This window comes from Thunnus maccoyii, chromosome 2 (genome assembly GCF_910596095.1).
Source record: "Thunnus maccoyii chromosome 2, fThuMac1.1, whole genome shotgun sequence".
Classification (NCBI taxonomy): Eukaryota; Metazoa; Chordata; class Actinopteri; order Scombriformes; family Scombridae; genus Thunnus; species Thunnus maccoyii.
In genome coordinates, this window is record NC_056534.1 from 37,758,636 (window position 1) to 37,830,105 (window position 71,470).

The 71,470-nt window shown below is 39.9% G+C and overlaps 4 protein-coding genes across 11 annotated transcripts in view; all 4 read left to right on the forward strand.

The window, feature by feature from the left end:
• Positions 1-1,336: 1,336 nt before the first annotated feature.
• On the forward strand, positions 1,337-6,560 carry LOC121882841 (serine hydrolase-like protein). Of its 3 annotated transcripts, none has more exons than XM_042391302.1 (12): positions 1,337-1,659; positions 2,104-2,259; positions 3,723-3,836; positions 3,987-4,028; positions 4,159-4,178; positions 4,275-4,349; positions 4,823-4,929; positions 5,036-5,115; positions 5,207-5,244; positions 5,391-5,467; positions 5,960-6,047; positions 6,165-6,560. In XM_042391302.1, exons 1-12 carry the CDS (start codon positions 1,647-1,649, stop codon positions 6,306-6,308), a joined length of 954 nt encoding a protein of 317 aa, XP_042247236.1. In that variant the 5' UTR covers positions 1,337-1,646; the 3' UTR covers positions 6,309-6,560. The 3 variants fall into 3 exon arrangements, with proteins under 3 accessions (XP_042247236.1, XP_042247243.1, XP_042247252.1); XM_042391309.1 differs by having other exon boundaries at positions 1,338-1,659; positions 5,210-5,244; XM_042391318.1 differs by having other exon boundaries at positions 1,340-1,659; positions 2,116-2,259.
• Positions 6,561-8,489: 1,929 nt separating this feature from the next.
• LOC121882856 (serine hydrolase-like protein) lies at positions 8,490-13,071 on the forward strand. Of its 4 annotated transcripts, XR_006092175.1 has the most exons (13): positions 8,490-8,589; positions 8,760-8,903; positions 9,051-9,164; positions 9,359-9,400; positions 9,932-9,951; positions 10,044-10,118; positions 10,279-10,385; positions 10,558-10,637; positions 10,729-10,766; positions 10,885-10,961; positions 11,092-11,179; positions 11,467-11,525; positions 12,544-12,627. XR_006092175.1 is itself a non-coding variant. In XM_042391328.1 (12 exons), exons 1-12 carry the CDS (start codon positions 8,565-8,567, stop codon positions 12,682-12,684), a joined length of 951 nt encoding a protein of 316 aa, XP_042247262.1. In that variant the 5' UTR covers positions 8,490-8,564; the 3' UTR covers positions 12,685-13,071. The 4 variants fall into 4 exon arrangements, 3 of the variants coding, with proteins under 3 accessions (XP_042247262.1, XP_042247270.1, XP_042247281.1); XM_042391328.1 differs by lacking the exon at positions 11,467-11,525 and having other exon boundaries at positions 12,544-13,071; XM_042391336.1 differs by lacking the exon at positions 11,467-11,525 and having other exon boundaries at positions 10,732-10,766; positions 12,544-13,071.
• Positions 13,072-22,347: 9,276 nt separating this feature from the next.
• sept3 (septin 3) lies at positions 22,348-32,217 on the forward strand. The gene is made up of 10 exons (XM_042397475.1): positions 22,348-22,547; positions 25,257-25,661; positions 25,868-25,996; positions 28,932-29,013; positions 29,250-29,387; positions 30,034-30,151; positions 30,241-30,336; positions 30,605-30,701; positions 30,820-30,871; positions 31,658-32,217. The coding sequence occupies exons 2-10, from the start codon at positions 25,259-25,261 to the stop codon at positions 31,785-31,787; spliced, it is 1,245 nt and encodes a 414-aa protein (XP_042253409.1). The 5' UTR covers positions 22,348-22,547; positions 25,257-25,258; the 3' UTR covers positions 31,788-32,217.
• Positions 32,218-42,239: 10,022 nt separating this feature from the next.
• The window catches only part of LOC121911734 (activating transcription factor 7 interacting protein), a 32,221-nt gene continuing 2,990 nt past the window's right edge, over positions 42,240-71,470 (forward strand). The window contains exons 1-10 of one of the 3 annotated variants that reach the window (XM_042433545.1): positions 42,240-42,896; positions 65,007-65,066; positions 66,019-66,549; positions 66,664-67,108; positions 68,487-68,668; positions 68,794-68,931; positions 69,090-69,161; positions 69,271-69,365; positions 71,016-71,080; positions 71,437-71,470. The exon at positions 71,437-71,470 is cut by the window's right edge and continues 632 nt beyond it. In XM_042433545.1, coding sequence (XP_042289479.1) covers positions 66,025-66,549; positions 66,664-67,108; positions 68,487-68,668; positions 68,794-68,931; positions 69,090-69,161; positions 69,271-69,365; positions 71,016-71,080; positions 71,437-71,470 — 1,556 coding nt within the window. In that variant the 5' untranslated portion in view covers positions 42,240-42,896; positions 65,007-65,066; positions 66,019-66,024. Of the gene's footprint in view, positions 42,897-60,607; positions 60,676-65,006; positions 65,067-66,018; positions 66,550-66,663; positions 67,109-68,486; positions 68,669-68,793; positions 68,932-69,089; positions 69,162-69,270; positions 69,366-71,015; positions 71,081-71,436 lie in introns of those variants that run through there. The other 2 variants (XM_042433537.1, XM_042433555.1) reach the window with 2 other exon arrangements.

A 71,470-nucleotide genomic window follows, 5' to 3' on the forward strand; every position in this document is an offset into this window, starting at 1 on the left:
CAACATGCAGACTCACATAAAGGCTGTGAGGCGACGGCGCCACTGTGCTGCCTATATGATATATAAGTGTATTTATTTTATTTTTTGGATAACTGGTCAATAGAGGTGTAAAGATCAATGGAGATTAAAGCCTTAAATATTTTACTTCACTTAATATAAGTGGCCTGAATGACAATTGATGCCGTTGTGATCTGTTGCTTGTTTCTCGTGTCTCCTCGCTGTTTTTTGTCTTCTTCTTCTTTCTCTATTTTATATAATTTATGCTTTTCTGACAGATGCTGGACTGTCATTCAGTGAGAGATTAATGCCAGTAGTTTGGGTCTGTGCTGTTTTTGTGCCACATCTTTATCACATGAAGACACATTGTCCTCTTAAATCAACTGTGGAATTGAAATAAACTTGTTTTCTACTTTCTTTCTGTTCACCAGAGTATCAAATAATTACTGTTACAGAGAAAATAAGATTATAATTAATGGAGACGCATTAACATGCAGTTAACTAAAGTGTTAACATCTGTAATGTTCTCAATGTTCTTGGTTTTACTCATCATATTTATCCATCCAGGTGTTTTCATTCTGCTCTTGTGTCTAGTTACTCAACAAGTTACCAAAGGAAAGATTTTTACCAAACTGAATCTTTGAAGGCTGTAATACACAAAAACAAAGTCTTGTCCCACTTCTGAGCTCACCTGTGTCCCAAATGCTTCCTGTCCTCTGAGAGTGTCTTTCATCCGTCTTTATAAGAAACTGAAACATGATGCTGAGGAGTTCTGCCCTTATTCTGTATCCACTGCTGCACCTCCAGGTAAACTGTCGTAACAAACATAAAGCAGGAATCACAACTGGTGTGAGTCTTTATAGGAAAGGATGCCAACAAACCCTCGTGGGAGTTGTTGTTATAATCTTTGGCCCCAGCAGCTGTTCAGTTTGGATCCACAGCAAAAGCAAAGAAATGATGTTATCTGTGAGGATAAAACAGCTGTGAAACTTTTAAATGTGTGGCTGTATAATTTGTAAGTTCTCATTTGAAATGCAGGTTATTCTATTTTCCTTTAAATTCACTTCATAGTTATTGCAGGTTTTACTGCTCCTGTTTTTAGGAGCATTTTTGCTTTGTATGAATATATTGAATGTTGTGGTTAGATGGGCTCCTCGTGGACCAGGTGTCAGTTTGTGTGTTAATATTGTAGTGAAAGTATGTTTCATATGTTCTGAGTATCTATCTGTCCATCTATGAAAGGACACAGTTTCAGTAACAGTTTGTTTGCTGCTGAATGAAAAACATTTTATCTGAAGCAAACTTGTAGTTTAGGTTGGTTGTGTTTCAGTTATCTGCACATCAGGAGGTTAAAATACGGATTGAGGCTTTTAAAGACTTTTTATAGAATCTGTGTCATCATTTAGCAACACCAATCAACTATCACCAATCAGATGTCGCCTGACAGACCGTACCGAGGGAAAAGTATCAAGGTGTCACGATAAGACCCGCCCCTTTATTACTTACCCAATCAAATGTTTGGTTGCAGCTTCAGGAAACCACAGAACTTCCTGTTAATAAGTTTCAGGAGTCGGTGACGCGTTATTGAAATATTTGTGGAAGTATTTTACAAGTTTTAAAGCGTCAGACTTTGTGCAACATCCGCTCCAATGACACAAGCAGGTAACAGTGAAGCTGTGAGGAGGCTTCAACAAGTCTGTTTGGACTGAAAATCACGCATATAATAAATATCACTCAGTAGCTTCTGAGTGATGAGAAAATTGCTATTTTTTATCTTTTCCACACTGTTTATTTGAGCTGCCTGTCAGAGCTGCAGACTGCAGGATGTTTATCTGAGACACTGAAACACTGCAGGAGGATTCTTCTCAATCTGACAACCTATAAGTTGTTTTTAAAAGGCTCATAAATGACGTATAAAGGATTAATCAATGATTTATTAAGATGACAGCATTTATAAATGATGCCTTTTCACAAACTGGTGCTGAACTTTTAACACACTGTTTTTATTCCTGGATGTTAAATTATGAGATTTTATCAAACATTTATGCACAGTAGTGATAATATCTGTTGTTAATTTCAACAGTTTCAGCTGTTAATTCTCTGAAGTCTGTGTTTCAGTGTCAGAGCTCTCTCTACCGGTCCCCTGGGGGGAGATCAGAGGTAAAGTCTGGGGTCCTGATCACGGCCGTCCTGTACTGTGCCTGCACGGCTGGGCTGATAACTGTGGTTCATTCAACACCCTCATTCCTCTTCTACCCAAAGGTGAGTCACATCGTCAGACTACTTAAAACTGATCTCAATCCCACGACTTTAACTATTCACAAACTTTGCCACAAGCTTCCTTTCTCTCAAAATTCTTCTTTCTGTCCAAAGTTAATCCCATCACAGGAAACCAATGACATCATACTTTATTTACAGGTCCATCATTTTCTACAGCTGTAACTCATCAGTATTTCTATTATTGATTAATCTGCTGATTATTTTTGCAATTAATCGACTAATCATTTGGTTGATGTCTTTAAAAACCCAAACATGTTCAGTTACTACAATTAAAGACCAAGAAAACAGTAAATTCTCACATTTTAGGACCTAAAAGCATCAAATAAAAACTGCTTGAAAGTGATAAATCAATTATCAAAATAGTTGGTGATTAATTGTCTTTAATCATCGCAGGTCTATAATCAGTAAATCATTATCTAATAACTTTGTAGGAAGTTTCTTGGAAAACATTTTGTTTTTTTGGTATTAATCAATGATAATCACAGCTGGTATTCTTCCAATTCATTAATGAATGAATGAATTCTAATTAAGTGCTGAGAGAGTCATTTAATCTGAAGTCTGATCAGCTAAACATGCAGAAATGTGATCATATAGACAACAAGAATACAATTCAACAGCAACGCGGGTTCAAGGGTCCAATTCAAAAACTGAATGATGAATTAGTGTTAATATGAGCTTAAATAAAGCAGTTTATTTTATTAGTTAATTAATTGATTGAAAGACAATTAATCAGCAGCTGTTTTAATAACTGCTTACATCATTTATCAAGCAAAAACACAAATAATAAAGAAATAGAAAGAGTGAAACAGTTGAACATGAACACTAACATCACTACTGTTAGAAGACACTTCAGTAGTGAATATATCTGTATGTGGTTGATGTGTCCTGAGTAACGATGGAGGCTTCCCTCCTTATTGAGCTGCTGTGACGCTCAGATAAAGGATACTTTGATACAAAAACAACGTATTTGATGACATCACCCTGGGCTCCAGAATACTGGGATGGATGTTTTTTACTTTTTTTCCTGTTTTATTGAACAAAAGATTAATTGATTAATTGAGAAATTAATGGGGACCAGCAGGATAAATCTATGTGAGGAAAGTGAGGAAGCTGTACTTGCCCCCCCCCCCCCTCTTTACCACCACCGAGGTGCCCTTGACCTTTAACCTCAACTGCTCCAGTGGAGCGGCTCAGTGACCAGCAGGTCAGACTGTGGTTGTACTGGGTGAAACTCCCCTGAAATGATAAAAGTTCAACAAAATAACCAGCAGATTAGTTCATAATGAAACTCAGCTTTTATAAATTCAACAGAACCTTGTTTCTATTTTATCTATAATTAATACCAAAGTACAAATGATTAAGAATGGAGCCATAAAATAAAGCGATAACCAAACATGTGTGTGTTGATCCAGTTCCTGTATTTGAGTTTCTCTTCTTCCTGTCAGAGTGCAGATACGTAGCAGTGGACCTGGTGGGTCACGGTCTGTCCTCACATCGTCCTCCCGGAGCTTTCTACTCCTCTCCTGCATACGTGGCGGACGTACGCAGAGTCGCTGACGGTGTGTGAGTTCAGACTCAGTACGTGTAGGTTTAAGCATTAAGCGAGGCCTCTTCGGGACTATTTACCCTCATTCTAGTTAGATGTCCGTGTTTTGTGATGAAATACTGAACCTGCCTGGTTGATGATGTGTGAAATTAACTCCCAACAGCTCTCCAGTTGAAGAAATTCACCCTCATAGGCCACAGTATGGGTGAGTGGAGCATCGGAGCAGAATTTATCTTCATCTGTTTGTGTAAACATAATTACATCTTTTATATGGTTTTTCTATCCTATAAAATAATGAAAGTGTAAATCACACACTGCTTCTTTCTTAATTACAGGTGCTGACATCGGAGCGATGGTAAGTGTGTAAAATCTCTTTTCATGCAGTATACGGAGATGATGTTGCTGTATTTTCTTGTGTCATCATGTGCTTCATGTTGTTTTTTCCTCACAGTTCAGTGCTCTGTATCCTGAGATGGTCGAGGCTCTCGTACTTCTCGACGCCTTCGGGTTCTTGCCGACAGATTCGGTATTCGAGAGAAAGTCACTGCAGAGCTTTAACGGTTTTAAATGCAAGACTAAAGTCAGGATTTTAGAAATACTGACGTTGTGACCCAGAAGAAAAATCTGTAAAATGTTTTATTTAGATTTTGTTCGTTCAACTGTTTATTTATGTCCCAAAATGAAGCTCTGAATGTTGTTTCAGGGAAGGAAATGAGTGAATGTAAACAGTCAAATCAAACATGTTGAACATAAAAATCTTACTGAGGAGACGACCTGAGTGTCATTATTAGTACATACAGTATATTTTACATACTGTACCTGTTGTAATATATCACACAATCATTTAAATGATGTTCGTAGAATAATTTTCATTCAAGTGGTGAAAATGATTCCTGCAGTATTATTTTATTTTCATCCTTTCTTTCATATCATTAAGAGATATCAGCTCTGCTGATGTTTGACTCTCTCACCTCATCTTTTCTGTCTCTCTTCTTGCAGACAGAAATATCCAAAGTGATGAGGCAGGGGATCGAAGAGATGCTCCGGTTTGAGAAAAAGACAGAAGAGAAAAGAAGAGTTTACACTTATGAGAAGGCAGTTGAGAGGTGAGATCGTTTTTCAGTTGCTGGGTCATTTGAAACGGACTGTTAGACTTCTAGTAGCTTTGTCTGTACAGTCGGCTGATGTGTTTTTTTTTATTTCTTTTTTCAGGTTGTTGGCTGCAAACCCGACTCTGTCTGGAGACTCTGTGAACATCCTTTTAGAGCGAGGTCTAGTTCGAGTGGAAGGAGGTACGTTTTTATCTCCTCTCCTCCTCACAGGGAGGAATAATCTCTCTCTGCTTTCCTTCATCTGCTGGCAGCTGAATGTGTTTCTCTTTAGCAGGATTTGTGTTCTCCAGAGACCTGCGAGTTAATTTTGTAAGTCATTTTAACCCCCCTCCCTCCCCCTTCCCTCCCCCCCCCACACCATTCACCACCACTTCTTTGTTACCTTTGTATTTTTTCCACAGGAGGTTTAACATTTAGCTCGTACAGTCTATGTGTGTTTCCTTTTATGCTTTCAGAAAAACCCAGTGCGCATCAGCCTGGAGCAGAGTCTGGAGATGCAGTCGAGGATACGAGCTTCAATTCTAGTTGTTCTGTAAGACGTCCTACACTATCATGATGTTATGTTTCCAGTCATTGATTAGTTGTTTGGTCCATAAAATGTTAAAAAATATCAATCACTGTTTGCCAAAGACCAAGGTGACGTCCTCGAATGTCTAGTTTTGTCCACAACAGTCCATAAACCCAAAGATCTTCAGTTTACAGTCACAAAAGACTCAAGAAACCAGAAAATATTCACATTTAAGAAGCTGGAATCGGAGTTTGGACATTTTTTTCCCTAAAAAATGAGTCAAAACAGTTAATCGAATATGAAAATAGTTGGCAACTAATGGCAACAGTATTACAACATTTATAACAGCCGACATACGGAAGCTAATGTCATGACAAACTAACAGACAGTCTCATAGTTTCTAGTTGTGTTCACATTGTTCTCTCTATACTATATATTTCTCATAGCTACAGTAGTAGACAGTAGAATATCTTCTCTCACACTGAGCTAAATATGTTCAAAATCTCTTCCTTCCAGATCAGAAGGCGGCTTTGATAGAATATTTTCTGAACCAGCCCAAAAGAAATTTGGCTCAACGCTCCTCCAGTGTTTCCGAGACAGAAATGTGAGTTTCCAACTGGGACAGAACCTGAATACAGCTACAACTGTTTGAAGTGGTTTGTGGGGATTATTTTCTGTCTCAGTGAACATCTCTCTCCTCTTGTTTCTGTCTCGGTTTCAGCACACGGTGGTGACGGTAGCAGGAGATCATCACGTCCATCTGAATAATCCTGAAGTCGTCGCTCCGTTTGTGTCTGACTTCCTGTTGACCAAAGTGTTGTCACAGCCAGAGGACAGAAAACACAAGAAGACGTCTAACTTATAAACTAAACACACACACAAGCATTTCACTAACACACTGTCACATTTCATATTGTTTACATTACCAATAGTCATTAATTTTATTCACAGCACCATTAAAAAAGATGTTTAACTGAACTTTTAACTGGTACTGAAGGTTGTTGTGAGAGGAACACTAGATTAATAATGGACATTTTGAATTGTTCTGCTGTATTTAGACTGTAGTGTTTACAACTTCTGGGCAGCAGATGCAGTAAAACAGCCATCCTGACTCTCAGCCATGTCTTTCATGTCTTTTGTTGCAGATAGGTTAATAATTTAAAGCTTTCTGATAAATTCATGCCTTCTGCAGCAGCCTAGTTTAAGTGTTATATGGACAAAGCTGGTTTTCCTGTTCAGAGATTCAGCAGATGTTCACCACGAGGCCCGCTCCATTCAAAGAGCATCACGTCTGTGTTTGTTGCTTTTATTCTCATATCTGCTGAACATCGAGCCTCAGTATTCAGCCTTCATTGTGTTACTATCCTCTGCTAGTTAATCATGGACGCTTCTGGTCAGTTTGAGATGATTGATTTTCTACCTTTCTCCTTCTCTCTATAGATGTATTTTACATTTAAATAAGTTTCCTGTATAAAAAAAAAAAGTGCCACAAAATCTATTATTATCGTACACAGCGACAAAGTTCTGCTGAAACATGTAGTCATATGACAGGTGAATTATGTGTTTATCCTGTGACAGTGGGTGAATGAACAAGTAACAACATATAATTATAATAATTCAATTTATATAGCACTTTTTAGAACAAGCTAACAGTCAAGAAGAAGAAAAAATATTTAAAAAATCACAACACAAAGGGAGTAAACATGGAAGTTCATTGAAACACATCCAGTAGAATAATAAAAGAATCACTTAAAAGCAAATGAATAAAAGTTGTGGTTTTCTGTGATGGCTTGATCTTCACAGTGAGGTCTTTCCAGGAGCGCTGACAGGAAAAGCATCATCTCCTTTAAAAGGTACAAAACCAGATAAATAAAGTCACACAGAATAAAATACACCAGCAGGAAAGAAGAAGTGAACTTGTGTAACATTTAGGAAGCTGCACATTTTCTCATTTATTTCACTAAACTTTATCCTGTTTCATCTCATTTGATTATACACGGGTCCTTTATCTTCTGTCAATTCCTTATCTGTAGAAGGCTTCTTTGTCTTTTGCTTTACTTTATATCTTTATCGTTTATCTTATTGATATTGTCAGTAATAATTACCTTTGCCCACAGTGCCGAGCCTCATCTTCAGCATTTCTTTGCACAGATAACGTGATCTTGAACTTGAACTTGATACTTGAATGTATGAAGACCTGCAGGCAGACGAGCAAACAGTGAAAATTACAAGCAGTTAAACTTCAACCTTCCTGTGATGTTTGAGCTTCACTGTGCAGAATGACGTGTGTGCAGACTTTGATACTTTCATCTGCTGAAGGCGGAAAGTTTCTTTGTGCTCATCTTAAATCTGAGTTTACCTGTATGAGCAGGGTTTGTGACATCACAACTCATTTTTAGCCAATCATGGTCCAGTATTCAACTTACACAAGTGTGATATGGAAACTTAAGGCCTCCAGTGCACAACCACTGAGAATGAACTTTACGGTGAAGTAGACAACATTTCAAACTTTTGAAATTAAAAATATTTACGATGATACAGATGTAATCTCAGTCTTGCAGTCAGACACTGAGCACCCATCACATATAGATGTATAAACTGCTCGCTGGGAGCTGAAAGCTGATCAGTGTCTTTTATTTGTGTTGCAGTAATCAGCCAGATTGTGATCTTCAGTGTGGACGTTCATTCTAGTCTTTTAATTGTCTTCAATCTGGTGGAGCTTGTTTGAGCAGCACATATCCAAGATACACAGCTGGGCAGTAAAATTCACCCACCAAAACAGCACAGTGTGTTCAAGAGATTACGTAACTGCAGAGAAAGGAGTGAATGTCAGAGCTGCTGTTCTCAGCAGGAACTCGATGTCACTTTCTCAGACTTGTTCTCCTGGTTGGAGGCCGTCTGACAGACCTCACTGAGGGAACAAACGTACAGGGTTGTGTGACTTGTTGGGAGGTAACACCTGCCCCTGCAGTGTTTGATGATTGGCTGTGATTGCAGCTCATCATCCTGAACATCCAATCAAATTCATTGGTAGCTGTATGTGGCTTTTAGGTTCTAAAGGTCAAAGGTTGCCTGCATGTTTTCTTTGCTGTCTATTCAGCTAAACTGAGGATCATCTGAAATGTTATCTACAATCAAACAAGCAGGTAGTATTTCTCAATAACCAAAACAGGCCAAGTGGATTTTTAACCTTTTCCCACTTCAGGCATCATGAATTTCAATGCTGTGAAATTCTGTATTTGTTGGTTTGTATCAACAGTAGATATGTCAGATCCTCATGTTGAGCTGCAGATTGATGACTGTGATGTGTGTCCAGTTTCAGAGCTCTCTCTACCAGTCCCCTGGGGGGAGATCAGAGGTAAAGTCTGGGGTCCTGATGACGGCCGTCCTGTGCTGTGCCTGCACGGCTGGGCTGACAACTGTGGTACATTCAACACCCTCATTCCCCTTCTACCCAAAGGTGATACAAATTAAACTTTCAGTAAACAACACTGTGATATATTAGCTGTCACCTCTCCTCCGCCTACATTTTGTAAAAGAAATAATATGACAGTAAGTGAGACTGAAGTGTGATTCGTTACATTTGTCTCTGTCTCCGTCCTCTCAGAGTGCAGATGCGTGGCGGTGGACCTGCCAGGTCACGGTCTGTCATCTCATCGTCCTCCTGGAGTCTTCTACTCTTTTCCTGCATATGTGGCGGACGTACGCAGAGTTGTTGACGGTGTGTGAGTTCATGAAGTTTCAGCACCTTTCTAGCCATTAGTTTCTCTGTAAATGTGATTGTAGCAGGATGTTGGATCTCCTCAGGACTCTGCGTCTCTGTGGCAGTTAAACCAGCTATAAAGTGATAAATGTAGCAGTAAGAACAACTAGATGTAATCAGATGTGGTGTTTCCTTTAAAATAACTCCCGCAGGTCTCCAGTGGACAAAATTCTCCATCATAGGCCACAGTATGGGTGAGTCACACACCATGCTGACACAGCAAAATATAAATGATGCACATCTGCTGCAATAAAACCTCGTTAAGGCCTGATGTTTCTTTTACTGGAAAAAGATGCTTTTTAAAATCAGGTTTGACTGATTAAATTTGCCAGTGGAGTTTCATTATACCGTGTTGTGAGTAGCATGATCAAGAAAGGAAATAATGCTGAAACAATGTGTGATTTAATCAATAAATCAACAGAAAATATATCACCAACTTGGTAATTGATTAATCGTTTAAGTCATTTATTAAGCAAAAGTATAAAATGGTCCCAACTTGTTACTACTTTTCTGCATCTTTGGGTTTTGTAAAAACAAGCAGTTTGATGGCGTCAACTTTGACTTTGACAATGTGTGAAGAACATTTTTCTCTATTTTCTGACATTTTATGAACTAATTGATTAATTGACAGTTAATGAAAATAATCATCTTCCAATCAAAGCTTGAATCCATTTGAATTTGAGTTTGTGACAACAAAATGACTGATGATGGTTTGTTCTCTACAGGTGGTAACATTGCTGCCATGGTAACTAAGATTCATCACATGCAACTTATCACTGTTTTCACACAACACACATCCTGTTTCAGTATCATGGTTCCATATCGTGTTTCCCACAGTTCAGTGCTCTGTTTCCTGAGATGGTGGATGCTGTCATTCTCCTGGACGCTTTTGGATTTATACCTTTATATCCAGTACTTCAACATTTTTATTATCACTATACTGCATATAGCAAGCTGTTAAAGGAAAGATGGTCTGTGTAGATGAAGAAGAAAATGATTCATCAATTATCTCCATGTTCCACTTGGGTCAGCAGGTTTGACTCTCTCACCTCATCATTTCCTTTTCTTGCAGACAGAAATATCCAAAGTGATGAAGCAGGGGATGGATGAGATGCTCCAGTTTGAAAAAAAGACAGAAGAGAAGAAAAGAGTTTACACTTATGAGAAGGCAGTTGAGAGGTGTCACACCACTCCAGTTTACCACTTATGTATATTTATATGTATATATATATATATATATGACTGTTTAACATAATCATCCTAGTGAAAGAAATAGACTATTATACTACAGCAGCTGTTCATGTGCCTGTTTGTAGCTCTTAGCTGAAGTTTTTTTAATTTCTTTTTTCAGGTTGTTGGCTGCAAACCCGACTCTGTCTGAAGACTCTGTGAACATCCTTTTAGAGCGAGGTCTAGTTCGAGTGGAAGGAGGTACGTTTTTATCTCCTCTCCTCCTCACAGGGAGGAATAATCTCTCTCTGCTTTCCTTCATCTGCTGGCAGCTGAATGTGTTTCTCTTTAGCAGGATTTGTGTTCTCCAGAGACCTGCGAGTTAATTTTGTAAGTCACTTTTAACCTCCCGAACCTTCCACCAACATTCACCTCATCATCTCTGTTAAATATGTTTGCAGCGTTCTGCTCGTACAGTACATGTGTGTGTTTCATTTTTTGCTTTTAGAAAAACATAGCGCGCGTAACTTTGGAGCAGAGTCTGGGGATGCAGTCGAGGATACGAGCCTCTGTTCTACTTATTCTGTAAGACTTTGATCATTACACTGAAATGGATGTTTGCATTATAACGTTATGACCTATTCCTGTTTTAAAATGTGATGTTGAGCCCCAAAGCAAATCATACTAAAGATGTTTGAAATCTCTGTTTTTCTAGAGCAGACGAAGGCTTTGGTAAAACATCTCCAGAATCAGACAAACAGAAAGTGACCGACAAGCTTCTTCAAGGCTATCGTGACAGAAATGTGAGTCTTGCAGATGTTAGAAGACATTTACTGTGATGACTGAACCATTGCAGAGTGCCTGGAGGGAGGAGGTTAATCAGACAGACACATTACTCATCTGAAATGCAATATTTACCAAAATGCATTAATTGTGCTGACGTGTGACAGATTTGACTCACCCTGCACGGATGAATAACAAGCAGTGTTAGTGTTTTAAACACTGTGTCTGTGTGTTGTAGCAGACAGATGCACTGATGCAAAAGTAGCACCACAGTATAAACTCAGTGTCTCAGAGGACATTTTTACAGATGTGAACCTCAACATTGACCTACTGAACATGCTAGACGTTGTTCAAGTACACCTGAAGGTGAGAACAGAGGACGTGCATCAACTAAACACTTCTAATTATAGCCTCTTTTCTATTTATAGTTTAACTAGAAGAGTAGAGTGCAGATCTCTGCCAGGTGTGTGCAGTCAAGATGGTGGTGAAGAAAACAAAAACAGGGATTTATTTATCTCGTATCGTGCCGAACTTTAGTGGATCAGAACATATGACATAGACATATGACAAAGACCAAACTGTGGCCTGCAACAGACCAGGTGAGCCTTGTTTTTAGCTGATTGCCAGAAATCTCATAACGCGTACCATAAAATGGCGAGGGCTGCTGAAAAGAGGAAAATCTAAGCTTTACGATACGCTCACAAGGAATCTTATCAATGTTTATTTGAATTCACAACCTGCTCTCACGGTACCGAGATTTGGCACCGATTGATCTAACATGGCAACAAGGCATGATTGGTTTGTCTGTAGCGGAAACACGATTCCAAACTGAAGCAGTTGTTGATCACTTGCGGCTAAGAGGAGCGAAGCGTCAGCTGTCACAGGTGTTATAAAGTAGGTTTTTCAAAAATTGTGAGTCACTGCAACCACGAGAAGTCCTTGAGCGTACAGTCATAACAGTAAACACAAAAAATGGCTGATGGATCCACCAGTATGTGAGATTAGCTGCGGACAGAAACACACACGACCAAACGCATGATCCCCTCTAGGTTCATGCCTGGCGGAGATAATAAGGACAATATTTATTGACAGTAGCACCAGAGAAAGACTTACATCTAATTACATTCCATCCTCATTAAATGCCCAAACGAAAGGATCCTCCAGAGTCTAGATACTGGTGGTGGTGGAGCGCTGTAGGGCCAGCAAAGTGGGAGACAGAACCTCTGAACTGAAGGAGAAGAAGAAAGTAAAAGTGACAGTGAAGATTAGATCAGGAGGAAGAAGATGTAAAATTCAATAAAGGAATTGGAGGCAAAACATGTTTTTTTCCCCTTTAAGTTAAACTTTTACTCAGCTTTTCATTTCATTTCTCTTTGTCTTTCAGCACACGGTGGTGACAGTAGCAGGGGATCATCACGTCCATCTGAATGATCCTGAAGTCGTCGTTCCGTTTGTTTCTGACTTCCTGCAGACCAACGTGTTCTCACAGCAGCTGCAGCCTAGTGGACACACACCAACTTTATAACCAACACACAAACATGTCCTCACATTGTCATAGTGAATTATTACACATCAGGTCTCACCACACTTTTCTCATCTCAGCTCATTTCCATAATATTATATTCTCCATTAGTATAGGTTACTATTTGAACACTATTATAAACCTTCTTTAGAAACCTGGAATAATCAGTTCTAAATGTGGAAATGTCAAATGAATCCAATATTGATAAAATGAAATTGAAATTTACACCAGTTAAGTCTTTTTTTTTTGTAAACTCTTTTTATTAGTTTTGTAAGTAAAAATACAAACAGAACAAGAACAATTAAGGTCCACAGTTCATCACATAATCAGCCAAATACAAGAAAAACAAGCAAATTAACAAAAATGTAGCGAAACACACATACACACACACATACACACACACACACACACACACACAGATACACACACACACACACACACACACACATACACACACACACACACACACACACATACACACACACACACACATACACACACACACACACACACAGATACACACACACACACACACATACAGATACACACACACACACACACACACACACACACACACACACACACACACACACACAGATACACACACACACACACACACACACACACACACACACACACACACACACACACACACAGATACACACACACACACACACACACACACACACACACACACACACACACACACACACACAAATACACACACACATACACACACACACACACACATACACACACACACACACAGATACACACACACACACACACACACACACACACACACACACACACACACACACACACACACATGTGAGCAAAATGAAGAGTTAATAAAAATACATGACAGTACAAAAAAGAACCTCAAACAGTCCAGTTAATGATGACGTCTGAAGATGTTTCCATTTTTTGTTGCAACTGTATTTCTGTGTAAATTTATACAACATTGACTTTGCCAGTGGCGATGATACTTTCTACCTCGTCTGCTTCCTGGAAAAAATATTGATTGTTCTCATGATTCAAATCTGAAGGTTTAATTCATATCTTGAAAAGGTTTGTTGGACTGAAAACACACGAGACAGCAGCGGAAATCATTCAAGACCTCATTGTTCTCTCTGATACGTTGTATTTTCTGATTAAACCAGAACTGTTGGAACAATACTGTCACTCCTTTGTGTAATTATTCAGTCATTTCTGTCTCCAGATATCATGGCTCTTCATCTGAAGCTGATCTCTGTAATTCGGCAGTTTTTCAAGGATTGAATCCAAATGTGTGGGCTGGAAATGGCATTAAAACAGATGACATCCTCTGACAACTTTTCATTATGTAGGCCATCTCTTTATTCAGCAAGACACAAAAAACATTTTTTCAGCTTTTACTCGGGGGGAGTGACTCCATAAAACACTGCAGCTGCCGTCAGTCAGAGCAGATATGAGAGGCGCTGCTCACCCAAAAATGCCCCCCCCTCTCCCTCCCTCTCAATGTCACATAAACTGTGTGATGGCCTCGGTGTTAAATGGAGTGGAATTGATTTTACGCAGCAAGCAGCAAGGCGACAAGCATCCAGAGACATCTGAAGGGCTTGCCCCCCCCCCCCCCCCCCCCCCCCCTCTCTCTCATCCCACTCTCCCTACCTCTTACCACCACCCCCCCTCCCAAAAAAAAAAATGATTATAGTTATATAAGTTTCCCTCCCACTCCCTCCATCCTCTCAGCAATCAGCAGGGGTGTTGTCATAGCAACCCCCACCCCTCCTTTGAACGTCAGAGCCGGGAGCTGGAGGATGAAGCCGCATGCAGCTTCTGTCTCTTGTGCCTCTCAGAGAGCACCTGTGATTTTTGCCATCTCACATGCAACAGTAGGAGCTGCAGCAGCTGCCGCGCTGGATCTGGAAATAATCTAATGATTGATCTGACTCACAGCTGCTGTACGTCGCATACCGTCACACAGCTCGAGACCCACTGATCCGGCAGCGTCTACAGGTAAGCACGATGCCTTTATTTACTACTGTGCACTATTTTTAGAAGGCGCATGCAACACCCCTGCGTGTGTGTGTGTGTGTGTGTGTGTGTGTGTGTGTGTGTGTGTGTGTGTGTGTGTGTGTGTGTGTGTGTGTTTGCAAATTAAAAATCTTGCAGTCTAATAAAAGTGCTTGTCAGACAGTATACTCTGCCTGCTGGGAGCAGGTTGTGTAATGTCTTTATTGCTGTGCCTCATATCCTACATTTTTAACAAGGGAGCAGGGAGGCTTTCTAAGGAATGACTGCAAATAAAGGGACACAGAGATGCTGCAGTTGTTAATGCGTTACATCTCACCCAGTAGAGAAGCAGTGTTTATAAGTTAAATGAAATAAGTACCACAGAGTAACTCTCCTCATCCACCCTTCCCTAAAATCCCTCCTCTCTCCTGCCATCCATCCATCCATCCATCCATCCATCCATCCATCTCCCCTCATCCCTCTCTTTCCTCCCTTTCTCCTCCATCCATTCTCTATCCTCCGCCCCTTCCTCTCTTCCCATCCCTTCACTCTGACAGCAGTTATGTCGTGGCTCTTCTTGGACTGGTTCGTCCCGCTCTACCTGCTGGTGTCGGTTTTGGTGCTGGCGGGTTTCGGAGCGTGTCTGTACTTCCTCGAGCCCGGGCTGCAGGATGCCCACAAGTGGAGCAACAAAACAATCCGGCATCACCCGCTGGTGGCCAGTGTGAACTGCAGAGATGACGATAGCAATGCCCTGATATGATCAAGAGGGCGAGGCGGAGTGGGCGGCGGGCCATCTGGACAGGGGTGCCGCCAGGACACCGGTGGGATGGGGGGAGCCAACACCTTAACAATGGAGAGAGAGAGAGAGAGAGAGAGAGAGAGAGAGAGAGAGAGAGAGAGAATGGAAGAGGAGGATGAGGAAGATAAAGGGAAGATTGTCTGATAATGCAAGCCCGGTCCTATCATTCCAACTTCTCTCTGATCTCTTGCATACTGTAGAGATCAGAGAGAAGTGAAGAAGAAGGGGCTTTAGAGCATTTTCTTTTTTCTTTTTTTTTTTAATGAAGCCAAATGCACAAGGAGGAGACACACAGACAGAGATGGTGAGGTGTGACGAGGACATGTTGCCCTTTAGAAACGTCTTTGTAAATTTCACGCCATCTTATACCGACTTTTACATACGTTTTGTATTTGACAATCACTTTACATGTATCATGAAGTTGACTTGTATTGTGCGTTTAATCAGTGAAAGTGAACGACAAACAGTAAGTGCAATGAATGAGTTGCCAGTGGGGAGGATCAGTCCTCTCTGGCTCTCTGGCAGCTGCTGAGAAGCATGTGGATTGTTAGTGCCACTGTGCCAAAATGGTGTAGTAGTGACTTTAATAAAAAAAAATATATATATATACATATACATGTAATGAATAAACACGACTGGTTTGTTCAAGGTGCCAAGATTATCCTGCTGTAGATGGACCAAGATTTCAGAAAATAGTATTTATCAAAGTGTTTTTTTTTCTTCTTCTTTGTTTTCATTGTTTTTACTTGACAGCATGACGAGGGAAACTGTGGGTGTGTAACAGCCCTCTTTTGATGATCATGAGCTTCCTTTTGTTCATACAAAAATAAAATTGTTTAATCCTCAAATTCTCCGCATGTTATTATGAAGTTATACATGACAAAAGCAATATTTAAGATGAAGTTTAAGGTGTCTGTACTGTGATCAGGCTGCACAGATTCAGATTTCATAGACAGGTTTCCCACGAAGCAGACAGAATGAGAGTGGGAGCGAAACAGTGCAGCCTCAGTATGGAGGAATGGAGAGAATGGCACTTGTGTGCCCCGTTACTTCCTACTTCTCTGTTCTCTGTCTCGCACTCTTTGTCTCATTTACTCATTCAGTGTGTCAACAACAAAGACGGAGCCTCAGATAACAGGTCAGTGCTGTTTCTCATCATTTTATACTTTAAAAAAAGGTCATTTTCAACAAAGATGATTGTTTTAGATTTCCAGTGGTGGAAGGTAACTTTACCGTACTTAAGTACAATCTTGACATGCTTGTAATTTACTTTATATACTTTATATTTATACTCTCTTACAGAAAAGGGAAAAGTACTTTTTACTCCACTACATCTATCTCACATCACTACTTTGCAGATTGAAATATTATATTGATATGTATAGAATTATATATATATATATATTACATTATTTTTTCTTTCTTTCCTATGAACTGTGTGTTTATCTGAGTGGAGAGCTGCTGCGTACGATTGAATAAATAAAGTTGTATTGAATTCAATTTAGTAGAAAACAAATGATGAGCTTATAAAATATGATGCATTGTTACAGATTAAATTAGCCATCAGTATATAAATTAGATTAAATGAGCTCATCTTGACCACTACAGTAAAATGATGCTTACACATAAATGTATTAACAAACCAATCATTTTATATTTAATAATATAACACTCACAGGGGCCATTTTATTGTCACAATGATTGCTTTTACTTTTGATACTTTAAGTGCATTTTTCAGATACTTCTGTACTTTTAGGGTCAAATGTATTAAATGTATTTTGAATGCAAATCTTTTATTTGTAATTTTTGTTACCACGTTTACAAAAGTGAAGGATCTGAAAAGTTCTTCCACCACTGTCAGATTGTGAAACTTACATAATTTCTGCATTGCATTCATCACCACACATTCTTTCTCATCTCCTTCCTCCCAATTAATGCAAAACAGAATGAGTGTTTCTGACCGTCTGGAACCTTTGATCCCTCAAGTATCTGCATCCTCTGGAGAAGCAAAGGATCATCCGTCGGTCTGTTTGTCTCCTCTCTCCCTCTCCTCGCCTGTCATCAAAAAGAAAGCAATTCAAATTCCATCATTTGATGACAGGGGAGCCACATATGAAAAATGTGGCACAAAGCAGCCGGCCACTGACAGGTAAATTCAGCTGCAGCTTGTATTCTAGCTCAGTTTGATGTGTAATATAGTAAATATTGTACTTAATATTACAGTTCATATTTTTATGTTTTTCATCCTCTTTTAGCTCCAGATCCTTTGTTCCAATTTCTTCATCCATATCTGCTTCAGTCAAGACATCTGGTCAGCCCTCTTGGAGTAAATCTTATCAGTATTCACAGAGAAACTGTGCAGAACGAGCTTCAACTCTCCCAAGGACCAAACCCAAAACATACAGCTCACCAACTCTCTCTGCAAAGCCCAGCATCTCCATTTTTCCTGCTCCAAAGCCAAATTCCTCTCCCACTCTGAGACCAAAGCCAAGAGACTCCTTTCATCTCTCCGCCTCACAGCTGAGTGATCCTTATCCATTACCACCCAAGCCAAGAGTATCTCCGATTCTGACTGTCCCAACACCCAGACTGAGTCCGTCTCCAACGTCTCTGTGCCACGGGAAGAATTTGGACGGCCAAGGAGCCAAGCAGCCTTCTCCTGTTGCTAAAGAAAGACGTGCTAGATCGATTGCCATCTCTAATACTAAATATGAGTCTGAACATAGTTTCTCAAATGAAGCAAAGCATGACATTCTTGACCAAGAAGCTTTACTGGACTTTACTTATCCTGAGTTGAGAAGAGCGTATTCGATTTCAAGCACAGAATTCCGACATCACACTCGTCCTTACGCTGACTCCCAGAGACCAGCAGCCACCTCTCTGAATTCCTGCTTACTTGGATTAAGTAAAACAGGAACAATTGCAAAAGATAAACCAAAGCCTCCTCCTAGGAACGTAGACATTAGTGCAATCCCTAAACCAAGGTCGAACATCAAACAGCAACAGGGAACAACAGGAACACAAACATCTCTTGCAGAGTCTGAAGCAATTAAATCTGCTAATGTTGTTCAGAGAGAGTCTCAGTATAGGAATTACACCCAAACTGCAAGTGTGGCCTCCAATCACCCGTCATATGAACAAATGCATTCTGAGAGAAGAGCAGCTTCAATGATTCCCAAAATGTCTTATTCCACAGCTGTCTCGCCCAACGTGGAGGGCAGGAGAAGGCGATTCGACTTGAGCAGTGAAACGAGGGTGGGCTCAGCGTTCGCTAATCTCAGGAGGAATCAGAAAGAAGACACTACAAGGGCAATTACAGGAAATTCGTCTAAACTCTCTCAACAAACTGGTGCATCTCAAATGATCAAATCCCCCCAGAAAGATAGATTCTGGTCAAAGGCCCAGAGTCAAACTACCCAGATGGATGTACAGAGTAGAGTAAGTCAGTCCGACTGTGTTTTGAAGGATTACAGCTGCCAGTCAGGAGACATTGATCAGGAAATCGAAGAACCTCAGTGTGCACACAGATTAAATCGACTTAAGACATGTCTGGTGGCACCTCAGACACAGGAGGCCTCCCATCCTGCTTCTCTTGAGCGCACCATATCACAAACTGGAACTGCTTTACAACACCAGTTAGATCGCAAACAATCCCCCGGGCAAAATGAAAACCACAAAGAGGCAAATCTCAGTGACACAGGACTGAATCAAACAGATATTTTATCAGCACCTGACTGTCACTGGGCACCCACAAAGCTACTAGAATATCCCTCAGAAAAATGCGGTGTAAGCTGGTCTGTGGCGCTCTGCCCGCTCAACACAAACAGTTTTGGCACCAGTTCAAAGGGGGTATTTGACCTGCCATCCCAGCCACAGCATAGAGTTTACCAGAGACCAGAAGAGACAACAGCAGCTTCTCTCCCAGCAAAACAGCTGAATTACTCTCAAGCAGAGAGAGCATTTATCATGGAGGAACCAGAGGACCCCTATTACGTCACCATGTATTACCCGGGTTCAGTGTATGTGGGTGAGTACAGAGTTATCCAAACCACTTGGGAGACTTTAACCGAACATAGTGGACTAATTCCTCAAAGCATAGATGACAGGAACTCTTTCATCTCTTATTTTGACCTGTTTTTTTGTTGTTTTTTTTTCAATCTATTTTGGAAAAGAGTTCAATAATTTCCGATCTGGGGGGGGGGGGGGGGGGGGGGGCGGGAACTCAGACGAGGAGGTGGTCAAAGAGGATAGAAGAGCGACTTAAGACAACGCTCCTTATCAGCAGAGTAACAGACATGCTGAAGAGCAACGTTGGCTAACAGAGTGTATCAAAGTGAGTAGAGCCAGAAAAGAAAAGCCACAACAGCACTCCACTGAGACAAACAAACACAAGGAGAACACGCGAGAGAGGAAAGCACAAGAAGGACGAAACGAGAGCCATTCAGAGATAAAGTGTGAGTACTGTGCTGCCAGTATCCTGTTCGACCACGGTTGTTTCCTGTTCCTATTTTAAATTAGTTATACAATATCACAGCAACACTTTCAAATACTGTATAATTACTGGTGGTTAAGTTAAGCTACCCCAGCAAATCCTGTTGTAGTATCACAGGGGATTTAAAAAAACACCCTATTGAGGATCACAGATGCACCAGGATGCTTTTTATGATGTTATTATGCAGTGCTACCAACCTTTGTGACTTGTGACCCCTTAAATTGAGGCAATATATTCTTCCCTCCTCAGATTGTTTCAGTTTTAGGGGTAAAACTGCTCAAAACTTCTCAATAATACTATCCACATTAAATTCCACAGCGTCTCTTGATTCATTATTCAAGATAGCTCTGACCTCAGTGAGTTTTATGAAGGACAGATGGTCATCATCTGTGAGGCTCATGAATTCCTGTGTCTTCATTTATAAGGCCTTTCTGTCTACATAGCAGAGATATTTTACATCCTTTTTTAAGTTTAAAGTGAGCAACTATGACAACCAAGGATGGGTGGATTATTATTATTATTATTATTAGTGTTATTAGTATTATTATTAGTATTAGTATTAGTATTAGTATTAGTATTACATGTGAAAGGCCCCCCAATCCTCTTACAGAGGCACAAGACACCCAGACTGACAGAGATGCAAAACAATTAGGAATGTTTCAGACATTTTGCAGGTGAACCAAAATTCTCAGGTGTCGTTGTCAGTTCAAAACTGCACCTGAGAGGCTGTCTGACTCAAGCTATAAAAAAAAAAAGCTATAAAAAATTCATAGGAAACCATCAAAGAAAGACTGAGATGCTTCTTACAGAAGAGGTGTTCTGCTGTTAAACTGGTTTGAACTGATTTGCTAATTTCACTGTATTTTAATGAAATCTTGTCGGTATGATGTGAAGATGTAAGAAGGGGATAAAATCAACAAAAACAAATATTGCATTGGATTTTGTTGGCAAATTATTAATGTTAAAAGACAGACCAGGATCAAAAGAACAAGATGAGGACTTTTAACTGAGCTCTGTGACTGTCCAACAAGAAATGTTAACTTCAAACCGAGGCTCTCTGGCCTACGGGCTTCCTGACCCTTCGAGCCTCTGGGACTGGTAGACCCGTCCAGTAATCCCTCCATGACACCAGGTCACAGGATAGATTAGCTTTAAAAGTTCCTCATATAAACTCTGAACTGGGGAGGAGTGGTTTCCAGTATGTGAACTGAAAACACACTGAAGTTAATTCGATTCAATTCAACTCAATTTTATTTATGTAGCACCAAATCACAACAAAAGTCCTCTCAGGGCACTTTTCACATAGAGCAGGAAGGGTGGCGGCGCAGAGAAGCAGAGCAACAACAACAACAACAACAACAACAACAATAGATACATGACCAGCAACAACAAACAGCAGCAACGGCAGGGGAAGAACATCCCCACAGCCACAGGCCAGAGCCCGGTCCCGGGGGTTTCCTGCAGATGAGAAAGCACAAAGAACTCCGGAGAAGAAGTCAAGTTAGTAACATGCAGTAATGATATATGAATACATATAGATGGAGAGGAAGAGGAGGAGAGAGGAGCTCAGTGCATCATGGGAAGTCCCCCAGCAGTCTAGGCCTATAGCAGCATAACTAAGGGCTGATCCAAGGCGAGCCTGGTCGGCCATAACTATAAGCTTTATCAAAAAGGAAAGTTTTAAGCCTACTCTTAAACATAGAGAGGGTGTCTGCCCCCCCAGACCAAATCTGGAAGATGGTTCAACAGGAGAGGAGCCTGATAGCTGAAGGCTCTGCCTCCCGTTCTACTTTTAAAGACTGTAGGAACCACCAGTAAGCTGCATACTGGGAGCGCAGTGCTCTAGTGGGATAATACGGTACTATGAGCTCTTCAAGATATGATGGTGTGTCAGAGACATTTGTTCCTCTGAAGGACTTTTTAAAAAAAGCTTTTTAATATTATTTGTGATTGATCTAATTAGTATGTCTGTGTTATGATCGTTTAGAGTTACTTCAATGAGGGGTAAAGTTGAACTAACTAACAAAGCAACAATCAGAGAAAAGGCAGACAAAACAAAATATAACATTTTTTTGAAATAATATTTTTTCAAACATCATCCCACTACACCTCTGATTCAATCTAATCTCTACCTCTTGTGGGGAGGGGGTGGGGAGGCACTAACTATATTCTTCATTATAGTAAACTGAACTTGCAGTTATATTTTTAAAAGTTTCTACACATTTCATCCAAAACAAACTAGATTTAATTTACCTCGTCATAATGCAATCCCAAAAATAGTCTGCATCACTGACAGAAGACACTGTACCAAAAAATGTCCCTTTGAGGTAAAGTCATACTGCGCGTGCGCGCTGCATCTCCTCACTCCCTCTCCTCTTGTCGCCTTGGTAACGGGAAAGGGGGGTCGCGGCCGGAGGGAAGGAGCGTAGAGGTACCGAGACTAATCACAGGACCGCTCCTCGTCTTATTATCTCTGTGTTGGATATACATCGTTTGTTTTCGGACCCAGAGCGACAGTATCAGTCTGTCAACAGAAAGCCCGTCTCCTCCTGCAGCTCAACTGAACGGGAATCGGTGAGTGTGACTCAACATCAGCGGGCTGAAGCTAACGGCTAATACGGAGCTGCCGTTAGCCGTTAACGTTATTATCCAGCATGACTGAAGAGAGACAATGGGGTCGACAGGCTGTGATGGAGCCAACCTCCAAAACCAGATAAAATGTGTTCAGCTCCAACATGGAGCCACAATATGTCGCCTTTCATTTGTTTGACCACTCAGAACAAAGATAAAGATATTTTATTGAGGAAGCAGCTCGTAGCTTTCATGTCAGCAGAGCATCATCACATATTATATGTTTCAGCCTCGTCTTCAAGTGTGCTGTGCCTGCAGGATTTAGCTCAAGATGAATGTGGTGATCTGTGGGTGTGTGTGTGTTTGTGTATGTATGTGTATGTATGTATGTGTGTGTGTGTGTGTGTGTGTGTGTGTGTACCTGGTCTTCCTTATGTTATGGGAACATAACTCTGTTTACACAGTCATGTTGTGGGGACAAAAAACAAGTCCTCACAACGTAAATAAGTAATTCTGGGGTGAAGACTTGGTTTAAAGTTAAGGTTAGTTTAAGGTTACGTTAAGGTTAGGGTGAAGGATTCGGCAAGTTGTGGTTATGAGAAGGAGAAATCTTCAGGAATTTAATGTAAGTCAATGTAATGTCCTCTGAAGTGATGGAAGCATGACTGTGTGTGTGTGTGTGTGTGTGTGTGTGTGTGTGTGTGTGTGTGTGTGTGAGCAGCGAGGAGCGGGGGGGGGGCAGAGGGGGGGGGGGGCCGAGCTGCATGACCGTTGACTGTTGTGAATCAAAGTGACAGCCCACTGCCTCACTAACCTGTGTGATCTGTATCCACGACTGTGGCTGCGCTGACTTAAAGCATGGCAGCAGGCTGCTCCATGTGTACACCCCCAGGGGGCTTACTTACTGTAACTTGCCTGTTTCTGTTACCATCTGCCTGCACTGCTTGCTTCACTTAAAGGGTTGGTTCACCCAAACTCACTCATCTAATCATATCAGTATTTATTATTACATACACATCATTTTAGAAACATTAGAGCTCCAACTAATCTGTCAGTCATTTTCTTGATTTATCAGTTGGTCAGAAAATGGTGAAAAATGTGCGACACTGTTTCCCAAAACCAAAGCAACCTCAAATCTGTTCCCGAGCAACAGTCCACAACCCAAATATATTCAGTTTACTATCATAGAAGACGAAGAAGAAGCTGGAACCAGAGAATCTTTGTATTTTTCTCTTAAAGAAATTACTATTAATTATTAAAATAGTTGGTGATAAATTTTCTGTCAATCAACTAATTGACTAATCATTGCAGCACTAAAAAACCTAAACATGTTCTTTTTTGTTGTTTTTTTTCAAAGAATGATGACCAAGACATGTCCACAGCAAGACATTTAGTAGTTAAAAATAAACACGTCAGTTCTCTCCTCTGGATAAAAAATGTAATGGTGACACTAAAATGACCTCAAACATACTTATCGGCTCTCATGTGATATCTGCAATAAACTAATATCAGCTGATATATGAGCCCAAATTATTTACCTGTGCGATACCTAGTGTAATAAATAGCGATAAATAACGCACTATCATGCACTAGTGATTGCTGTGGTTGACTGTAACTTATAGTGGAATACTGCATTTTATGAGGATACTAATGAAGGAAGTACATTTGATGTGGATCCATCAGATCTGGCCAATACCTCATTCACTTAATAAGGTTGATGTCTGTGCCAATCACATCTTCATTATATTCAGAAAACTCAGCAGCAACATCTCCTGTCAAATGTTGGGACAAAGACAAAACGCATCTCAAAGCTTAAGTGACTCGTTGGCACACAGATAGTTGTGAGATGACCTAAGTTATTATTATTATTATTATTATTATTATGAATCACATTTATGTAACATTTTGATGATTAGTTATCATAATAAGTTTATTTAGTGTAGCACCTTTCACAGAAATAAAGTTCATTAAGTGTTTCACAGGAATAAAAGTTCAAATTAAGACCATAAAAACATACATACAATAAAAACATATGTCACAAGTTAAAGTTAACATAAAAACAATCATTATACATCACACACAACTCAAGATGACACAAAAGCCAATTTAAAACGATGGGTCTTCAATAGTTTTTAAAAGCTTCTATGGAGAATGCAGACTGTATATGTAAAGGAAGAGTTCCATAGTTTTGGAGCCACAATTGTCACCTTTAGTTCTTCAGCCGAGAGCGAGGAACAGCCAGGAGGTCCTGGTAGGAAGACCTAAGTGACCTACTGGTGATACAGGGATGGATAAGATCACTGATGTACTCAGGTGCCTGTCCATGCAGGGCTCTATACGTGATAACAAGAACCTTAAATGAATCCTAAAACAGATTGGAAGCCAATGCAAAGAACTTAAAATAGGTGTAATGTGAGTCATTCTGCTGGACCTGGACCCAGCTGCAGGCTGTGAGCCCTGTATGGACACTGTCAATGAACTCCAATAATGTCTCAATTAAGTATATCTGTGTGACTAGATGTACATGAGAAAATATGTTTTTATTATATACTGCAGTTATTTTTGCTGAATCAACCCTTTAACCCTGTTACAACATCTCATTCTTCAGTGTAGAGCGAGTACAGAGAGGAGAGGCCTCAGCTGCTCCACTGGCCTACTTCTTAATGATGTGGGAGTATTTTATTTTTATCCTCCTCTTCCTCTCCTCTGTAGACATGTCAGACGTAGTTCCTCCAGAAGTGAGACCCAAACCAGCTGTCCCTGCCAAGCCCCCAAATGTGGGGGCTCCTTCCCCTTCCAGCCCCTTCCCGCCCCAGGGGCCGGGCATCGGAGGAGGTGGGGTCTCAGCTCCACCTCCGAGTAGCATCCCGGTCCCCATCGGGAGTCACGGTCCCAGCCACGGAGGCGCTCATGCTGTGAGCCACAGCGTGGGCCACAATGCAGGCCATGTTGGAGGTCACGCTGCAGCTGCACACACTGGAGGTCACGCTCACGTCGGCTCCCACAACGCCGGCAGTGGATCCACTCTGCTGGGGTACATCGGCATTGACACCATCATTGAGCAGATGAGGAAGAAGACCATGAAGACTGGCTTCGACTTTAATATCATGGTAGTAGGTACGTCACAGAAACCTGTGCATTAGGTGAAAATGTTTTACACATAACACAACCTGCAAAATATCTTCAAATATTATGTCTTTATTTTTATCCTTTTTCTCTTGAAATTTGAAAGCAAAGCAAAGTTCTTCTGTCATACCTTCCTGTCTCTCGCTCTTTATCTTCAGTCTCATTCATCTCAGTTTTTCTCCTCCCTCTCCTCTCAGGTCACAGCGGTCTCGGGAAGTCAACTCTGGTGAACACCTTGTTTAAGTCCCAGGTGAGCAGGAGGAGTGCAGGGTGGACCCGTGATGACAAGATCCCCAAAACTGTGGAGATCAAAGCAGTGTCTCATGGTGAGTAGAGGGAGAGAGCCACAGCTCTTTCTCTAGAGACGGACATTTATAGTAGCATTTAATTCGACAGAGAAAATTAACGATCTTTGACCGTGTTCTTAAATCTTATAGCCTTCTTCTATCAGTGCACTCTGGTAGCTGTTAAATGAGTCTGCTATTTATTTACAGCTGAAATACAAACGCACGGGCCAACTTCTGCCTCTCCCTGTCCCTTCAAAAACTCTGTTAATGGACAGTTAAGTGTTTGTATGATTCCTTCAGATGTGTCTTCTGAGAGTTTGTACTGAGCATCCATTTTTCTTGCTCTGTAGTTATTATCATATTCAGATAATCTGTGTACGTGGAGGCATGTCTGATTTACATCAGTTTGAGGAAAGTATCTCTACCAACAACGCAGGAAGAAGGTGTTTGTCTGCAAAATGTCTAAAACTGAATAAATGGATTCGGCTTAAAGTTGGTGGGCAGATCACTGACAGATGACACACCTGCGTCTGAGACTTCTGCTGTTACACATTATTCTGCTGCAGTGTCAGTGTGAGCTCAAATAAGGCTGGGTAATATATCGTTATTCTATCAACCAGATATCGTCTTAGATTTTGCATATCGTAATATCATGATATGACATAAGTGTTGTCTTTTCCTGGTTTTATAATCGAGCTATAATAATATATAATAATATTGAGGTATTTGGTCAAATTTGTTGTGGTGATATGTTATTTGATTTTGCCAGTCCTAAACTCAAACATTGTGGATTTCCAAGAAAAGTTGACTGTTTTCATTGTGCAAAGCAGGTGCTCAGGCAGGACAGACAAGGAGGCAAAAGGTCCAAAAAAGGACAATGTATGATTACAGAGTTGGTCGAGTAAAGATGAAAAATCTGTGAATATAACACCATATCCATTAAAATTAGGTTTAATTACATTCATCAACAGTTTTTGGCGAACATAAGGCGTCCATAGTTCTTTGATTTTCAGGCATATTTCCATATCATTAAGAGCCAAGTCAGATATATCGGAGCTTTCAGAAAATCTGAGTTTCCCACCTAGAATTACAACTTGGATGTTGACGTGAGCGCTATTTACATGTCACAAACCTGTCATTGCAGCATAAGGGGCAGGTACTGTATGTATGTATATGCTGGGGAGCTAATGAGGGGATTGAGAGCAGGTGGGAGTGGAGGTCAGGTGGTGCTGAATGGTGTCAGACACTAGAGATTACTGCATGACAGGGAGGAGTAGTAACTGGCAGAATGACACATGCTTTAAATGATAAACACAGGTAAATGTGTTTGCCAACTGTCTGAAATGTATTAGTTATCATAAGCTACTATATATAATGTATGTAAATAACATGTGTTTTATTTATCTGAGCTTTATGATGAATTTCTTGATTGTCAAGCACAACTATCTACATTGGAGTTCGGTAATAAACAGCTTGACCTTATTATGTCTACATCTCTTTTATGACTAAAACTCTGATTATTTCATGACAAACTGTATTTAGTCATCAGCCAGTACAGACTGTTCTTGGACCTCGTGGTTCCCTCTGGATCCCTGACAGCTTTTACTTGACACTAATTCACAGTTGAGTAACATCCTGAACTGTGCAGAGGTGTTTTTCTGATGATATTTGCTTACACACACACTGTGGCTGCATTAACACCTCTTTGCATTTTTATTTGAATTCTGTTTGACAGACCGAGCTTTTGAAATTGTTGGTTGCATTTCACACAACCTCTGTCATCTTGGTGGACACTAAGCAAAATCTCCTCAAAGTGCAGACTGTAGCAACCCAGACAGTCTATGTTTATCTGCTTGTCTGTTACATTTTCATTATAATAGGACGTCTCAGATGAGACGCCCAAGCTCTACCGTTAAAAAAGCACAGAGCCTCTTAACTCTATTCTACAAATATCAGAGTCTGAGAGACTGGCCTATATATTCAGGCTTTCTTAGTTTGTCTTGAGTCTAATACAAGCTAGAAAATTGCATAAGATGACCTAATTTGAAGCCTGAAAGGTTTGCTGCCATAACGCCTGACAATCTCATAAATAATAGCTGTGTTGCCATGGTAAAAATCAATGACCTCTGCTGACAACTGACACTAAGAGGTAAACATTGCTCAAATTGTGGTTTGCTAACAATGTTGTGAAGCGAGCAGTCAGAGCTGTTTCACTCGTCACTGAGTTAAAAACCTCCATGTAATTGTGGAATTCTTCCACTAAGCAGAAGCTTTCTGCTGGAATAAGCAGAACTGAGCAGCAACAATCCAATTAGCCATTTTGGTTTGTAAAGAGCTCTAAATGAGCTGAAATACATAACAAATAACACGTATTTAACACCACTGTGTAGTATTTAAAAATGTCTGACTGTGGTTCCCTTCCCCCAGTGTTAGTATCACTGTTGCAGACAGCTACGCAGGCCTTTTTTTTTTTTTTTTAATCTGTTGGAAAGTCTTCAGGACGTAGCGTGCAGCACTGTGCTCATTATGTTATCTGGGACTGGTGAAGCCACTGGACTGACGTTAAGATATGCAGGATTATTCATGATTGTACAGCAGCAGGGAAACGGTGGTGATACGTCGGTGTTTAGTTGCTTCACTTTACATGATCATGCACACATTGCCTGCGGTTGACAGTGACCTGACATTTAATGCCCTTGCCAGCAGCGTCAGAGAGCAGCCAAACAGCAGCAGCAGTGTGTGTGTGTGTGTGTGTGTGTGTGTGTGTGTGTGTGTGTGTGGCATCACATCCAGATGTTCAAAATCTCCCATTAAGTCATTTAAACTGTGTCCTGTGTCCCTAGCTTCAATGCTATTTCTCTGATTATACTAAACAAAAACATTTGTTCAATATCTTAAACATTCAGTTGCATAAGATTTAAAGTATTTCAACTCTTATTTTGTTCATTTATTTGTATGTGTGTTTTTTATACAGTGATTGAGGAAGGTGGTGTGAAGATGAAGCTGACAGTTGTTGACACTCCAGGCTTTGGAGACCAAATCAATAATGACAACTGGTGAGTTTCAACTCCTGGATTATTAAAGCCTCATGAATATCACTACTGCGATATTATACCAAGCACTGTTTTCACTTGTCACAAACAAAATTGTATTTTAGTGAAGTTGCAACTTTTCAAAAATGACATGCAAACAACTCTTAGTTCCACTAAAATCTATCGACAAGTTATCAAGTAAACTTTTCTTTTTCTGCTTGTTTTTCTTTCTCAACTAACTTCTTCTTTTGTATCCACAGCTGGGAGCCCATTTCCAAGTATATCAATGAGCAGTATGAGAAGTTCCTAAAGGAGGAGGTCAATATCACCAGAAAGAAGCGCATCCCTGACACCAGGGTGCACTGCTGTCTCTATTTCATCTCCCCAACTGGACACTCGTGAGTTAAACTTTGTCAAGACTAGAGCAGCAAAGTAATCACTTAGACCATCCTTAAGTATCTGATCTTAGTGTTTAGTAATGTTGGCAAAGGCACTGAAGCTGTGAGAGAACAGCATACGTATATACACAAGCACAAAGTGTTTGTGCCCCAAAACATTTTGTTTCAGATTAACCAAGCCCTAAATCAAGTGTGCTGCTTTATATTGCAGGCAACACACATGTCTCTCCTCTGAACCCCTCACAATTAGCTCCTGCTGACAACTGTGAAATTGCTCTTTAATGGATAAACGGATACAGTCTTTTGTGCATTAGAGCCAGTGTATCCCATCCTTCTTAGCCAGAGTAATTGTGACCGACAGGGTGTTTTGTGAGCAGGCAAACAAGAACTGGGACGCAACCATTGTCCAACGATAAGCCCACTTTTCAAAACCATTTACACTGTAAATCTTTTATAATTGCTACAAGACCAGGGAAAGGTAATGAGACGTATGACAGAGAAAATCTCTGTGCCTCTTCTATTTGTTATCCTGATCGTCTTGTCACTTTTAAGAGCATATGAGCCTTCTGGGAGAATCACAGCTCCTAATTCAGCCTACTTACTCTCTTTTCTGCTCTCTCTCTCTCTGCCTACCTGCCTGTCACAGTCTTCGGCAGCTAGATGTTGAGTTCATGAAGCGCTTGAGTCACTCGGTCAACATTATCCCAGTGATTGCAAAGGCAGACACGATGACCATTGAGGAAAGGCAGGAGTTCAAACAGCGGGTGAGCGTTTCACTGATTATCTGACAACCTTCCCAGAATGGCAGATAAATATATCTATTGTTCTTGACTGGCTTTGGTTTGTGCTGTAGGTGCGGAAGGAGCTGGAGATGGGCGGGATTGAGTTTTACCCACAGAAAGAGTTTGATGACGACATGGAAGACAAGAGCGACAATGACAAGATCAGAGTAAGTGGTTCTGTTCTTTCTTTGACACTCATTTGTCCCATGATTTTCTTCCTCTTCTATTTCCCACCCCTCCTTTCTAACCCAACTTGACCCACATTAAACCAAAAAAGGCACAAAACTGTCGGCTCTCCTCTTCACACACACATGCGTTGTCTCCTCATAGCAGAATGTCAGGGCACTGGAGCATGTTGTGTACTTGTTTCATCTCAAAAACCTTGTGCAGCTCCTGTCAGTACACTGAGCCTTGTTGACATGTCTCTGTCTATAGGAGGCGATGCCCTTTGCTGTGGTGGGCAGCGACAAAGAATATCAAGTGAATGGCAAACGGGTTTTGGGGAGGAAAACAGCGTGGGGAGTTGTAGAAGGTGGGTGATATGGCCTTTCTTTTTAAAGTAACATTTATAGTATGTCCCCTTTCCTACAGAGATGATATTGATAGTAAGATATGACATTTGATTCTGTCCTTATTTTCTTTTGTTGCAGTTGAAAATCCCAACCATTGTGAGTTTGCTCAGCTGAGAGATTTCCTAATCAGGTAAGATAGTTTTTAAAAACCCATCGCAACACAGTGAACAGCACAAGACCTCGGGGTTGATTTTGAACCAATAGGTTTTGCCATAGTGGAAAACTCTGTCTCTGAGTATTTTAACAACAATGTGAGTAATATGTGGGTAAAAATTAAAACATATTTTTTATAACTAATATGAGAACCATCATGTTTAGGAACAAAGTTGTGTAATTGTTTATCTACAAGACAGTGTTTACGAAGGTTTAAGTAGCAAATCCACTGTTTAATATTTATTGTTTTTGTGGTATTTTAATACTGTATGTGTAAACACAAAACACATGGATCAGTGAGCTTTTAAAACATAAAACTAATTTCCAGCAGGACAACATAGTGGAGCCTTTAGTAGCTAAGGAGCCAGATATTTCCCTCAGGAGTTGGTGAAGACCAAAGCAGAGCTAAAAGGAGAGTGAATATTGGACTTAAATTCACCAGGTGACCCAGAATGAAGGCTAATGTTGCTCTGTGTCTGTTGGATGTCTAAACAGAGCAACCTCAACAACATAATGAGTGTTGTTTGCAGCTAGTCCCTCTGCCCCCAAGGGACCAAAAATTTGTGTCAAATCCCACTGTTTCCAATTGCTTCCTGGATCCAGTCATGTTTTTACAGTTAATAGGAATTTAGTACTGCATTAAACCCAAAACATAAGGATCTGTAAGCTGTATTAAATAAAACTCAATAATAAAGGTGAAACCTTCTTGTTCCAAATATATGCAAATTGTTCCTCTCCATGTCTCTCTGTCTCTTTTTCTCAGGTCTCATCTACAGGATCTGAAGGAGGTCACTCATAACATTCACTATGAAACCTACCGTGCCAAGAGACTGAACGAAAACGGAGGTCTGCACCCCATATCCTCCAATGACACCCAAGAAAGCAACCTGTAAACTGTCAATTAGGGGAATTGTTCAAAGTGAGAGCAAAAACAGTGCAATGAAGCAGATAGATAAATCTTCAGTATATTATTGTCATTGTCATCGCGGCATCGCTGCATGCTTGGATAAACATTTAAATCTGTATAAATTGGTGTCATGTAGACATGTCATATGTTTCTTTTTCCAAACGCCACCCATCATTTTCTCCACTTTCTCCCCCAACATCATCCCCAAAAACACATATCAACCCCTTCTAGTTCACCTCCTATGAATATTTGGAAGAAAGGACAGTCCCAACCAGAGACTTAGTGCCATTAATGTAATTTTATCTACTGCCAATGCCTTGCCATTTCTCATTGTCCGGGTCGTACAAGCCTAGGAAGTGCCACATTATGATGTGTAAAAAAGTGTGTCATTAAAGTTATTTAGTATTGTCTTGCAACTGCTGTCTGGATTCAGAAAAACAAAATGATTTGCTCTAAATGTTTAAATCATAATTCCTGTACAGACGTGATACACGAGGCAGCTCTGCAGTTGACTCTATACAAATTCCTTTTTTAAAAATTCTCAGCAGTAGCTGTTCATTTGAAGAAAGAACCTCGTTGCTTTACTGTCTAGAGGGCTTAACAAAGATTACAAGCTGTGCTGTCTTCTTTTATATCCACCATCACGAAGGAAACTAATGAAATTTCTCTAACGATCCTTTGCCCTGTTCACGTTTAATCTCTTGATTTTAACACAGTTTACATGCACAGACCTGCATACTAAGATGAGAGACAGCTGCAACATCAGTCACATATGAAATGCAATTCTGCGGGCGGCAGTATGAGTGTAATTAAAGAGTCCACAGGGTGCATGACTGTGCATACTGCAGATTATGTGATTCCATGCTGAACAGTTAGGGGACGATTCAGCTTAGCTTTGTTACACAGCAGTTTGTATAGAGCGAAGAACTGTGGTCCAGTGCGTTTGTGACAATAAGCATTGGCTGACTATGCTCTTGCAATGACGAATAATGATTGAAGGATAATTATAAAACAGATCAGTAAATATTATATAATTTTTCCTGAATTCAGATTGACTTTGTGACCTGTTCTGCCAGATAAATAGACAGATGCACCCAATTTTAAAGTTAATATGAAAGCCCACAACATATAATTCAACTTGTCTTTATATAAATTAAAAAGTAGTATGACAATAAAGTCATTTAAAAAAAATCTAATTTCATACACACACTCACTCAGCTTGACTGATTCACACATAGTGTAAACCTTTGTCTTTGAAACCCACAGTTATTGTATTTGTTAGGCTTGAAAGTTTTAATGCATTATTCCCTCATCTTACCCAGTGGCCATACATAAAGAGAATATTTTTTGATGCTAAAAACATCTTACACACAGGTGCAATCAGTATACTTGTGCACAAGTTTGATATACCTGATGGTGAAGAGAAAATTGGAAATTATTATCATTTCTTGTTTGATGTCTTGTACCATGCAAAGTAATTGTGAACATAGCAGAACTATGACGTGGTAACCAGTATTCGTGTTAATGCTGTTTAAAATTTGACCTACTCCTCTTCACCACTTGGTGGCAGCACCCTGCCATGTAATATCAGTGACTCAACAGTACATGAAATAGAGACTTAGACCAAATTTATGTCCTGTCAGATGTTCCAACTGGTGAGATTTTTAAGTCTTTTTTGTAATATCTGTCTGATCCAGTCTTATTTCCTGATGAAGTTTACAGAGTTTGGATCCTCCACTGCTGTCAGTCATAATTAATCTAACTTTCCACATCAAGTTTACAAGAAGTTTTAATAATATTGCCCAATATTCCAAATCAATAATCAACTTTAAATCAATGTTTACTAAGTTTTCTTCAGGATCTCAGTATTTATACTGTTCTGCCATGTACTGTTTGCAGTAGAGCACAAATATGCCAAAACTACAAGTAATTCAATTTTTCAATCTCTATCTTTTTTTTGTTTAAAGTTGAATCATCATTTTATACAATCATACATGTTTGTGCGATTTTGATATGAAGTGTGATGTCTGCAACAACATGATAACAGTTGTCTGTGATTTTAGTGCAGTCAAAGATTTTCAAGCAGAAAGTGGAGACGGTATTACATCATCTGTTTCTACTCTGTGTTTACGTGTGCATGCTTGTATCCATATTGCCTGTTTACTTACAGCCAGTCAGTTCACACACATCACTGCACCTTTACATCAACTTATCAACTATCTCTGAATGTGTGATATGTGCATCATGAGGTAAAGCACTGCTGTCTTAACTCCTCTAACTAAACAGACGGCCGACGACACACCGATCACTCATCCCTTTCAATCAACTTCACAATGTAAATTTATTTAATAACCACTTTTCTCAAAGTTGCTGTGACACATTGAGATATAATTTCCAGTGTGATATTGAGTTATTTATACATTAATGTCTTATTTATTGTAATTTATTCTTTATTTAATAAAAGCACATTTCCATGTTTTTTGGAAGAGTTTTTTTTTTTCATGAATGTCTCAACAATGATTGATTTACATGATTTATATTAGAAATATTTATATTGTATATTATATATTTATATTATGCTGATATTAATATTTGTGAATTGTATCATTATTATGACTAGGATTAGTAGTAGTTGTATTGTTTTAGGACAGTCTCAGTTTTGATGTCTCAATTTGAAATATTGACATTCCTGCAGGTGTGTCATGAATTATGATATATCCTGAATATAAGGAGTATTTGTTGAGTGAATTTTCAGAAAATCATATGAGAAGCTTGTAACAGCGTTAATATATGAAAGCACAACCCTATACAAACTGTGTCGTGTGGGTGCTGTGGGTTGCTGGCTCACCGCCTGCGAGGCAAACTGGAGATCATTGAGAATGCCAGTTAAGAAAAGGGCAGATGTGTGGTACAGAAACAGAATTTTGATATCCATCATAAACTGCTCCATTGAGTATATTATTGAAAAGAACATTGATATGATCTTGACCACCAGTTGTCATGCAGCCCTCCACAGCCTGAATGTGGAAACATTCTTATTAATTCATTCTGGTCTTTATTGGATTCACTGAAACAACCCTCTGTAGAGTCTCTAATGACACTAAGGTACATATTGATGCAGGTAATGCAGGTGAATACTTTGTACAGCTTGACAGAGAGGCATGGACAGTGTATTTCTGAATAGGCCCTCCAGTGGGTTTTTACTTTAAAAAAAAAATCTTTTACTAATTTTGTGTCTGCAGCTGCTGCTCTGTCTTGTGGTGTGCCACAAGGCACTATTTTGGGTCCTATACAAATGTCCCACAACTTGCTTCCCCTTAGACAGATTATTAGACACTTTGTTGGTTCCTTTTTAGGTTTCAACTTGACAAGAGGGTTGAGTCAAGAGCAACTGGTTCTTGAAGCTGTTTCACCTCTCATCCAAAAGGCTTCCTCAGTTCTGACTGGTGGGAAGTCCTGGTCATTTAACCTCTCTCAGGGTTAAATATACTGCATCTCTAAGTCCAGTTGTTCTTGACTCAACCCTCTGGATATACCACGACCTGGATGACTGAGAATCTTCTCAGACAGGCTTGACCAGGTTTTGCAAGCAAAACATTTTCCACAGAAATGAAACACACATTGAGCTTATCTATCTTTAATGATGTGGAACCAACCAAACACATGTGCATCACTGGAGAGGCACGTGGCATGAGTGGACACTTCAACACCATCACATGATATTCCACATCTATTTTCCAGTGTCAATAATCAGTACAGTAGCATTTCCTCCTATACCTTTATTGTACTAGATCATAGCCCAACTTTTATGGTCAAAATTTTGGCCAAAATAAGCTGATGATTAATACAGTATTTATTTTGCATCTGTACTGTGCTGAGGTGTTAGCGGTATCAAATGTCATATGTCATGGTGTTGCAGTGGCAGTGGTTTTTTTCAGTCCGGTCTTTCATACAATGTACATTCTTGGATATCAGACCTCAGCATCACCTCTCAGACATCAGGAAAAATAGTCTCATTATTTTAACCAAAGGTCTTTATGAAAATGAAAAAATATTGTCACGTCTAGTTGTCATATAATTGGACATCAGACCTCAGGGCTGATCAGGGCATCAGGTCTAGCTGACTTTGCTAACACAGTTTCTTCATGTTTATGCCAACGAGAAGTGCCTGGAAAGTTGTTGGCTTGTAAATGATGTCAACATATGAGCATGTGTGTAAAGCCTTTGGAGTGGCCATTTTTCTTCCATGTTGGGATAACAAGCACCATAAGCACCAAATGTTAATGTTTATGCGTTCATGAATAAGAAATTTACAAACAAAAATGATTGGATACAGTAAATATAGTTCTTCACCATGTAACAGTAATATACTGTTTCTCCTGCTTTATAATTGTACAGAAATTAGTACTAACAAACATCCAGTCAAAGGTTTGTGTAGTTACTGTTGAGAAAGAAATAATCTGTAAAACAAGTTGACAAATATTATGGTAATTCATTATTTATTTACTTTAGTTTTTAAACGTAGATGCACAAACTGAAAATTACCTTTGCCAATAGAAGGCAACTTCACATGAAAGATGGTAGCTACACATTGCCAGTTTCTTTGATAACGCCTGAGGCCACTTTCTCACCTGACTGTGTCCTCGTATAACTTCTTGATAGAATTTTGTCTGATGCCAGAGAAGGTTTGAGAACTGATACCTGATGCCAAAAGACAGATACCTGATGTTTGATATCAGATGCCTGAGGTCTGATGTTCATTCATACGACGCCTTGGACTTGACATTTGTTTTTCCTGTGACTTGAAGCCTTTTAGTTTAAGCAGTGATACCATTTTGAGGCAATACTGAGGTGTACACCACCTAAAGTGTTGATCATTCCTCACATTATATTAGCAGAGAATTTGCTCATACTACCAATCCCACTGAAAATCAACACCCCAGCTCATTGTTTTGATGTGCTGGTTTTAGCACTTTTGAACTGGAGAGGGCCAGATTAGCTGTTCCCTTTGCTTCCACTCTTTACGCTAAACTAAGCTAAGCTATGCTAAACTAAACTAATCTACTCGCTCCTGTTGATGGTATCAATCACCTCATCTAACTCTCTACCAAAAATCAAATAAAGGAGTTTTCCTATAGTGTCAAAGTTTTGTAATTCACAAGATGTTTGTATCTTGAGATTTGTGAATTGATAAGTATACAATATCAATATAATTTTGTAAATGCCCAAACAGAAGGATGACATGCATTATTCCAAAATGTTTTGTAAAATATATCAAGATATGGTCTATTGACATATTTTGTATCATAGACACTACAGACACAATTTTCCTCATTATATAATTTGAAAAGGTACTGTTAAATCATCAGCCCATTGGGCCTTTTCAGGGGTCAATGACTACCACCTGGTAACTTAGTCGAGCAATTACACTGACTAGTCAGATGGTGGCAGTTTAACAAAAACTGGTACGGTAAATGTAGGAAAACTGTGATTATAGTCCACATATTTCTTGGGATACATGCGCATTCCCCATCAGGTTCGTAAATGTGAGATTTTTGAGGCCAATAATCTGTTAATAAGGCTCTAATACAGTGAACACTCGATGGTTTATGTCCTAATCTGAATAAACTCTCCACATCTGTTTGCACACATTTGTTTAGAAAGCTAAAACCCTTATGTTAACCCTTACCTTAACCTCACTGGAGACGTCACACCTAACTCTAACCTAAAAGAGTGATCACTTGCTGAAATACAGTGAACGCTTGGTGGTTGATATCCTAATTTGTTTCAATTATTCATCTACAAGTAAATGTGCACTCGCCGTGCCACGGAGGCCTGCGCGGGAGGTAATTAAAAGGATCCCGGCACGGCAGTGGTGCGTTTTCTTCTCACATTTACCGACTTGATGGGGGAACATGTATAATCAAACAGTCTTGGACTGTTAAATGCTCGTTGACACTCAGAATCTCTTTATTTTCCAAGTACATTTTATATTCCAGGAATTTATACTCTGCATCCTATCCTTACTCATCCTAACTATTTAGGAGCAGTGGGCAGCGCCAGTCTGACACCCGATACTTGAAGTATGTGCACTGCACTTCATGCTCGGGGGAGAAAGGCTGGTCTGTTGTGCTGGCTCCCTGTATCTTATCTCATGCACATGAATTAACCAAAAAGGTGGGAACGAATTTTATCTTGTGCACACACAATAGCATTTTGAGCACTTGATGTAATAAAACGTGGCCTCGATATACATATTTTTTCCTCTTTATGACCACTCCAGGGCTCCGTAACTTTTCACTCTCTTCTGCTAAGTTGTTCCAGTAATCATAAAACTTTGTACCCCGTTTATGTGGATACAACGCAGCTGTTACACAAGGGTTTGAAAACCAAATAACAGTATGTGGCCAGTGTGGTTTTTTTCCTGTCTCGACACAAAGGTTCAGAGATATCACAGCAACTACTGGACAGATTTCCATGTATTTTGTTATGCATATTCATGGTACCCAGATGGTGATTCCTAATGATTTTGATGACTCTTTGATCTTGCATCCAGTATCACCATCAGGTCCAAAAATACCAACACTTTGTTCTATGAGAACTAATAATTATATAAAATTTGCTGTAGATATTGTGGCCACTAGAGGTCTCTTGTGTTGCATCACCATTATGCCAAAATCTGGACTTATACACAAGAGATATGGAAATTAAACGTGAAGACTGACTTGAAATGTATTGAGCACATTCATGCTCCCCAGAGGATAAAATGTTTTAATAAAATCATATTTTTTATGCAACATGACCTTTTTTCTCTTGTAACTCAAATCAAGTACAGGCCAGAATGACACAATACAAATTCATGGATTGGATATGCATTTAATTCATTTATAAAAAGGTAAGTAAGGCATGAGAACGTGGTGTGTGTTTGTTTGTAATCGTCACTCCCTCTCATTTCCTTTGAAACTTGGTTGCAGTACAAATGGGTATTGTTGCTTGCACGTATATTTTTCATCGTTATCATTACACAAAACCTGCTACAGATACAAGTGATTAAGTTTGTAGTCCTATCATCTTCATAATGGGGTATTGTCTATGAAGAGCAGGAAAACAGGAACATCAGGTCTCAACATGAGAGATGTCAAATGGGGACAGAATAGCATGCCCTTTAAAAGCCTACACTTGGAATGTGTTGTGTGTGTGTGTGTGTGTGTGTGGGGTGGGATGGGGTGGGCGTTATGTTGTTATGCGTTATGTCTCAGTGACTACATTTTCCCAAGACAATGATTGTTAATGATTTTGGCCTGAGCTTTTCTAATGTGCAGACTGACATGAAATTTACTGAGCAGATTCATGCGCCCAAGAGGATGAATCATTTCCATTTTCAACACTTTGAGTCTCGCACCATCTTCAGGCTGAAATTTCACCTTTACATACATTATCTCAATCTAACATTCAAAATGCCATAAAGGTATCTGAGCATGTTCATGATCCAAGGGTCACATCCTTTGTTATTTTATTCACCCGATTGCCTTTTATTGTAATGCTAACCCCCGGCCTCCAGGACAAGCTTCACATTTTTTGCTGCAGTACTCATGAGAGTAGAAGAAAAACAAAATCCTTTGTATGTTGTATGTTATATTCCAACAGAATCCTTCCTTCACAGAAGCACAGATACTGAGCAATAAATCTTGCAGTATTTTTAGTGTTGCAGAGAAAGAACAAGACAGGAAGTGAAACGATGGGAGAGATAGGCTGTTCCTTCTCACGATGTGAGTACAACCCCCCTTTTTTTTTTACGACGCAGTTCTGGAAATGCGTTCTGCTTTCAGAAAGCAGCTGGACTACATTTAGACAGACTCAGGATAAACATTAAACACTAAAAAAATAATACATGTGTCTGATCCAAACAGCACAGTTTGGAGCAGCACACATAAATTCAGATTGTAATTAGTAATCGTTATCTTCAATTTTACTGTTGTTCCACAGAAAAAAAGGAAAATTCACAGAATCATACAGGAAATAATGTCAAATGTCCCCTGTTGCCTCTAGATGTCACTAGACCAAGGACATCTGGGGATTTTTTATTTTAATTTCCAGCTCAGCTGAAGTGCTGCAACATGATTGATACAATGTTGAATTGAGGATTGAGGTCGCCTGTGACAGAGAGCGAGAGAGAGAAGTGCAAACTTTAACAATGTGAATTAATGTGAGGCGATACAAGGCGTTTGATTGGTCAGCCTTTGTCACGTAAACTGGATTAGGTCGTCTAATAAAACCAAAAAAAAACACGCTGCTTTCCTCAAGTTTCACTGTTGTTTATTGTGCTAGGTCACAGTGAAATGTGTGCATGTAGAGTCTGCTGTCTGTGTAGCGGCTTTTACCTGCATGTCATTCCTTCGTGAGAAATGGCTATTTTGAATGGTGCTTCTTTTGATCAACTGTGCACGGAGCCGCAACGCATTTGTGCTCTCTTAACACCATGTTTACTGAGATTCTATTTTCCTTTGGGGGACTAATTTTAAATCTTTTTTTCCCACTTTACACAGGTTAACAGTTCTCGTTGCTATCGACAAAAGCTGAGGGTTCTATGTATGTGACCATACCAAGTTACAGCTTGAATACAGACCAGTTTGTTTATCATATTAAAATCTTAATTGGCATGGTTTAGTAGAAATGATCAAATCCGATAAATATGACAATACTAATAACAATAATATGGCAGCATTTTAACCTTGTAAAGTAAGTATAGGTAATAGCGGAGATGTGTTTCTGTGGATCTTGTGACTTGCAAATTGACCACACCCACACAGTTAGATACAACTGTGAAAGTGTGACTTTTTGTCACGATTGTTTTTCTTCTCTGTATCTTTTTAGTTTGTGGCCTAAGATGCATACAGTGGAATTGCAATGATCCTGGTTCAGTGCTCACTTTTTTTTGGCCCCTTGTTATCTTCCCTTATTTCCTGTTTATCACTGCTGTGAACTGTCAAAAAGGAAAAAATGCCCCAAAATATCTTAGAAAAAACAAAAAGCACTTGGTGTCAATGCTCCAGAGGCTTTAAATGACACCATACAGGGACTACAGTGTTAATGACAAAAGATAACTATCAATTTATTAAGAAAAATACATATATGACTAAACAAACTAAAATTGAGTATTCTTATTTGCAGCGTTTTTTTGTAAAGAAACATGTGAGGTGACTAATTCGTCAACCATTTCAAAGTCTGTTTACTTGTTTTTTTTAATTATTTACCACCGATTCTGAACAGTGAACCGATAAACTGACACAGGGTATTACAGCGCTTGCACTACTGATCTTCAGGCTGTTTCCTGTAATAATCTTGCTTTATTTTCTCCATAACGGAGCCTGTGATCTGCATATAGTGTTCCCTGAACATAGAGGCTCTACCTTGTTGAAAAATGTAAATGCAATTCATTTTATACTTCCATGGCAATGCAGAGGCACTATGTTACAGTGCAGCCTAGCTGAATTTGTTCACGCATATAGATAAAAAAAAGAGAGTCGCCTAACCTAAAGTCTTCTTTCTAATAGACTAGCACTGCAGACCTTGCCTGGTGTGCGAGACTGTGTGAGAGAAAGAGAGAAAGGCACAGGGCAAGGAGCATCTGCAGCTATCACCTCCTTCTCCTGATCATATGGATTTTGGAGTATGAACATACAAACTGTGAGGGGACTCGCCACGACACAGACTACAGCAGGTGCAAAGGATTGCTCCTCATGGACAGGAACAAACATTTTAATGCTTATGATCAGCACGTCACTATAACTCACCCTCTGCTGGCCTCCTGGGGAACTACAGGTTTCATACACACAAGTGACTCAACAAAATGGCTGACTGTGCTGTACAATGTCAGCAGGCAGCTAAAAAAAATACAGACATGTTGCTCATTAATGTGGAGGTTTAGATATTTTGGAAGTGAAGAGAATAAAAAGTGTTTGTCCTTGTCTTCTTGTCTTGTTGTGAGAATTCATAAGTGCAAAAACAAACAAACAAACAAACAAAAACACACACACAAAAAGTAGTCCAGGCTAAGAAAATTACCTTTTCAGTTCACAACACTGGCTCTGTACCCTGTTACCTTGTGTTGGTCTGACCTCCTGTCTCCTGTTGTGTGTGATATTTATTAAATCATCATTAAACAATGAGCGAACCACTACATTGTCACACAAATAGACACTCTGATCACACACACACACACACACACACACACACACACACACACACACACACACAGGACAACTCAAACACACCTACCTTCCTGTGATGCATAAAACTTTACAAACCTAGTTTTAACCCTTTTGTCTGTACTCAGGTCAACAGACAATTTCTGAGGGCTGTCGTTCAACAGACTCCTCCTCCACCGTTTGAGCCCTCCCCTCAGTCCGGGTTTCTGCCTCCTCCCTCCCTTCTCATGCTAATGTTCATCTTCCCCTGTTCTACCCTCGGCTCAGTGAGGTTGATTCAACCACACTGCAGTTTGGTTTCTCCAGGCAGAGGTGCTGCTGCTCTAACACACTTGTACTAATCCTGCCAGACTATCCATACAAACCGATCTATCACGTCCTGGAGCAGTTCATACCTACCTTGCTTTAGTTAACGACTTCAGCACCACCACCGCCGTTAGAGAGGCTGAAAAAAAAACTGAAGAAGAAAAAAACAAAAACGTTCCGAGCGCGACAGTTGGTCAACGCGACCGTTTGGCGTCTGTCGACCAACCGCCGCCGCCGCCGCCGGTGACGTATGGTTGTGGTGGATTTTTTTGTGCACGAAAAGAGGAGGAGTCTATTTGTGATTCGAACGAAGAGCCCAGTCGCTGCTGAGTCCCACTCAGCCGAGTTGTTGTAGCACAGCTCACAGGTTTTTTTTTTTTTGTTACCCCCGGTGCATTTTGTGAACCCGGTGGACTTTGAGCCCCACTGAAACCACATCCTGACCGCAACGGTTGTACACAACAGCGTCAGGAAGAGTTGTAAGTTACACGCGGCAGGAGGAGGCGGAGACAGTCTGCTACTGTCCGGGACTGAAAATCGCGGGAACATCGCTTGACGACGCGACGAGTCGGTGAGTCGAGGTACTGCAGCTAGCATGCTAGCTAAGCAGCTCTCCCATTATTTAACACTAACAGATAACATGCTTCTTTTAACTTTTGAATATTAACAGTTTGAACATGAAATACATTTTTTTTTGTTTCTGTTTTTGGTACTTTGATGGCACATTTTACAGTCAGACTAAAATGTTGGCGCTGCAGCGGGAGTAGAAAGTAGCAAGTACGCGCTGAGATACTGACTTGATTAATAATACTACAACAATGTTTTTTAACAGTAGAATTTTTATTTTTATTTTTATGTTGACAATAAAAATGTTTTACAAGCAGATCATGTCACATTTAATGTTCCTGAAACATTCTCTACTGTGAACGTTGCAACGCGATTTTCGTGTTTGCGGTTACTTTTTTAATTACTAAAGTGCTAATTAAGATATGGATTCTGATTGTAATTGCATTAAATATTACATTAGTCAAACATTTTCTTGCACAGGTTGTGCGTCCTTTTTTTTCTTCTTTCGTGTGTTTTTTGGTTGTTTTTTTAATGCATGTAGCTTCTCCCCTCCCACTGGTAACTTGATTGAAGAACACTTGTGATACACACACATGCCCTATGAACAAAAAGAAAAAAAAGTGACCCAGTTCTCTGTAGACTGAATTACTAGGTGCCTTCACACCGCTTGTGATGTCCATAGTCTGATACAAGTGTAAAGTACTTTTTAATGGCATTCAGTTACTACTCTATTTTGCATGCGGGAATACACATTTGCGTCCCCAACGTATTTGTACCTCACTCTCTAAAGCCTGAAAGGTCCAAAACCCATACCAAGTCAATGAAGCAACTACTGTATGTTCCAAGCAGGCATGTCCAGCATACTGCAGAGGTGACTGTTTGGGGGAGGGGCAATATGGGAGACAGATTTTGATGAAAGGTTTCCTACCCTGAGATAATAAGTGATGTGATTAATAGACAAATAATAAATTAACCTTCTTTATCACCCCATGGTAGAGCTTTAACGAAGAGTTTTTGGCTTTTTTTTTTTTTTTTTAGATGTTTCTATAATTTAATGCAGATTACTGGAGAGTATCCTCAGAATGATAATCAACACTATATCTAAGCCTAAATGGCACAGAATATAAAAAATGAGCAAAGGTGAAGAAGAAACTGCTGCATTCTCCACATTTTGCAGTTAAACCCCCCTCTTGGTCTAAAGTGGTACAGCCCAGTAATTTTCCATGCACCACACTGTCCTAAGATGTGGGTGTGGCTTAATGTCAATGGTAATACAAGAGTTGAGCATTTTTTCTGTTTGCCCTGTCTTGTGGCTTTCTAAAACAGAAAAAAATCAGCATCTTTTCTGGTTTAGGTTAAGTAATTTATAATAAGTAACCAGTTGAGTGTTTTCTCTCTAAACCAGAGAGCAGTAAGTCAGTCACAGTTTGGGGAATTTGGCAGGGTGCAGATTTGGACTGTTTCATCATGTCCATGATAGTTTAATAATTTGGACTCAAATCAGTCTATATAACTTGGAAACTGTTGCAGGTCTGCTTTTACCTTTTGGGAACATGGTACAGCCCTGTTTTTAGTTTCACCTCCCCCACTTCACCCAGTGGCAGTGCTCACATGGTGCATTTGTAATTCATTACACAGCCTGTTTTTTTTCTGCTGAAGAGGAAGCAGCTTTAAAAAGGCTCCACCTCCATTTTTCAAAAGCTTTCCTGTAGATGTTAGGAGTCAGTTATTTTTGACTTTGCTAAATTTGTTTAACCTCTCATTCATTTAGATTGATAAGAATGTCCTATTGATTATACAGCTGCTAAAAAAATCTGCAGAGCTAGCTACATTTAAAAAGACACTAAATGATAATGTAGGGAAATTCGAGATAGTAAAAGTAAGATCTTCAGGTTTTCTTAATATGGAGAAATGCAGGAGTTTTTGAGTCTTGCAGTGACACAATTCTCAGTCGTGGTTTACACAGGTTTGTAGCCTAATGTAAGTCAATGCTGTGCAGCTGTTAGTCCATGACACAGGTCCATGTACACCCTATATAAACCCCAACATTAGTCGTTTACCTGTGTATAATAGATGGTAAATACCAGTAGTGTATTCAACCACATAACACTTGAGATTCATGTGAATCTTAAACATGCTCACATCGAGCATAATTAACAAGGGAAATATAATACCTTTCACTTCAGCTGAGTTGTCTCTGTCACATTAGAACGTTGGTTGATGTTAGAGAGCAAATGGATATGTCGTGGATGTCCTGTGACTCTTTTATGATTTTAAAAAATGATCACATATGATGGAAGAGAAACCTATTTCAACTGTAAGAGTTACTGTATGCACCCACATAAAGGGATCGATGAACATGTCATGTAATACACAGCATTTCCAACACATGCAAGAAACTGCCTATGTATACTGTCTCTGAATAATGTCGGTATTAAGGCTCATACTGTAATATTATTTATTTATGAATTTCAAAGTATGTATATAATATGCAATTTAAATATTTATATAGCAGATAACAATGTAACAAAATCCCTATTGTTGTGAAAGCAAGTATCATACAAATATATGAATAAGAAATGCATCCATTAGCATGTAAATATCGATGAAAATGTTAACCCAGTCTTTAACTGTTTTTGACAATATAAATATGAGCTAAATTTACAGGATTGATTAGTTTGTAACATACATTGGAATCAGCAGTTTGTGTGTTTCTCATCTAATCATGATTAAAAAATTCTGCCTCATCGTAATGCTATTTTTACAGACATTACAGATCATTACAGTAAATCAATCTGGGAGAGAAAGCAGGTTTCAATCCTGTATTTATAATTTTGATAGTGGGAAAGTCTTCCTGAAATTTGTCTTTTGTTTCTAAGTTTTTCAAACAATGCCAAGTCCATAAGAACTGGTTTCAACCAGTTACAGCCGGTTTCTGCCTCAGGCTGAAAATAAGAGTGATAGGAAATATGATCTTGGTTCGGTCTCAAAATACCCTGTTTGCTATTCATCATTTATATCTTGACATGATGATAATTAGAAAAACTCACTTGTTTTAAATGAGTACTTTGTATTTCACACAAAGGCCATAATAATTTAGTCAGGCCTACACATTTGTGTTTGTATTCTAAGAGGGACCCAGTACACCAAATCATCCTGATCTGTGATTTATAAGGACCAAACTGGTGCTTATTACATGTATAGGTGCAAGACATTAACAGTTCATCTTCAAAGTAAACTGTAAACCTGTCTTTGAAATCTGTTTGCTTCAATAAGACCACACTCACAATCACAATCACAATCATCTGTATTGGCCAAGTATGTTTACCCACCCAAGGAATTTGACTTCGGTTTAGTGGTTCTCAATGAACTTAAACACAACACAACAATCTTCAGAAAGGTACACAAGGAATGTCTATAAATAGGTGAAACCGTTTCTGTGAACTGTTAACAGGATACAAATAGTACAAAGACTAGACACTCGTGCAAAGACAGTGAAAGTGTTATACTCTTTCGTTATGTTAAAATAAGACAGTGGTGATTTTTCATTGTTTCAGATAGAGGGAGGTCGGGACATGAGCAGATGTTGCCTATGTTAAGGCTTGCACATCTGTGTCTCCTCCCATTGCCATTGTCATGTACATTATTTTTCAGTGTGTCTGCTTCATTCATTTACGTGTGAGAGCCACTGCTTGAACTTTCATTGCTAAGGAAATCCCTTTGTGTAATATTTCCCTATTTATAACTATTCATATATGCATTTTGTTACACAAAGACATTGACAGCAATTTGTCAGCCTCATGTCTGAATAAGCACCTGAGGTACAGAGTCAATCTTACTACGTACTTCTAGTAACATTTCCGACACACTTTCAACCACCACATCTACATTACTGTTAGATTAACACAATGGCCACAGCAGTGCAAGATAAAACAGGAACAGAGAGAAATTAAACGCATGTCTTCGATAGCTAAGAGCACTCTTTAAAGTATCTCTCAATTATATCATTTTTACACAAAGTGAATAAACACAGTTGAATAAAACGTAAAACACTGCAAATGAACCAATTTTATGTGGTTGGGGAAATTCTTTTGTGTGACCAGTCATTATGTTTTTATTCCTTTTGCGATGCGTGGCAAAAGAAAAAACCCATCTTCGTACAACCATAAAAATAATCAGACCAGCTTTCTCCCTCCTTACATTCTCAGTATTCATTAATGCAAACTGCATGGATGAAAACTCGTAAATACAGCATGAGTTCCAACGTAATGTCTTTGTATTCATGCATATGCACTGTCGGTCTTAATAAAGTATTTTTTAGTAGAGTCAGACTATGTCCACACCAATACATTTTCATTTTAAAACAGTGTTTTAAAACGAAAATGATCTCCGTCCCCATGAACATTTTAGCAGCATTTCAGAATAATCTCTGTCCATACTAACATACCTGAAAATGCATATCACATGACCATTCATGTACAGTGGGCATGCGCATACTGGTGCAAACAGGAAGCAGATTGTTTACTCTGTGGTTGGTTGCTTAGGTGCAGTACATACTATGGAGGAAAAACAGCAATGGCAAAAAGTAAGACCATGTTGAATTAAGCTGAAATTATACTTTCTGTGTCCAGGAGGGTCCAGTAGGGTCTGCGTGACATAAATTTCATCATCAGAGGGTGTACGCGTAGGCTCTGTGCCGACATCAGCATACCTCCAATTTGTTGTTGTGTGCGCGGTCACAACACTGTATTCCTGTAGATGCTGATCTACTACCCGTGTGTGGAACACATCCTCCAAGCGGACCCCAGAACGTAGTATAAACACAACAAGTACATGTCCTTGGTGTCTGCAGTTGTCCGTGTACATGTCTGCTCGGGAGTATAAATGAAGCTTTAACCACTGGTAGTCAAGACTGATGTTGTTTGTTATCATCTGGAAAAGAGTCACATGATAGGGGCGTGGCAAATCAGGGAAGGACACGTCGTGACTGATAAGACCCAATCAGGAAGTGAACATGGGTGTCTGCATAATTGTTTTGATTGTTGTGGCTACCTCGTAGTAAATTTAACGGTCACGAATCTACGAGAGGGACAGACTGAAAATGATTCCGCACACTGGTCTGCGATCTCGGTTTGTCTTTGTTGACGAGGTATCATCTCTGGTTACGAGAATCAAAGTGGTGGGAGTCAACTGAACAGTTTCCAGATTCTTTTTTCAGCCTGTCTCTACCTGCTAACCCTAGCCATTCAGTAGTTATTAGGCTGATGTCTTGTCTAGAAACACAAACAGCAGCAGATCCATTAGTGCGTGTTAGTGAGCTGACTTTTCTGCTCTGTGCTGACTGGATGCCCAATGCTCTAGTTGAAACATCTGGTGCTGACAGTCAATAACTGTATGAGACAATCTGTATTTTATGCATAATGATGCAGGTGGTCCAGATCTTTCATTAGTCTTGCACAATTGTCCAAATATTTATGATGCTTCAATTCTGCATTTTATAGGCAAACAAAAATTGATTTAAGAAACATGAATTGACCCCAAGCAAGCTTAAAATAATATAGGGCTCTGCAAAGGAACTGACATAAAACCCACAGCACCATAAACACCAGCAGGTGTTGACTGGTAATTACTTAATTTAACATAATTTAACACGTCCATAGAAAATCAGTAAATTAAAGGCAGTTTGCGAATATGCACTGAATGTGATCATGATTTCCAGTGGCATAGAGTATGTCTTGCTAGCCAATAACATCGCTGCCCCTGTGCACACTACTTCCACACTTGATGAATGCAACAAATGCTTTGTCAGTTTGGCTCCATAGGTAGTGTAAACAGTGTCACAACTCAAAGCTGAATTAAAGCCATTGCCATGAGCAAAGCTGAAGCTGACCGTTGAGGCAGCAAGTTTCTGAGTTGTTGGTCACATGAAATGCTGTGTGTCGCTTTAAGATACAACTCAGCACCAAGAAATGTCACACCTCTACAGATCAGACTCTCAAAATATAACAGGAAATCCAGTTCTTTGTGTTGTTTTCCTCTCCTTTTTCATCCTGTCTCTGTATGCTCTTAAAGAGGAACTTGATCCTAAATTATATTTTTGTGCTGTGCCCATTATCACATAGATACGTAGAAGAACACTGGCCAACCAGAGCCGCAGTCTGTGCCTGTCACACATAGATGCCGATAACATTACCAAGTCCGATAAGGGCTGGCAGACGATGTTGTACATGAGATTTATTCCTCCTCGTGGCAGTGAAAACAGCACACCAGCTCTATGTCGCTATTCATGCTACACTCAGCGGTGGTCAGTTAGTGTCCCCTGACTCTTTGTATCACACACTACGTAGCCATGAGGCCACATTCCCTACAGTCTGCCTCCCACTCTCTGTTGCTTTTTGAAATATGCTGGGAGGGGGGGTTCTAGCAGAATTTGAGGGTGTAGTTAATCTTTAAGTGTAGTCATAAAGTTTCTTAATAAGCACAGATTTTTCCCTTTCAACATAAGCAGACATATCTTTGCTTCATTATGGTGCAAACAGCAGGGCGGACAGTGGACAGAATCCAAGGTGATTCAATGCTCCCTTTAGAATTGAAATACGGCTGCAATTTGTACTTCATTACATCCACCAGTAATTTGAGGATTACTTTGACATTCCTTGTGGTCAGTGCAAAGTGATCAGGGCAGCTGATGGACAAGGCAGATTTTCTTTAAAGAAGATGAGCACCATGGCCTTGCCACTGGTTAAGCAGAGATAGAGGAGGCGAAAGAAGAATTTGAAAGCTGCTGTAAACAATGTATAAAAGATGGTGGATCATTTAGAATAAAGAGGAGTGGGCCCAGTATTGAGCTCTGGGGAACTCCAAAATAGAGCAAGGCTGAATTCACACCAAATCAGGCGTTTAATTTGAATTTGAATGCTGTGTCATTTGAATAGGGGTAGTGTGTTAAGGCTGTGGGGGTGGGGGCCACAGGGTCGCTGCAGCGGCCTGCGGCGGGAAAGTTGAACCAGAATCAGAACTGGAGAAACGCAACCTGATGGTTAAATGTGAAATGATATCTAAGCCAACTCCATCCTTTAGTAGTGGTTGCCCCACATGTGATGCTTATTCAAACAAGTATCTGACCTTCATCAATACCTTCTTCACCTTTAACAGAGCTAATTAGGAGTGTTACTCAATTTCCTGTGTATTGTGTGACTTTATGTCATTCAACTCAGCTTTCACTTAACTCACACATTACTTGAGCTGGAAGAATCTACATTTTCCATTTTCTTCTGACTTATTCTCATAACTACATGGTTTGTTTATTGGGTTGTGAGAACTGTGAAAATGCTTATGAATACATATTGTGGCTGAAACCCTGGACATTTTGTGCAAAGACTGTTAGCTGACTGTGAGATCGAGCCCTTCCGAGGCTTGAATGGCCCCATGGCTTGGAAGGAGAAAGGAGCAGTTCCCTTCACTGCTCTGTAGGCTCGCACCAGAGTATTGAACTGGATGCAAGCAGCATCAGGGAGCCTGTGTATTAAATGGAGAATTGGTTTGGTTGGAAGATTGAACACCAGTGGGTAGCAGCATTTTGGATTAGCTGGGAGGAAGGAATTGCATTTGTCCTCTTAATGTTGTGTAGAAGAAAACTACAGGAGCAGTCTGAGTTGGCACCACCACATTTTTGTCAGTGGTCATAGAAAGGTCTTGGCAAACTTTACCCTTAAGGAGCACAAGCTCAGTCTTGTTCAGGTTGATCGTAAGGTAGTTCCATGACATCAGCTGTGAGAAAACTGCCAGAAAATCATGTGTGCTTCCACCCAAATGTCAGATAGCTATACTGAGAAGAATAGCAGGGTGTCATCAGTCTAACAGTGGTAGGAGAAGCCCAAATGGGAATTACAGTGGTAAAAAATAACTTCTGGAACCAGTGGCTCATTTTCACTGTGCAACTCTATTGTCACAAGATGAAACTTAAGTTACACAGAAACAATTTCTAGCTAATATCATTAATTTTTGATTACGCAAGGCTACTAATGTCAACTAGCTAACTTAGCTTACTTGTCATGGGTACCTGTAACAGGGCCAGTCATAGAACCATTTGGTTGGGATGGTAGTTACCAAAACTGTTGAACACATCCTCCCCCAATTCCAGTGTCAAAAAGATGTGGACAGTTTCAGATGCGGTTTGACAATCTGAACACTTAATTTAAAGTATATGGACGACCTTAAATTTGACTGACAGACACACATTATTTACATGACTAAACTCATCAGTTTCAAGGTGACCCTGGCCAATACGCATAACTCTTCTGTCAAGCCATGAGATTTAACCCATGATGATGAAGAGCTCAGAACCCAATACACAATCGCTGTAATACGTGCGTAAAATGGGGAAGAATGGGGACTTGACGCCTAAAAATACGCTTTGGCTTGTGTTTACTCCCGTATAGTGAGAATGAAATGCAAGCCATTCTGTGGGCTGTGTGAACAGCTGGTTTGATTAAAATAGGTGCGCGAGAGATAGACGACTGAAAAACATGGCTGAAACACTTTCTGTGCAGACACAGTGTAACACATAAAAGCGTTTCAGCCGCATTTTTCAGTTGTCCATCTAATGCCCATCTGACAGAACAAAAATGCTGCTATTTTCATCAATATAGCCTACACAGGCCACGTAACGTTTCACTTGCGCTATACACACAACTCCACAACCTGAAGCATATTTTTATGCTTCAACTCTGCTTTTCCTCTGTTTTCTGCACTTAACTGCAGTGATTACATGTTGGTTTCTGAGTGCTTTCAAAATGCATGTGACCTACACTCAACACTGTGCCTGAATGCTCCCTGTGTAGACACACAAATGGAGCCGCTGCTCTGCTAACGTGCTGCTCACGCCACACCTCCTGTGTAGACACGGTGTAAGGCTTATGAGAAATGGGGATTGTTACAAGCAGCAATATTGAATAAAAAATATTAGATGTTCTTATCTAAACATGGAATAAATAGGGATGGGTATTGAGAACCGGTACTAAATTGGTACAGGATCCTGACTGACGGTACTGAAATACTGATAAGCTCCTGGACAAACGGTGCTTATATCGGTATTAATGTACCGTTAATTTATTCTAACATAGCTGCCACAGGCGGCAGTAATGCAACTTAATGCTGGTTGCAACCTGCCATGAAATGGAAAAACGAAGCTAGCGCTGCACAGCCAGCGGTAGGCCCAGGAGACAGCCGCTGACCAGGGTGAGTCTGAGATGGAGGCAGGAGCTGGAGAGCTGCCTGGAGGAAGAGAGGCATTGCCCTGGCTTGTCAGGCTCTGAGATAACATTATCTTCTGCCTTCTGCTTAGAAATGGTGAGTTTATAGCGCACAGCAACTTAATGCGATATAGTCTCTGGCTTTTATTTGATATCAAGTGTTGGCAAAAAATGTTGCTGATACTAAATCAACTGCTAGCAACGTAGCGTAGTTGGCACACATTAACTCAGAGGTTGGTTGACATGAACATTGCTTTTTCACCCATTGAACAATCGATTGGTTAGAATAAGTAGAATTTCAGTCGACCAAGATTTTCTTTGGTTGACTACAGCCCAAACCTTTGTAAAAATAAGTCTCTGCTAGGGATGTCAACTGTTAACAGTTAATTGGTTAACCACCGAGAATATTTTTGACCAGTTATGCATGTTGGTCTGTAGGCTATTTGCATACTAGGGTTGGGTACTGAACTCAATATTTCACATTATTCACGTTAGATCAATCAGAGCCAAATTTTGCTACCATGGGTGGGAGAGAAAGAGAGCGCAGTCCTGAAAGAAGACACATTTACCGACTGAGACATCTCTCATAGAGGCTCTGGCAGGAGCACCAACCCACAGATACAAAGAGATGTGACGGATTCATTTTACCAACCTGCACAGTGGCTAGCAGCTAGTTAGCATGGCAAGCAGTGTTAGCTTAGCCGTGCGTAGCCCATAGACTGTACAAATAATAAGGTGTCGCTGCGGTGTCTCTGGTTTAACAGCACCATGCTGGGCAGGTGACAGGTGTGTTTACAGTGTTTGTGTGCTCTGAAAGACTTCACAGTGTGGATATAAAGTCACACAGCTTGTTGTACTGAATGATTGTGGCCGATATGCTGCCAATCAGTTAGGGCGAGGGATTGAACGAGCTGGTTCTGTATCTCAAGCCTGAGTATGTTACACCATTGAGAGTTACTGCGGCTAAAGGCATTGAAAACACTTTGAGGTGAAGAAGGATGAGCTAAAAGTTAAGTTAACCAGGGCAGACAAGCTAGTTCTGACCACCGAGTGCTGGACAACTCTCACAAATGAAAGCTACATCACATCTTTTCTCAAAAATTAACTGGTTAGTTATGGGTTAGTGGGCGTCGGTCTGTCGAAAGCAAAATTAATGGAAACTGACATCTCTAGTCTGTATTTATGAACTCAGGACACAGTTAGCATCGGGTTTAAGCACTTCTTATATAACTGTTATGTTCGTAAATAAATAACTGTGGAATCGTTTCATGTCATGTCTTTATTTTTTCACACCAAATTATGGAGAGTAGTATTAATAAGTGAGTATCAGTGTCGACATTGGTATTGATAAAATCCTAATGATACCCGTTCCTAGGAGTAAACAACACAACATACTGCGGAGAAAGGCTACCAAGGCTGAATTGAAGTTATTTGCGTTATTACAACTGTCAATGGGATTTTAAATGAGGTTTTTCCTACTCATGGAACAGAAGTCCCAGGGCTCTCTAAACACAGAGATATAAATAATCATATGAACATTCACCTAGTGTTGCAGGTTAAATAGATTCTTCCTCATATATAAAAATGTGTTACCCCTTACAGATCAAAACAAATCAAAGACCTTAAGAGAACAAACCAGCAGGCAGAAAAGCAACAAATGTCACATGTTTTTAACTAAATAGAGTAACAAGATAGTTCTAAGCAGGCGAAGGCAGTCGTGTTCATGGTAAAAGAGATCCTTCCTGCTCTACTGCGTACAGCAGCAGCAGCCATTTTGTGCTGTAGCACTCACTGCAAGCAATCCATCAAAGGGAAAGGAGTGGGGGTGGGGAAAGTGTCGAGTAGCCTAGCTTGTTGACTAATCTAAATCATTAAGCTCAGAGAAATGTTAGCTGTTTGTTATGCCAGTTTGTCATAGCTACTTTCTACACATGTCCAAATGTGTGTTTTAGGCAGAGGAAAAAAAAGCTTAAAGCACTGGATTTACCCTATCATGAAAACAGTATTACTTTTGCATTGATAATCTTGTAAAAAACTTGTGTGAAGTGAGCCATGTGTAGACTTGAACATAGATAGGTTACTGCTATAAAGAAAGAAGTAATATTTGATCAAATATCTAATGGAAAATGAAGTGCTCTTTCAGGGCCAGGGGTGAAATTTCTGCCAATTTAGGAGAATTAGAAACCAGTAAGAAGATTTTCATATTTTAAACAAACCAATTTGGTTTTGAACTTCCAAATATAGAGCTCACGTTGTCTAGATAGCCTTGAATATGTCATTCACCTCTATAGCTCCCTCCCTTGTTGGTGAGAACTGAAAACACCCTTCTGCTGAGATGGTTTAGTCCATGCTTGGCTGTAAAACTCCAGACTGGAGCAGACTGCTGGTGTGGGGGAGGGGTGTTGCCGCTCTGTGTCAGGCTGTGGACTTCAGATCTGACAGTGTGCTGCTAGCTATAGCTTATCCAATCTGACTTCAACTGTAGTTCCTTCAAAACTGCACTTTAGCTTATAAGAGTTTAACCAAAAAAAATGGAGCTACTGCATGCACATGCTCCAGTTCCACATTTAACCAAAAGCGTTTGTATTTCTATCTCTTGGTTAGGTTACCCTTATTTGCCACCCAGATGCTTTTTGTTTATTCTGTAATGTGTCAGTCAACATTCATTGGCTTTTCTGTGACCATGAGATGAGCCTCCTCAGTAGCGCATGGCTAAAGAATAATCACCATGTGCTTGCTTGATTCACACTGAAACTCCTGGTTCTGCCCGCCCCCACCCTCTTCCTATTTTTCTTCCCTTTTTTCCTTCTACCCAGCCCTGCTAGCCTTCATCTATGGAGGAAAAAAACCCAAATCACGCGTACAAATATTTGGACAATGGGAGGATAGGAAGCACTTGTTTTAGATTGTTATTGAAATGTTTACCCATGATTTGAGAATAACAGTCCTTTGAGAGTATATCTTGGTATGTTTGAATTGTTAACTCACATGTTCTGTTCATTTGTCATTTGCCTACCTAAAATACTACTCAGAGTATGACAGGGGCCTGATCCAAGTACGGGCAACAGATTCACACATTTAGGTGCTAAATTCTGAATAATATGTAGAAAATTACATCTGGGGCTCTTCACCTAGTTTAACATTTGAAGGAAAAATACCCACGTGACTGGATGGAAAACGAGACTCAAATAGACATACATGAAGGAATGTCACAGGAAAGATCAATAATCAGCTGCTGCTTAGAATAACTCAAAGTCTCTGCTCCATCTGGTTTCATGCTTGTAGGGTAGCAGATATAAAATGTAATATATAAAACTGTCTAAGCCTGTGGGAAAGCATGAAAACAGACAGCTGTAGGTGGTGGATGGGACCTGTTGGGATTGTGTTCAGTCTTCTGCAGAGACCATGAGTGAGATTAATTTGAAGTGCAATATGAACAAAGGAAATGGGAGTGATTCTGCTTGACCCTGATATTTGTATTATGATTATTGTTTACTTTGCTAGGCAGTTTGTGTGTATTAATTGTTTGTTGTTGAATGAGTGAGCTACTGGCTCAGACAGTCTGCATTGCAGCACACATTTTTCACACAAGCACATGTAGAATGTATTATTACTATTAAAATACAGTATAAGTTATGTTTCTTTTGGAAATATCAGAAGATTACATCTACTTCTTACCAGGCTGCATTATATGCACAATAACATAATTGAGATCGTCTAGATACAATAACTGCTCTGGATCTCTTTATCAGTTTTTAATTAGTCATATTAGTCATATTGCCTGTGTGTTTACATGTTTGATTAATGTCCATCCATAATCTCTTTTCTGTACATTTTATCTTATTGCTTTGGGTGAGAAGCATTGTACACCCGTGGACAGGTTGTCAGTCTATCACAGAGGTAACAAGTAGACTGACAAACACCCCTCCCACCCCCCGCCCCCCCCCTCACTTTCACACCTCTGAGCAATTCAGAGTTTCCAGAGCACCTGGACTGTATGTCATTGGACTGTGATAGGAAACTGGATCCCCCAGAGGAAACACAGAAAGGGGAAGAACATGGTAACTCCATTAAATCTAGGTTGCAATTACATACAGGGTCTGTATTTTCCCCTGCATAGACATCACTGCTGGATCATCTTCATCACACCATCTCTGACTGTAACAAGGTGTTTTTTGTAAAATCAGATAGCGAGGAGAATATCAAAAGAGCTGACTGTAAAATGTTTTTTTGCAATTAAGTAAATGTACAAACTAAATAAGTCATCATAATTAATAGTGACTACATGCTTTGAGATTTATTGTTCATAATAAGAATTACAAACTGCAAGCGAATACGGTGATGTATGAGTGGCTTCAATCAATCTTTCTGCAAACAGATTTGAGTAAAACCTCAGTAAGTGTAACATCTACATGAGTAAGAATGCTACCTGCTTTAGAAGAATCATGGGAAATTTTTGTTTAATGTCGCTAAATATTGTAGTTGGTCCATTCAGCTGAAATTAAATGTCTTGATGAGCATTATGCACATAAAAATTACATTGAATGATGTTGTACTGCTGTAACATGATAAGATGTTCTGCTACATATTAGCAGACTCTGAGGTCTCAGTGTGGCTGCGCACAGCAGACCAGGTGGCCATTTTGGGTTTCAGTGAATCCAGATGCAGACAGTGAGGGTGGGGGAGGGGAAGACTGCGCACCGTGCGCAGTAATGTTGGAATGCAGACTCTGCTCTCACTGGCTGACATCTCTTTTTCCACTCAGTATTTAGCCTCCATACAAAATGTCTAACATCAGATAACTGTTAGAAAAATCATCTTTTACTGTTTTGGTTTAAACACATATTGAATTAATTAATTGATTGAATTAATAGACTAACAGCATCATCTGTGTGTGACAGTTAGAGGCAGCTGAGTGTCAGGTTCACTGTTGAGCATATTGGTTGAAACACGTACGGCTGCCTTCAGGAGAAAAAGGTTAATGTAGCTGTTGCGAATTTCCTGCATTATTTTATAAGCCAGTGATCTTGAGTTAAGTTCATAAAACATTTAACAATGCAGCTCTGAACTCGTGAGATAAAAAAAAATGAAACTAAATTGTTTTTGTTGTCTCTTTAGTCATAGCTTAGTGTGTTTCTGAACAGTCAGCAGATGCCATGTGGGCTCTTAACAACAGCAGTGAAACTCGAAACCAGCATTTAGAGGTGATCACTGAGACAGAGAGAGATAACATCAATCGAAATCATTCGATCAAATCTGCTGTTTAGAAGCAAGTTTTTGTTCAGTTTTCCCTCAAGATCCATGTATGAGTATGGAGATTTCTGCAGATAGACTGTACTTGTTTTTTTCTGGTTAGTAGGCGGAGTTTGTTAAAGGATCTGCTCATGCCTGTGCTCAGCATGCTGCTCGCAGCAGCACTGGTGGCCATTTTGTGTTTCTGCAGTAACAGAAAGGGGGGATAGGCAAAGGACGCACAGGAAGCTTTTATTTACTCTCACAACAGGCCTGATGATGGAGACAGGTGAAAAGTGCGAATGAAAGTTGATTGTAATCAAAAAAAACATTTCCAGTGTAGTACTTCTCCAACAATACATTTATCTGTCAGTTTTGAGTCTCAACTATTAAAATCAGGAAATTAATTAAAATAAACTATTTGTGCAGAATCTATTGGTGCTTAGTTCAATAAAGGAAGTTAAAACAGAAAGAGGATACTTCCAGGTTATGTTTTTCATTTGGGGTTCTTTGTTCCTCTTGAGTGAAGAACCACCCCTGTGTGTGTGAATGGTTCAGTCCGATCAGCAGCTCTCTCCTCTGTTGTGGGAGAGGCTGGGCGGATAGAGACTGCTTACAAGCTCTGCTCTAATTTCTTTCTGTGCACAGCTAGCATGGGACTGTGTGGCTAAAAAAGCGCCTTTTCTTGCTTACAAATGTTAAGAATGCTTGATCAAAAATACTTGATACAGTTTTTGCTGAAATATTCTCTCAGCCTCTATTGCGCTAATTGTAGTTAATCATGAAGATGTAGTTATATCCATGTTTCTGTGCAAAGTGCTTATTTGGCTTATATCGATTTGTAAGAATAAGAAAAAAATCTCAGATAAAAAAACTTACGCGGTAGTATTTCACTTTGTGTGAAAATTAGAGGAAATAAAATTCTTTGCCCTCATTTAGTAAATCTGCACTTTGAATGTTGGAATACCTGAATACTTTACCCTTTTATCTCTTTTTTTTAACGCCCCACCCCCACTCCCTCCCCCGATCTGAATGGTTTGATCCATGTTTGCCTTGGAGAGGCTGTTCTGGAGGGAGACAGAAAGAGAGCGACAGAGTGTGTGTGTGTGTGTGTGTGTGTGTGAGTGTGTGTGTGTGTGTGTATGTATGAGAGAGAGAGAGAGAGACGGGGGAGGGAGGGTGCAGCTGCTTATAGGTTGAGTGTGTTGTGCTTGTGCAATTGAGCGCTGGCTGTGCGCTGCTAGCTAGTCTCTGACTAAAGTGCACATTGTGCTGCTTTGTCATGTTGAAGTGGCTTTGTTTGTTTTTTATGTGTTTTACTGGTTATTGTTTAATAGCTCATACAGTGAGATACTGTCTACAATTTGGTTTGTAATTGTTCCCACAGATTGACTTTAGGAGGTCATAGTTGCTTTAAAAAGATCCTGGCTTTAAGTTAGATGGAACAGTCTGAAGTCGGCTCCTCCCCCTCGGGCCTTTCCTCGGGCCTTTTTAGCCATGTGCTCCTTTGATCAACACATCACATTTTTTGTGTGACCTCTAATGGATAGCTTTCGCTTCTCAAGTCCTCTTGTCTAAGATGAAAGTTTTTTTTTTTCCCACCATAATTTATTTCGTGACATTTAGTTTTTAATTTCTGTTTATTTAGTTGCTCCTGTTTAATTGCATCTGTTTGGGAGAGAGATGGAAAGAATATTTTGAACTCTTATTTGGCCCCACTCATTTTGATATGCCTTCAGAAAAAGTCAAATAGAAATTCCCCAAAGCCTGTGCTGATCTGTTTTGAAAGTGGGAACAGACTAGAGATAAACAAAGAGATATTCATGAAAAATGTACTTTTGTACGGTTTCAACAACAAATGGGACATTACAAGCAAACTAAGATGATCAATGTCAATGATGGAAACCGCTAATATAGAGCAACTTAGCTGACCATTGAAAGGAAGAAGCATCAAGGCCAGAATGGGATCATCAGTAACATTTCCGGTGTGGTAAACACTGCTCATCAGCGTAGATTTATGATTCAGCTTTGTTATATATTTCATCATTGTTGTTGGGCATGTTGTGTTGTGTATGTGTGTCATGGAGACATACTCCTACACTCTGAATCTGTTGATGTCTGTGTGTCATGGAGACACACCTCTAAAGTTTGAATCTGTTGATAAATACATTAATCATTTCATCAGTGCGTTTCACCCGATATCAGAGCTTTTTCACCTGACAGCAGACTCTGGTTCACTTGGCCTCTAGCATGATCTGTAAGAGCGCAAATATGTGAGATCGTTTTACAAGGTTGTCTGTCGTCCACAGTGCTTGAGTCATTAGAGGGATAGCAGTAGGCTGAGGCTAACTATGTACTCAGCTTAATGGTAGCAGAGCATGTTACATGTATGAAGGCAGTTCAGATCAAATATGTGAAGGAGTCAGCAGCGAAATCTTAACTGGAAGGGTTTATTTACAGCTAAGTCAGTGTTTTTTATTATCTGACTATTGTGTGACTATTGTGGAAAAAAATTAAAACTATTGCAGCATCAGAAATCAGCTCAAAGCAATCACATGGCATTAATGAGCTAAAACACATTTTTAATTTTTTGCAGTGGTGAATCCTCAACATATCCACTGCAGGATTACAACACATAAATGTCAAGTACTGGCCTCTGACTGTTTTATGTCTTACACTTTTGTTCTTGACCTTTATTTATCATTAAACTTTTTTTTGCCTGTTTTTTTTTTTTTTTTTTTTTTTTCAGAAAGGACAGCCCCCCTCTGCTCTCGGTCAGAATGGTTTAGTCCATGCTGGCTGTAGATTTCCATACTGTGGACTAGTCTGTGCTAGAGTTGGGGGATGGGTGTTGCTAAGCAACTGTCTGTGCAGTGCACTTCCTCTCTGTCTGTGCGCTGCTAGCTAGGGTTGGTATTGATAATCACCATGGTGTACTATAAAATAATATGGACACAATATTTGATTTGTGTGTGTTTGTGTTATTCATGTCATGCACTGGATAGGTTTCATAAGAAAGAAAAAAATATTACATTTTTAGTGTGTCATATTTTGCATTACGGCAAACCGCTCTCTCAGGAGCATTGGACTGACTTTACTTATTAAAGCACTGAAGTGACACCTTATTACAGGCTCATTTAGGCCACATACTCTTTATAGGACACACCCCTGCAAGGAATAAGATGGACTAGTCCTAACAGAGTCCCTCCTCCTTTCTTTTATGTTCTCCTGCTGGCCTCTCAGCCGTGCCCTGCTCCCACAATCAACAAATACATGGAAGGCCTCAATCCCACACATCCTGCTAAAGGTTGACATCTCTCTCTCTCACAGTTATGGCAGTTTTTCTTATGCAGCTTCACACTTTTCTCAAGATTAGCTTTTGATACTTGCAGAGGGTGCTATGCTAGTCCAAGAAGGAAGAGTTTTAGCTATTATGCATCTGTTTTTTGTGGGAAACATACATTACAGCCTATATACAGTATGTAAAGAAGTTTGGTGTGATTTTTCACTTATCAAGTTGATTGATCAACAGTGTTGGTAGAGACATTTTGTTACCTGCACTAGTGCTTGCACTACCAGGAGGAGCTTTTTTGTAAATGAACAGTCCCCAGTTACAATCATGATGTGTCCGAACACACACGTATACAGAGCAATTACATTTGCATTTATGGCACCGTCAGCACGTTTGTAATTCAGCAATATTTGCTCTGTGTGTGACTCTCACACGTCAGGTTTCACACAGGTGTGAAGGATCTCTAATGCTACAACAATGAAGGTTGAGTGTGAAAGATTTTTATTTATGTCGCGCTGTCTTGCTGTTTATTGAAACAAACCAGATCACATTCATTTCACTAGATATAATATTACTTTAAGTTTGTTTATTATCCCTAGCATGAAACTGCTCGTAAGCATAGACAGTTTTTGTACGTTTGTAAAGCCAGTGCAATTGTGATATGTTCAATACTTAAATAACACTTCATTAAGAAAATAATGACATAGTATTGTATATAATATCCATAGAGTTATTAGTGTTAATCTGAGCTGTTGTGTCAGAATGATTTGGACATCCTCAAATCATTGCCAACAGAAACAAAATACAGAAGTTCCTGTGCAGTTTTCAGCAGCAGTTGAGTCATACCGCACCTACAAAATGGCGATGGCGCTTCAATTTTTTTTCCCAATGTGGCTGTACTTGCTCCAGTTGCTGACGTGTACTGTCAGCGTTGATGTTTTCATTGAAGCTGCTGTTTTAATGGAGAGCAATGAGGCGCTACTGACAGCTGATGAGGCTGCAGCACAGTGGGTTACAACAAACAAAAGGCTGGAAATGGGTTGGTCTTCATGTCTGATACTGATCCACTTAAAAATTGCTTTCATTAGTACCAGTACTAATCCAGCATGTTGGTGAGGGACATACCTAGCTAGTATCGGTGATGAATGATACCTCAGCACCATCTGGAAGCTGTTGTTGGGAGGCCAACATGCTTTGTCAAGTTGCACATGCAAGTTCACGCATCCCAACCAGAAGTGGTTTGTGCTGGGTTTGTCATCAGCTTTCCTGTTATCTTCAGAAAAGCCTTCAATCGTGTTGGGCAAGATTTGATGAGCAAGAAATGTGAAATCTGCTGTTATGTGATTGCATCTTCCACATCTGAACCAATATTGTTGTGCTGCTTTTTTTCCAGAAAGAGAAAGTCTTGGTGTTCCTCTTGACCGAGAGGTTGGAATGCCGTGTTTCTGTTTGCTGTCACAGAGGCTTGAACTTAAGTCCTCCTGCTGTAGGACTGACCCTGTAGTCACTGCTCTGGAAATATTTAGATTAGATTAAATTAGATAGACTTGCAGGTTGACCAGCAACTCAGTGACTAGTCACCTGGTGTTGAAACAATGTGTTGTAGAGGCAAAGTAATGACAGAGTAGAAAACAAGCATCTACTTGAGAGAAAAGAAGTTAAAAACTTCTCCCCTTGTTTTCTGTTTTTGAAGCCTCCAGCTTAGCATGAAGGCATATGTGACAGAATTCCTTCTCATGCATGTTAGGCATGTTATCAAAGCTTGACCGAGAAGTTTGACATTACAACAGTAAACAATCCAGTCAAACTCTAATTGAAAGTTTTAAATACATTTTTAAAACGTGCTGGAAGTTATGTAATCCTTCTCTTCTGTGCATTGAAATCAGACAATTTCGGCTTGTTGACGCCAGTTTAAATCTGGGGGTGATACATTTGGCAGAAGATGCATTATTTTTGTAGAGATAATGGATGTCTACTCCATGTTTAGTATCAGCAGTCAGTGCATCGTATCACAGGGAATCACAGTGACGTGATGTAAATTCAGACTCGTGCACTTTGACCTCAGAGACATCAGTTGTCTGTGCAAGAAATACAAGTCAGAAATGAACCTTCCCATTTGTTCACCAGACTTTCACATTAGTAGAAGCACAAGTGTGAAGAAATGAATGAAGTCGATTTCTTTTTTTTTTTTTTTAAATGTTAGTAGTTTTTGTTGACATAACTTCAGGTGCACATTGCTGCAAATGCTACACGCAGCCGATCCGGGTTCATCTGACACATGCTGTACTTGTTTCCTGCTTTTCTCTGAGTCAGGCTCAGCACAGGACTCGACTGGCAGCAGCAGCCAAATTTCTAAATATGAGCTTATCTAAGTTAACTTGGTTGAAGAAAAAGGATATTTTGAATGAATTATTATTTTTACCACAGTATATTTTATAGCTAATTTACATAGAATATATAAACCTAAAAGAAACATATCTTAAACTATAGCAGTCTGTATCTTGAAACAGTCATTCAGCGCAGGAAAAATGGTTGTCGATTATTTCTAGCTTTTATTGTGGGAGTTGATAGTTTTGAAAAATAGAAAATAAACATTTTGACAATGTTATTTGTGGAATGTCCCAACTTTGCTTTATTTAACGTTTTTGTTTAGTATTATAGTATTTATATAATCTCCCTTTTTTTTGACTTTGCCAACATGCAGAAGCCTCAGGCTTAATATAAAATTCTTGGTGAGCAGGGTGGTGCTGCAACTTGATATATCTGATGGAGAATCCTGTTCAGCTAGCTACTGAGAGCTCAGCCTGACAGCAAACAGCAGAGCTGACGGCCATTTTGGGTTTCTGCACTGAATCCAGGCGCAGTAAATGAGGCCATAGGATGGGGGGGGGGGGAGGGGATTTTGTGCCCTGCGCAGTGGGCAATAACACTGGAATGTGAAGTGTACCAGTAATCATGCTCACAACGGACACCACTCTTTATTTATGATGACTTTTTGCATGATGCTTTTTTTTCAGGTAAAATTTTGAAGCAATCATGCTGAAATGTCCTTTCACAATGAGGAGTTTAAGGTCATTGCAGGAGGCATGCTTGCTGGTATGAAAGCTGAGCACAGTGTTGTGCGTATGCGCCAGCATCTCAGTTGGCTGCTCAGCTTTACAGTGTGAAGTGTTCACTCAGTCCAGTTCAATGAATGTTGCTGTTTTCCACACACATGTGACAGTCCTGCTATGTTGAAAAACGGTTAAATGAAAGAGCGAGGCCTTTTCGGGTTGCTCTGTCAGCTGCAGTCTTGCAGGTCAGCAATGCAGTAACCGTAAAGCTAACCGACTTTACAGTGCAAAACTGAGGCAAGTTGCTTCATTGCTCTCACCACATAAGATTGAAAGATTGCTTTAATAATAACTGGCTTTATATGCCTTGTGCCTGTGCTAAAAGCAGCATGTGGATTTACATTACATACAGGATCTATGTCTGCTCTTTTTATAACATTACAGTTGTATTAACAGACATGGGGTTGATCTCACAAGCACAGGACGTATGTTAACAGCTGAAAAAATAAGCGCTTGTGTTGGCTGCACACACTCGAGCTCACATTCACTAAAAGTACGAGTTGATAAAATGATTAGATTCTTGGCTGTATTTTCTCGTTATCCTCGATGTGTGTTTTGGTTAGCATGTCATGTCTGTAAATAGCTGATGAGTCACCTGATACATTTTTGTTATATTACATTATCATTGTATTTTTAAATCAAGCTGTGTTTTAATACAAATACTGAATAAGAATGGGCCTGTATCAAAGTATTACGTACAAAATGTCTTTGTGTCATCACACAAATTGCTAAAAAATTAACAAAATAATTGTTAATACTACTAAAACTGCAAAATAACTTCAACCATTTTACATTGTTGAAACATTCCTACACAAAAAAGATTCCTAACGTAAAAACTTTGTGGGCAAATAAAAGAATGATTGTCGTCACATTCATGTGAAACACTGAGAGCACATCAAAGGGCTCAACAGTTCCATCAATATCCAGCACATAGCAGCCTTATGTGTCCCAGTGGGTGGTCTATTGTAATGTCATGTAATTATATGAATTATTGATAAATGTGGATTTAATTTGTCATCAACATAATCGTGTATCCAGTTTGATAAAATTCTTAGTGACCTAACAATTAAATTTCTCTTTTTGAACTTCAGGGCTCAGTTACAGGGAGAAACACTGCTCAAATCAGAAGAGCTAAATTTAGGGTCACACTTTCATATGCATAGACTTCTGTTCCGACTGTGAAGCAATAATATCAAATTTACTTAAAAAAAAACACATCTGTGTTTCCTTTAGGTTGACTTCTGTTGAAGAATTCTGTGGTAAATCCATGACCAGGAACCTGTCGGCTTGAAGGTAAGTTATTCACAGATAATATATTTAGTGTATGCATGACATGTTATTTAATATAATGGCATTATCATATTATATCATCTCTTGTTTGCCACTGAATGTAAAATGAGAATTTTACTGCAGCTAAGCTCATTCTCCTGCTGCACACAACTTTCATGCATTTCTAATTTTGCTTGTACTCTCACTGATCAGTTAAAATCAAGAGATGAATATGGTGTATGCACATTAAATGCATGTACATGAAAAAACTAGCCCCAAAACTATAATTTGTGCAACAATCTAAACTATGTACGGAAAATCCTTCATGTTTTGCATAACCTCTTTACTGCTGCCAACACAGCCTCAATTTGTCCGTTCTGATTCGCTGAGGACTGAACCAATAGGAAAGTGGGGGGATGGGAGACCGGTTGGGTTGCTGCTGTTGTTAACTTCAATGTCATTTCTGTTCACCGGATTGGGGCTTGGGTAAACATGAAATCTATAGCTTAATCAAAAAAAAAAAATGAAGGCAAGGGGAATTTGTCAGAACAGCTTTCCTGACTGACATTTAAAAGAGGGTTTCTGGCACACTGAGCTGCACCTTGACTGTTGTCACTTTAGGATAGACACAACAATGTCTAATCAGGCAGATCCCCAGAGAAGAGTGATGGCTTAGAGTCAATTTTATAGAAAAAACAGGCCTTTGGGTGAACCGTCCAGTTTGGTATGCAGATCTGTGAAAGAAGAACCTTCTAGAAAAGAACTAACAAGAAATCCATAGGGCTCCACAGTGACCTCTAGTGTTTCCTGTTAAAAGCTGCAGCCATTTCTTTACTATGCACTGCGTAAACATCAGAACAGACTCAGAAGTGGGAGAGGCTGTGCTGTTAGTCTCCCAGCCATCACTTTGGTGTTGTGAATCCTTCCCAGATTCATCATCTTTGATAGCATCTAATCTCTCCTTGTCACTCCACAGGCAGCAATGGAAGTTGTTGTGACAGAGGAGAAGAAGAAGATTTTCCGCGCTAGGAAAACCATGAAGATCAGTGATCGACAGCAACTGGAGACTCTTCACAGCACTCTGTTGACAGCAACTCCGAGTCTGTCCGAACCATCTCCGCCACCGCTAATGAATGGCACGCACAAAGAGGATGGACAAAAAGTTGGGGACAAAGAGCAAAACAGCATCTTGGACTCAAACTCTCCCCAAACCACATCACCTGCTTCTCCAACCTCTCTGAGCTCTCCTGCTCCTTTCCTGTCCCTTAATCTGTCCCCCTCCCCTGCCTCTTCACAAAGTCCAAAAGCAAAGGAAGACTCCTCTCCTACATCACCATTCCACTCTCTGAACTTTGAACTGAAAAAGATGGATGATGATGAGGAGGAGGAGGAGGAGGAAAAGAAAGGTTCTCCATCGTCCTCATTAAACGAGTCCCCTACACCAGCATCAACAGAATCCAAGGAGCAGCAGGGAAAAGAGGTGATCCCAGAGATGGAAAAGAAAAAGGTAAAGGCTTAGAATTTTTTTTAGGAAATTGTTCTATATTGAACTTGTGCAGAATGTGAACTGAGAGTCCAAAAAACGTAATTTCATTAATGAATCATTTATGCTCTTCCTCAGGAGGAACAGACCACAAAAGAGGACTCATCTGTGGATTCGGCTAAGCATCCTGTTAAAGGTTCAGTTCCATGTTCGCCAGTGCCACCTTCAGTATCTGACAGCACAGGACCGATGGAAACAGACAGTGACACTACAAAGGCCAAGGATCCCGAGGCCTCCACATCCAAAATAAAGGATGAAAAGCCCTCTTCCCCCAAATCGACCGCTTCTGATTCCTCCCCTCCTTGTCCTCCCTCTTCTTCCTCGGATCTAAAACAAGAAAAGGCAATCAAGGACGAGGATGTAAAAGAAGACGAGAAAGACAAAGAAGAGGCGAAGAAAGGATCAGTAAAGGAAGAAAAGATGGAGGTGGACTCAGTGAAAGTGGTGATCAAAAAGGAAAAAATTGAAGCTGGACAAACCACAAAGCCATCTCGGCCATCGTCCACCCCACCATCTAATACAGGTACAAGAGAGCGGAGATCAGATGTGTCAGATAGCTTCAAGATAATCACTCCATATTGATAAAGTTTAACAGAAGTCCAAAGGGAAAATGAACCAAAGACAGTAATATTTGATCTGTTATTCAGTGTTTTATACATGCAGAACTTTTTGTTCCTCTGCTCTAGTTGAACCAATGTTGAAATGGAGGATATGAGAGTTATTACAGAAAAACTCTACTAAGCAATTGTAGGCTGTATTACATGTTAATAAGACCGAATTTGAAATTGTGCAAGCGATTTAGTTTTGCAACTTGGACGATTTGTAAGAGGCAGAAAAATGGTCAAAACGGACACTGGGAAGACTGAGATATCCTTTCTTACCTTAGTGTGGGTCAACCTCCAAAAACACTGGATCCAGCACTGCACATGATGCAACTCAGTCAAATCTTTCGTTAGCTGTTCCCTCCTGTGAATTTGTCCTGCAAATTCCACATCTACAGTTCGTCATAAAGACTTTCTGCAAAAAAATTGTAGTTTTCAAGTCCAAGTTGATTTACATGAGTGATGTCACCTGAATAATTTTCTCCCTGTGACGTGTTAATTGATTTTGACTTGTAAAACAGAGTTACACTTTATATATATATTGTGTAATGTGTAAATTTATTAAATCAAATGGTAAGGATAATAACACTTTCATGTTACATTAAAAGACAGTTTAATATGCTGTGCAAGAAAATAAAGTAGCTTCTGGCGTTTGGTGGTGCTAGCACTCTGAAGCCAGAAAATATACCCTGATATCCAGAAAATCATGGAGTTAATATGGACTCTTTCTGGTAAAAGTAGATGAGCATTAAGTGTTTTTGAATACAGACCAGATTGTCCCAAGATATGGAAACATATGTAAGCTGAATGGTTTATTCAGATTACCCCTTACTAGTTAGCAATCAAGTATGGTAGTGTGACAAATCATCTTCCCGAGTCTGAGATGGAATTTTGGGTAATAACGTATCGTGTTAATGCCTGCCATGTGACTAGGCTGCAGTTTCTGATAGGATTCCAGTTTGTCATTGCTTTACCTGAGGTAGTTTACCTGTGGTTGAACTGGACTTACCTCATTGAAGGTGGCATGTAGTTATGCTGTCTGGTGTTCTATGATTTAAAGTGACAGGTTGAAGGTGTAATGATGCAAAACTATAATAAAGCACTGACTGTAATCATGAACATGTAGACGGGAAGACCTTCAAGGCTATTAGTGTTATCCTAAGTTCCTGTTTTGCCTGTTTTGTTTGGTCCCACTTCAACTGAAACTGACCTAAAACAGAAAGCATATTATGCATAAAAGATTTAGGACAATGAGTGGCACATACAGGGTGCTAACCAGTCTTTGTTTTTGTCCCCAAGCTGTGCAAGAAGAGAAGTGCTCCACTTCAGGACTGAAGCGCACTTTATCAGAGGGTTATGAGAAAGATGGAAAAACTGTGAAAAGAGACGGGAAGAGACCCAGGATGGAGCGTGAAGAGTTGGAAGCACAACTGGAATTTAAGATTACTGCAAAAGCTGGCAGTCACCATAAACTTGAAAAGGTTTGTATGCAAATATCCTGCAGCACGTCCCCAAAGTGTAAGCTAACTGAACTGTTTTATGCAAATGGATATTGAAAACTTAATTACTTAACTTTTTTGCCCCTTTATCTGATATTCTTTCTCAGATTGTGCAAAAGCTAGTGGATGAACGGTTGAGGGTCTTGGAGCTGACCATTTTTGACAAACATTTCCAAGAGCTGAAAGGCAGAGTAGACAAGATCGACTGTGCCACTAAACACCAAACCGCCATTAACACACTTCAAGTAAGTAGATGTTAATATTTTAATCTTAAGTACATTTTTCTGCAGCATTGTAAGAGGCTCATTAGTAATACATAGTTAAGAGCTGTTAAAATTCACTCCCTACAGTTAGCATTCCCAAATCTAAAGCTTTCCTGCCTCCACACTTTTTTTTTTTTTAGGCCAAGATAACCCGACTAGCAAAAAAGTTTGGAGAGGCCAATCAGGCTTCAGAAAACAAAAGGAAACAGGAGGTAAAAAATGGTTTTCCTTTGTTACTTGCTGAAATCTTTGGATCTGGTATGCAAGTGGTATGCAAGTTGTCTGACGATGTTCTGACGGCATACTGTCTGTTTTCCGCAGGCGCTTGCTGCTGCCTCTGCTGCTGCTGCTGCCGCTGCTACTGCCGCTACTGCTGCCAAGACTGCAACTGTTGTAAACAACCCTCAAGCTCAACGGTAAGTGTGCCCATGCCTAAGCAGTTTCTCATCTAGATCCCTGCCAACCATACTATATATTTTAACTTATGAATTTAGTAATGACCTTCTCAAGGTTTTTTTTAGTGATTTTTATGTCTTCACTGCAAGGTCACAGGTTTGCCAGACCATTTTATTATGTGATAAAATATTTAATTTATCAAAATTCACAGCATAAATGTATTGAAACATGTTATCTTTGAATCATAGAGGAGTCTGTGCACTTTGGTATTTTGTGTGAATATAATTTGGCCTTTGTATGAACGTGACAATACCGGACTGAAGCCAGTACTACACACACAGCCGTTCACTGCGTGAATAGTTGACATTGTCCCAGGTTGCTATCTGTAAACACTAACCAAGACCGAATTAAAAACAAATGGACCGAATAAGGAATTCTTACATCCTCCAAATCCATACCTTTTTGGAAACCAAGATTCCATGTCCCTTGTTCGGTTTGTCAGGATCAACTTTTTAAAACTCTTAACTTCACTCAAAATATTTCTTAAGACTGGTTTGGAATAAACAAACACACGTCCCAGTCTGCGTCGCCCGCGTGGGTCCAGGTCCTGAGTCTTGTGACGTTCTACAATGTGAAGTCTGAGCGTTTCCTCAGGCAGTGCAGAGTGTAGTTAAAACTGCACTTCTCCTCCCAACAGCGTGCTCCGTCGGCAGACAGTGGAGCCGCAGACTGTGGTGCCCAGAGAGGGAGTGGTGCCCTCTGTTGGTAAGACTCCTGCAATGTCTGTTAAGAAGGAGAAGGAAGAAGAGGAAATAGAGGATGAAGAACAGAAGAATGTGTTACGCAACCTTGCCATGGCAAAAAAGCTGGCAGAATACAGTGAAGGAAAATGCAGAGCAGACGTTAAACTCCGCACAATCACGTCCCACTTGGAGAAAGTGCTGTACCACAACTGCAAGAGAGGCTCAGGGAATCCCAGAGCTGACCGCTACGCATCATATATATTCCGCTACTTAGTCCCATATGACGTCTACTGCGACTGGGTCGCCAAGGTCAACTATGTTGGATTATTGGGCAAGGAGGCGCTGCCCACAAACTTAAGGAGGACAATGAAGATGTATATTGAGCGTCGATTCCCTGAACTGTCCTGTGACAGCTGGAGAGTGATCCGTGATGCTATCAATGAAATCCTGCGAGTGAAGAGAAGACCAGAGTTTTTTCGAGAATATGAAGAAAGAACTGCTGTGTCGTTTTGACAGTCTTATGTAACAGGAACAGAAGCATACTGGGACAATTGTCATTATTCGTCATTGAAATAACTAATCATTTTGTCTAAATATCACACTCATTGCACTTAGATTCTCATCAGCGTTCATAAACATGTATTTCATATTGAAAGGAATATTAATCCCTGGTGACTTGTACTCAGAGCGTTGTGGGATTGGCACTACACGTAAACATTGATACATGCTGATAAATGCTTTAATGAAAACACAGACATGTACTTCAGTTATGAGGTTGAAACTTGCCACAAGTTGTTCAGAGATGACTGTATGTAATGGAATAAATTGAAATGTCAACACTATAACACATTCAGTCGTCTTCCTGATGTGGACATAAACAGCTTGTAAGCTTAAGCAACTCTAAGCAAGAGCAATCTTTCTAAACAGGCCGGTCCGGACTTCCATGGAGGTAAAGCAGACTCCAGCAACGGTTTCTTTGTCGAGCACAGCTGGTGAGTAGCTAGATTTCCTTATTGCTGAATGTATTGTTAGTCTTTTCTTTTGGATGAGACAATGACGAAGGACAGCATGGTGGAACGATGGTTAGTAGTGTTCACCTTCCAACATGAGGGTTGTGGGTTTGAATCTTGATCCCGGTAAATGTCCATGTGTCCATGTGGATGCTTTGGTTTCCTGCCACTTCATGACAATAAGCAGTGAAAGGAGATGATTAAGAAATATCTGTTTCTAGTTGTTGACTCTCACATTTTAATGGACTGTGAGCAGAAGCAGATGAGAAAGCAGTTCATTTGAAAATCTCAGCAACACTTGTAATTGTCTGAAACAAAGTTTTTCCCATTTTCCTCAGCAAATTCAGCCCCACCAGCTCTGCCAGCTCCAGC

What these genes read in the sequence shown, in the direction of transcription:
- sept3 (XM_042397475.1), top strand. Translation starts at nt 25,259, where the DNA reads ATGTCAGACGTAGTTCCTCCAGAAGTGAGACCCAAACCAGCTGTCCCT. An exon ending in GATCAAAGCAGTGTCTCATG is followed by an intron (nt 25,997 to 28,931) that starts GTGAGTAGAGGG and finishes TTTTTTATACAG; the next exon opens with TGATTGAGGAAGGTGGTGTG. An exon ending in AGCGTGGGGAGTTGTAGAAG is followed by an intron (nt 30,702 to 30,819) that starts GTGGGTGATATG and finishes CTTTTGTTGCAG; the next exon opens with TTGAAAATCCCAACCATTGT.
- LOC121882856 (XM_042391328.1), top strand. Translation starts at nt 8,565, where the DNA reads ATGTTATCTACAATCAAACAAGCAG. An exon ending in CATTCCCCTTCTACCCAAAG is followed by an intron (nt 8,904 to 9,050) that starts GTGATACAAATT and finishes CCGTCCTCTCAG; the next exon opens with AGTGCAGATGCGTGGCGGTG. An exon ending in GTGGTAACATTGCTGCCATG is followed by an intron (nt 9,952 to 10,043) that starts GTAACTAAGATT and finishes TGTTTCCCACAG; the next exon opens with TTCAGTGCTCTGTTTCCTGA.
- LOC121882841 (XM_042391302.1), top strand. An exon ending in GAGACCTGCGAGTTAATTTT is followed by an intron (nt 5,245 to 5,390) that starts GTAAGTCATTTT and finishes TTATGCTTTCAG; the next exon opens with AAAAACCCAGTGCGCATCAG. An exon ending in GCTTCAATTCTAGTTGTTCT is followed by an intron (nt 5,468 to 5,959) that starts GTAAGACGTCCT and finishes TCTTCCTTCCAG; the next exon opens with ATCAGAAGGCGGCTTTGATA.